Source organism: Ruditapes philippinarum, unplaced genomic scaffold, assembly GCF_026571515.1.
Source record: "Ruditapes philippinarum isolate M1 unplaced genomic scaffold, ASM2657151v2 ctg2447_1_1_1_1, whole genome shotgun sequence".
NCBI lineage: Eukaryota > Metazoa > Mollusca > Bivalvia > Venerida > Veneridae > Ruditapes > Ruditapes philippinarum.
The window spans coordinates 38,088-99,137 of NW_026852757.1; the positions used below are offsets into that span (position 1 = coordinate 38,088).

Sequence of the window (61,050 nt, forward strand, 5' to 3'; positions counted from 1 at the left end):
TTTTGCGATAAAAACAAAGTGTGTGTTTTTCAAGATACACTTACATACGAAAAACAATGCAATATGCTTAAATAATCATAGTTTTGTTTTTGTTATTATGAAATAATAACATTTTTTCAATCATCAATTTCAGATTACACGACAAAGAAATAAATCTTCAATCATTTTTATCAGTAGATATGTAAAAGCAATTAAAATTTCGCTTTTCAATGAATGTTATTTACAATTTCAGCTTAATCATATCTAATTAATAGTTATAAACTTAAATTGAATCAAATTTGATTTATATGCACAATATGTTATAATTTGATTTAGGTTTAGGCATAACATAAGAGCAATTTAAATATCAAGATAATAAAGGCAAATAATTTGCTACAGAATACAAGTAAAGATACCATATTTAATTTAGTTAATATTGTTCACGGTGATAACAAAAAACTTATACTTGTAACTATATTTAAAAAACAACAAACTTGTTAGTTAGAGTAATTATCGCTAACTTAATAATCTTAATTGCTTAATGTGTTAAATACTGTTCATATTCTTTTTGATACATGACAGAATTTCAAAAAGTGGCATCTGCTGAGGTGATTCTTTTTAAATTGTTTTGTACCATAAAAGTCGTGTTTTTAAAATTTATTCCAAAATGGAGAATTGTTGATAAAATTAAATTAAAAACAAATGTGGAGAAACGTTACAGTTTATGTTGCTCAAATATAATAGTGTAATTTTAATTGATTCACATATAAAAAGGCAATAATGTCGCCGTATTTTACATTTTAATATTGACTTATCGATACCTGCTTGTCTAGTACATTTGAAACATAACAGTAAAATAGTCCTTAAAATTATAATACTTTTTTGTAAGAGAGTGTAAGCGAAGTGTTGTTCGAAAAAGTAGTATATTCAATTCAAATGGCAAATCGTGCAATTATCTATTTTCTAACATTTAAGTTGTTGGCGATATGATATCTTACCTTCCGTTCAATTGTAACATGAACTAAATAATTTAAAGAATATCTTTTTAAGTATGTTTACAGGAATATATAAAATTATATTCGAAATGTGTGTGCTTAGTTGATTTGATACATTCAAACAAACGAGTTAAGTACATTTCAAGGACAATCGCCTTATCATGTTGATAATTTCAAAATGTAGTTGCAATTGTTTTCAACTCATTCTCTGTCCTTGGAAATTGCGGTTTTAGAACATTGACAGTTCAAACAAAAAGATGCAATGTTCAAATATGAAATTAAGTAATGAAACTATTTGATGGAAAATTTGCTGAAGGAATTTTGTTTTAATGATGAAAAGGATATGATTGTATTGAAAATTTCGTTTATTGCCCAATTGAACATTGTTAATGAGTTTTTTGGAGATAAATTGATTATCATATCAATCAACTAAGAGCGTATAATGAAATATTATCACACTCTGTACTGATCAAAGTAAATGTTATTATATAACTTGCACCACAAACGATTGATTTTAAAGAATCGACGCCATACAGGCTTGTTTTGCTACTTCAGACATTATTATTCTTTAGAACTGTTATTCATTATTATACCAGGTTTCATGATCACTATGTAATTTCATTAATTTATTATTTTGTATTTATTTTCTTCATGCCATCGGGAAAAACGAGTATCTAATAATTTACAATATTAACAGCTGGGGACTTTTAAAGGGTCCTTTACAAAAAGATACCCATAACAAGCATTGTTCTTCTAGCAATGGCATGACGTCCAGGGTATTTTGTTACAAATAGAAATATTGCAAATTTGAAACATTGATTTGTTCGACCTTTAAGTATTGACATAAAGGATACTCTTTCATATCAATATTATTTAAATTTAAGTTTATTGCAAATGCTTAAATGACAATTTAATTACAACATCTAAGGATTGATTTCACATGATTTTAATCAAGTAAACGAATTAATTTAAATTTTTAAACACATTCATTTAAATCTTAAATTAATTTCACACCGAAAATAAAGATGACAAATAAAATGCTAGCAATACTTTAAATTGTTGCATTTAAAAGATAAATAGAAATCTTGAAATTTAATAATACATGTATATGCTAGCCGAATTTTGACACATTTGATTCAATGATGTTTTAAGTAATCTCAGAACATGAGTTACAGGAACTGTTTTCTTTTTTTGTGAAATAGTTTTTAATTATACAGGTAGTATATGCAGGCATTTTTACATAATAACATGAACAATAAAATTGCAAGGTTTTATATTGACTAAGATTCTTTCATAATGACTATTGTTTGAAATGAGTTTCATACAATTCGTTTTGAAAACATTAAGGATAAAATTATACATTCAGGATGTATTTTAACTTATATGTATGGCAGACAATAAACATTTACAGTATTAATATACAAAAGATTTTATCTGTTAATTACCCTCTCCACAGCTTATATTAATGGTCATTCGGTAGTGTCTAAAGTATAGATAAATATAAATTATATAATTATATTTGCTTGAAAACACTGATTATCGATATCACAATTAAGGACAAAATAAAATTTGCAGGTAATAAAAAATGATTAAAATTTGAAAGATGATTTCGACCATTTAAGGCTGGCATTAATACGATATTAATAAAATGACACATTCAAAATTAGAGATGGTAATGATATAAGCCTACGTCTATAGAAAGGATTTACAAACGATTCAAAGATTTACATAACCCATGACTCGCTATGGAACCTGGCAATTTAGTATCAGTGTGCTTTTCGTTTTGCTTTCATCAAAAAATTGAATGAAAGTATTTGACAATAATACGAAATTTGTATTTCGTACAACTCGGTAGAAACTTGAGACAACTTTTATCAATTAAAACAAGAAACATGTATTTAACGTACTTTTTGACTTAATAAAATATCAGAGTAATGTAAATGAAATAATATTGGCTATATTTATTATAAAACGTGTAACTAATTTATCAAACGGCTAGAAAATGAGGATTTGAAATAAAAATGACATTTTCTCAATTTTACAATGTAAAGTATCACGTACATCTAGCGTCTTTTAAAATCTTATTATCTTTCAAAGTTACCATGTTGTAAACACACTTTTCATTTTCAATTGAGAAGTCATATTTCCTTTATACGTTATTTGTCGGATGTCGATGTAAGGAATGATGCAAATTTGCAAAAGTTGATTTGAATTCCTGAAATAGAAACATTATCCCAAACTAATATGCGTATTGGCATAATCCTTTATATATATTGTCGCTTTTTATAACAGTTAACCATTTATTATATCATTACACAGGAGCGCCGTATTTTTTCTCATTTAATTTTATGACAGTTGAGAGAAAAAATAGTTTTTGTTATGAATAACTAATAAAATTCTGTAAGATAAAGTCATTGTCAATTCAATAATTTCTAAACTAGTTATTGATTATGTTTGGTTTCCAAACTTACCAGTGATAATGTACAACATCATTGCCTAAGGTAAAGTGAATGTTCTTGATTTCGTAATTATTTGTGATAAAAGCAACATTCAAACATATGATATAACATTAAAGCTACATTAAATAAATATGTAAAACTATTTTTGCCGTCGGCCTAAAAACCAAGCATTCTACAGTTTTATTAACTTTTTTGACAGTATCGTTGTAAGTCTCATAAAAAATGTTCATAAATTAGGATTTTAATTGGAAAAACCCACGGTAACACTAAAGTTCGTATACGAATTTTAACATGCAAATGATGACTATAATCAGCTCGTGTATGCGCTACGTTACGGTGTTATAGTTGCTATCCGAAACACTGCAAATATAAGATTTTCTTGCGCAAACACACTTTAACCGTTTAAGCTTCACGGTGCACTATGCCTTGGGTTCAGAAAAAATAATCATTAAACCCATTCTGGTTGTCTGGACACCAAAATAAGATCCGGAGTCGATATGAAACCCAATTTATTAATGAAATATCAATATTTCTTTTTTTATGAAATTTATTTAATGTAACTTTAATACTTTGATAGCCTCTACCTGACATGTTATTGAATATAAAATATCTTTCACAATAAAAAGGCACGATAACTGAACATGCAATTACCGAGAAACTTTCTCAAATAGTATGACACAGGCTTTATGTCATTTGTTTTCGTGCAACAAGATTAAATATAATTAAGATTTCAAAACTGAAACTATAGTGTTGACAGAAAGACAGTACAAAATCAGACTTACATGTCAATGTGAATTAAAAGCCGTTGCGTTATTTTCGGCAGTTATATATTTCAACAGCTTTGAATTCCTACTCACAGTTGCATAAATTCCATAGTGCTATTTCATTGTTGATTTCATTTTCTATTTTTCTTATTTATATATGTATTTACTTATAATATAACTGACTTTATTTCAAGCCTTCACCTGTTTAACATTTTGTAATGTGTTGCTAAGCTTTGACATCGGATAATTCTATTGAAAATGTTATCTCAAAATACAAAAAAAATGAGCCACTAACATTTTTATTATCATATGAAAAGAAAGATATGAAAAGGTCCAGAAACGATTGTTTGAAAATTAAATCATGCAAGGATTACTTCTATACAGAATTATTTGAAATACAGTCAAGTTATTTTGACTTCTTTCTCGCCTTTTTAACATGTGCGACACAGTTGCAGCTAATACAATGTATGATTTAAATTTCATTTCATTAACGGAAAAAAACATAGTTTGTTTATTTAAAAATGATTGTCACCATTTATTGTTACCGACAACTTTTACTGTTTATAAGAAAAGTTATTTTAACATTTGATGTTGACAAAGAAATAATGAGATATCCATGAAAGGAACTCAAATTGCATTGCATTTTTCAATCGAATTCTTATTGTTGCTGTAGACAGGATGGCAATGGTATATTTATGACGCCATTTTTAAGTTATCCCATGCAGAAATATTGCTTAAATTTTGATGTAAAAGGAACTGCTGTATATGTTTGATTATGTTCATCAATCAAAATACGTTTCCTACTTACAACTTGTTTATACCGTTCAGTCACATATAAAATGTTCTGTCACATTAGAAAAATATGTCTCATTATGATCTTGTTGCAGCAGGCTTTAAACGTGAGGAATTTTCACCACAAGAAGGTTACATGCAATAAAGTACAATGCCTAGTATACATGTATTTGATTTTGATTTGATTTGATTATGTTTTTGATGTATCTACAAAAAATATCGATTCAGTACAAGATGGAGGTACTCTGAGTTATATAAACATGTCTAGTAACTCCATCGGCGGCGGGAGCGGTCAAAGTAATGCTGATTTATATACATTGTGTCAGTCCATTTCAAATAAAATATGTCATATGGAAAAAACCATTAACAGTTTTGGAAAAGAAGGTTGATACTTTTGAAAGGGATCTAAACAAGCTTTGGACAAAATTGAATGAAACTCAGAAAATTGTAACAGAGAGGGTGAGTGCTATTGAGTACACTGTTGAAAATCTAGAATTTATTGATGGTAAGCAGCAGTCCGAATTAGATCAACTATCCAAAACAAATTCTGAAATGCGTAACGATCTAACATATCTTCAATCTCAGAGTATGCGTTACAATATCATTTTTGGTGGGATAGAGGAATTTCTTAACGAACAGGCACTGGATACTGAGTTCAAAATTCGAAACTTCATGGTTGAGAAGCTGAAGTTAGCACAGGACTTGGTAAATGCAATTGTTATTGCACTGGTGTACAGGAGGCAGACCCCTATAGGCGTCGAAACAGGGTTATTATTTGTAAATTTGCTAGTTTTAAGGATTGAGAAACCGTGCGCAAACAGGGTCATTGCTTGAAAGGTACTTCATTTTTTTTGTTAAAGAGCAGTATCCAACAGAAGTAGCAGAGAAACGACGCAAATTGGTGCCACAGCTTCGTTCCGCTAGAGACGCGGGCAAGCGAGCGTGTTTGTCTTACGACACCGTGTATATCGACGGGAAGCCAGTACAACATAAATAGGATTTCCTAAAGAATGTGCTGAAAATTATTACCTGGAGTTGCAATGGATTAACAGATGAGAAAATCACCGACCAGGACTTTTTGAACTTGATTAAAAACCATGACATTGTTTGTTTATCTGAAAGTGACTCTGATATAAATATTGATGGGTATTTTGCGTTAATTTTTTATAGAAAATTTTGAAACAAGAGAGCCAAAAGAGATAGCGGAGGTATTGTAATCTATATAAGTGATTTGATTAAAGATGGTGTAAAAATTGTAAAAATTAACTATGACACTATTTTACGGTAAAAGTTGGATAACAGTTATTTTTGTTTAAATGATGATGTTTATTTGTGTGCTTTATACGTATGGCCGGAAGAGTCACCTATTACTCAAGTATATCAGGACAATTTGTTTGATTTTTTTTAAATGATGTTGCTTACTTCGAAGATTTTGGTAAGGTCATGTTAATAGGTGATTGGAACTGTAGGATAGGAAATAAACACGATTACATCTCCTTTGATACATGCGTTAATGGTCTCATTACGGGTTGCTAACGGTATAATCGGTAACGATTATAATATTGGCGAGTTTACATTTTAATGAAAGATTTACCACTGTCAACATCATTTCAATACTCGGTTAGTCTTATTCCAAATATATTAGGTGTAGTCTTTTGAATATCTAGGAAATTAGCTTATACAAGGTTAGTTAATACATCTTTTTTATTTAAGATTTTTTTTTACTTTTTTATAAACCACAAAAACACTTACCACAAAACTTTCACAAAAAATGAAGCAATTGTGCTTGGGGAATTACTTCTACAAGGAAATGTTACAGTCTAAACATGTCGAACATCAGACAATCTTAGCAATACTTTCATTTCTAGGATTTGACAGAAGAACGTGTTCTTATTGGTAAATGAGTTTTAGCGGATTTCTCAGGAGAATATATAGAAAAAGCTAATTCTCTTATCGAATCACTTCCGACTGAAAATCTTTCAAATCAATTCAATAGCTTATCTATAGGATACTTAGCATAAACGATATATCAATTGTTGTCACATATAAAAATGTATGGACTCATATCTGCCAAAAAATCTTTGTGTCCTTGTTCTAGACAGGGCATGCAAATAAACTTGCGTTCTCTTTTCTCTGACTGTCTGTGCTATTCGTATGTTTAAGAAAATGACTACTGGTCCTTGAAGCAACTGAAAATTGTATTTATCATTATCTTTAACTAAAATCTATATAACTTTTTGTTTTGATTGACCTCATATCGATAATATAAAGGTCTCATTATTTGAATTTACATGCGGAACACAATGTTCACGAGGTGTATCTTCAAGTATTGTTTTGACTCGAGCGGACAGCTGAGTAGGTAGAACCTATGACCTTCCGTAAGCTTATTAGCTGAAAATTGCCAATGTCTTTGACAGTATTAACACTAATAATGGTGAATAGAAAGTTAACAGAAGAGAACGTCTACGACGGCATGATACAGAGGTGTTCTACAAATATTTTTTTCTAAATTACACATACACTACTACTTGCTAGTATAAGGTAAACTTATATTTTATATTTATAACTTTATATTTTTAAAATGCATCTAGTATTCAGACACAATATTATTTGGTCAAAATAGAAGATTAACATTTTGCGATAACATATTCACGGGAAAGAGGAAGATATGACTATACTTGTAGAACGTGTATTTATGCACAAATAACTTATGTTCTATGCAAATTTTTCTCGATCTTGCTTGTTACTTCAAATGGAATACATTGCGTTGATTACCACAACTGTTTTGTTTTAGGAATTGACATTACATATTCTTTTTGAAGTCGTACTAAAAGACGATGTCGAGTTATAAAACATGGAAAAAAGTTCTTCAGTGTGAGATATTAATATAAATAAATTAACTTAATTTTGTTACTCTGGAATGACATTAAATAGAATTATGCATGTGCATCTAATATTGATCTTTGCCTGGATAGCATAGGGTGAAAAGAATTATTCAGGCATAAAGTAAAGAAATAGCACCCTTGTTCACAGCTTAAAGATCAGGAAAACCCAGTCAAATAAACGGACACTTAAAACAACCGTGTGAGACTGATCTTTTGGACAACTCACATGAATTTGCCTATGTTCTTGCTTGACGAGTGACAAATTTATATCTAAATCCCTTTAGTGATTTATTTAATTCTTCATTGTGCATCACAAGTATAATTGGAGAAACTATTTATTTACGTATGAAAAACACAATAAGTTGCTCTTTTCAGTTTTTATTATAATTCATATTGGACCCAAAAAGATACAAAAACAATTAATAAGTTGTCAAATCACATCTATATTAACAAAAATCGTTTGTAATACTGATTGTTGGCGTGGGACCTTATTTTATAAGATAAGCACGAATGTTATCTGTCGCCAATGGTTTGTTTAATGGCATATATTTGTTCCCATTACAATAATTGATTTCGTAACTTCTTATTAGATAACCGGCTAGACATGATGACGCTATGAATGAAAAGTATAGAACGATTATCTACGTCCATAATTGTTTTCTTGCAAACATAAAACATCTTTAACTAAGAATATTTCTTGCTGAACATATCTCAAGACAATTATTACGGACGATATCATGTTTATTACAAATTGTCACAAAATAATAATAAATTAATGCGATTTAGTTTTAAAATAGTTGTTATAAAACTAATTTTATCAATAGTAAGCTATGCGAAACTGTCTCAACATTCTTGCCACTGGATTAAAATTGAATAAAATAATATAATAGAATTAAAGTATTGAAAAACAACATCATTAAGAATTAAATTAAAAAAATATATATAATGAAGAAGAAGAAGAAACGCAGAAGACGAAGACGAAAGAAGATAGACTAAAATATTAATGTTCGCAAAACTCTCAGAAATAATAGAAATTGATGTCAATTGATGATATCTTAGAATAAGGTATTTTACCGAAGAAAATGTGAAATAAAATTAAGCTTTTCTTTGCTTGTCCCTTCAGTATGGAAGATTAAATTGTGTTTATGATATGTAAGGAACAAAAGGATACGTTCTGTTTTCTTCTTGAATAAATACAATCAAGTGTATCCTTTTCATCTCTTAAACAATGTTCTAGTTTTCACAGGGGATTTCAACTTCGTTTCTATCTTTTTTATGTTAAACAATACAAATCCTATAGGTCAAAACGATTTTATATATCAATTCTTTATAAGCAATTATTCAATCCTTTTCATTACATATCTCCAGATTTTAAACCATTATTTACTAGTTCAACCCCATAAAAGAAGACAAAAAGGGCCAATAAATGTCACCCTTGCATTTAGATAATACTGATTCGTGTGTGAGTTAATCAGTTGTGAACGTTTTACCTATAAGTATAGTTCAGTCAATATTTACATGGTGCATGCCTACTGATGAGAATGCTTAACGATATTTGCTGATTTTACTTAATCCTTCTTTATCTCAATGAATTAGTGAACCTGATTACTAGATAAAGTCAATATATTTAAGGAGTAAAAAAGTTTAACATGGACATTGCATTTTTAAGAACGGTAATATTAAAATTGTTGCATGCTTGGTTAAGTTAATAATGTTCATGGACAGACGTCGCGGACTTTTAAAAACTAAAGAAGCAAATCTGATTTGATGGCATTCGTAGATATATTGTATGGCTTAAAGTCCTTATGCTGATAATAAGAACTAAATAAAGAGTCAATATTAATAGATAAATTGATAAATTATATGATTAACAAAATGAAAGTGAAATGGGTTACAGAATTTGTTCAGGAATAAATATTAAACAATTATTTTTTTAAGTATTTTACTACAATATATCATCAATTATAACATTAACCCACACACATTGCGTGACACACAATTCGGAATATGAAATTGTCTCCGGACAAATGGCAAACTACAATCACTCTTTTGGTGACTATTTATCAGGTTGACCACTTTATCAGGTGACGTTTGTTCACAGTTTCAGATTGAATTAAATAAGCAGCATGTTTAAGGTGGTGATGTCAAAGTACATTTTAAAGCAGAATGGTTCCAGATTCATGCTACTTTCAACCATGTATTAAACGGGAAAATATTGCTAAGTAAATATGGGTTAAATTATGCAAAAAGAATCCTTCCTGCGTTAGTCATGCAGTAGAACTGTGGTGGCAATTACATTCAGTAACATAAGTCATTAATTTTTATAGTATGTTAAAGTATTTCTTGAATGTGAATCTTTTTACTTTTTATAAAGTAATAAAACGTTTTCCTCAAACTTGTTAAAGGTTCTATTGAAAATGATATATGGAGTGGTTTCACACTTTAATGGACAAATTCTAAGTCACACTTATGAAGAAAAATATATAATAATAGCATTTAATGTTAAAATTTATTTTAATCAAGAGTATACAGGCATTTAAATTGAAAATGTTACAGGATTGGTTCGTCATTACTCGCAGTTTGATAAATAATGTGTCATAGACGCAGTGTCAGCTTTCTCTAAAGTTGTACAAATGTATTTAAATTAATGTCAGATAAAGAGCTGTCAAACTATAAATTCGAGTTTGAAACACATTTCCATTTGGTGGTATTACACATTTTGAAATGTTTAATTTTAAATTTTGAATTAATTAGTTGTAGTATTTTGCTATGCAAGATGTTTTTGACAGAAATAGCAGATATAATACGTCATGCTCACAATCTTTGCTTGCATGCAGGCTTGAAACGAGTTCTGCAACTACTCTGAAAGTGAAAGGTGTCACAGCAGCTTATAAGAATATTCATTAGATTAATCATAATAAAGAAAAGAGAAAAACAGAATCCCTAAAGAGCACCCTAAAACAGAAAGATTGAGAATGTTTAATGCCGGTGTTATCAAGCCTGTTCGTGCAAGATGCTGGAAATACAAGCTACCGTCAACGACCTGTAGCACAGGGCTAAATTGAAAAAATGATAAAATTTTGAATTGAGAAACATCAGCAAATTTGAACTCATTTAATCGCCTCTTAGGATCATGCAGTGATATAAGATGGGTGCAATTTGATGTCTAAACCCTTAAAAGGCACCCTCTGGCATAAAGAGAGCTTGAAATATAATGCGATGAACGTTTACATTACGACTTTATATGTTAAACATCAATTTATTTTCTATGTAAACACATACCAATGAATCTCTATTTCCCGCTTATCAATTGTATTTTATTCAGAAATATAGCAAGCTTCGTTTATCTTTGGAAGTATATATTGATAAATATTATAAAAAACAGTAAGTATTTATTTTATTGATTTTAATTTGTGAAGTAGTAAAGATTGAAAGCACGGAATGCGGAAAACTCATACATATTTGAATAACATTTCAATCATATTGTGAGCTCTCGATTTGTTTAATCAAACAGCAGTAAATCATTGGACAATATGTCCAAATGGTATCATCGAATTATTTATTTGAGGCAAATTGATATGTTATACTTAGCCTTGTATGGAACATTCCACAAGGACCGGCAATCAAACCTTGGGATTTTTAGGTAATACAATTTCAATCCGTTTAGACTTGCTCTAAATTTTTAAATGGTTTGAAATTTTGCAAAAAAAAAAACAAAAACAAACAAACAAACAAGAATTGTTAAGATTTACGTGTGACATCTAAATATATGAAAAGTAAACACAAACAAATCAGAACAATATAGGCGGCACTTTCTGAACCCATTATTGGTTATACCACGCTGGACACTATAATAAGTTGGACTGAAAATAGATGGTTCAAGAGAGTTTACTAACTAGTTAAATTTTAGTTTACAAGTTTACATCCTTTAGGTTATCAATCAGGGTTGTTAACGGAAGTGAAACAAAAAGTTCTCTAAGTGAATTAACTCTATAACATATATCAACAAGATGTGTAAGACCATTGCATTCAAGAAGAAAATGTTTGACAAAAAATTGTCATTGCAAACTTTACAAAATGGGAACATCGTCTCCTGTTAAAAGGTAAGAATGTGTTATTTAATATATAGGTAAGAGGATCAACTTGATCATGGTGGTTAACTTAAAGGAATGATGGCGATGTTGATTTATCTAGACAACCGTTAATTTCGTGATGTTGGTGAAATACAGTTTTGTCGCAGTTTAATGTCAAATCAAAAGAAATCAGTTTTATTTAATAATGATCTTACGTCTTAGTAAAGCAAGAAAATGTTTTCTTTAATAACTTATGAATTCAAGGTAGCGAGAACAGAATATACTTTTAATATTTGGCTAACTAAAATGTTTTTGTTTTGATTAATATTTTACGTTTTGAAACAATCATGAATGAAATATTTTGTTTTTAAGATTGATAATTACTACCCATTGCATTCAATCTAAGTTCACCTGACGGGTATCTTTGGTAAGTTAACTTAAGTTAAACGTATTTTTGTAGCAATGGATCTTCAATATTTGCCTATATAATAAAACTAATGTTTTTGGTCTAGATACATTGTTGAACGTATTTTTTCATCAATCAATAAAATCATTGTCTAAATTGTTCGATGTATGTACATGTACATACCTTCAACAAAATGCCATTTTCAACATTCCTTGTGACAGTTTAAGTGTTTTAGTGTAACATAAGTCGTACACATATATCTATCAATTTTTATTTAAACATATTAATGATTCCAATTAAGTTGAAATGGCGTTTTTATTTTCTTTATAGATATGTGGCCAAAAAAACCAGAAAGAAGAATAGAAAAGAAGACATCTGAAAGAGCTATGAACTAGTGTGGATTTTAATGCGAATGACTTAAATACCGTTCATATTCTTTTTGGTACATGACAGGACTTCAAAAAATGACGTCTGCTAATGAGATACTTTATAAATTGTTTTTGTACTAAAACAATCTTGTTCTAAAAAATCTATTCCAAAATGGAGACTTGTTGATAAGATGAAATGCCAAACAATATAGAGAAAACGTAACATCTAACATTGCTTTTATTATTAAAATCAAATATGATAGTGCAATTTAAGATTGATCCATATATAAGAAGGCAATAATGTCGCCGTATTTTACATTTTAATTATATTGACTTAACGATACCTCCTTGTCTAGTACATTTGATACATGATAATATTGAAACACACTTAAAGAACCATAGTCCTTCAAATTATGATACTTTTTTTTTTTTTTTGTAATAGAGTTTTAGTGAAGTGTTGTTCGAAAAAGTAGATCATGATCATGTTAAAAGTATAAGCAAGGCGAATGGCAAATCTTGCAATAATCTATTTTCTAACATCAAAGTTATTGGCGGAATGATATCTTATCTCCCATTCAATTCTAACATGAACTGGAGAATTTAAAGAATACAATTTTAAGTATGTTTTACAGGAATATAATATTATTTAAATTCGAAATTTGAGTGCTTAGTAGAGTATCTTATATTCAAGCACACGAGTTAAATACGATTGAAAGACAAGGGCCTATTCGTGTTTTAATTTCAAAACGTAGTTTTAGAATCTTTGCAACAGCAATTGTTTTCAACTCATTCTTCGTCCTTGGAAATTGCGGTTTTACAGAATTGACTGTTCAAACAAAAACATGCAATGTCCAAATGTGAATAAATGAATGAAACTACTTGATGGAAAATTTGCAGAAAGTAATTTTGTTTTAATGATGAAAAGGATAAGATTTTATTTTATGCTTTTCAGTGGATTACTGATTTATCCGTGAAAATTATATTTGATAATTTCACAGTGAAAATTATCAAAATATAATTTCACTTTTTTCAATGACAAAACTACTTTTTTAAGATTTTCCCCATGTGGTACCTCAATTTTATTTTTACTGACAATTCTGACAATATCAGGCTGTTAAAAAAATAGCAAAGCTGAAATAGATAAATAACTTAAATGTCAAAAGTAATAAAGAGAGAAAAACTTACTTCTATTCCTTCAAATTCCAATCACAAAATTTCGTCTCTAATTTTTTTTGTTTCGTTTTTACAGTCTGAAAAAATACATTCCTTCCCCATGCTATATACTGCTCTTGATGACATTTTGGCATATTAAAAGTATCCTACGAGCAATAACTGCCGTATGCTTTATGAAAAAAATTGAAAAGCATTGACAGCCATCACTCGTAAAATAAGTAAAAAAACCCAGCGTTCCTTACAATGCCTTAGCAAGCTTCCAAGTTTTCCATTTTCCTAGCTCCTTTTCTGAACGTTTTCACTTCTGTCAACACTTATTTTTTGTCTGTTACAATCCTCAAATAAGTTTTTCTTTCTTTTAAAAAGGTGTATGACTAACAAATCCAAATTATATCCTTCTGAATCTTACACAATTATTTTCCTCCATGAAATACACAAACTTTAAAAAATGGCTGCCGCTTACATTTTACAAAGCCAGGTCTAATATAAATTCGCAGAAGTAAAGTAATAGAATATGGATGGATGGTTGGACTTTTTCTCCTACAAGAATTGTTTGTTTTTATTATTAAAACAAGCGATCATTCATATTTTTTTAATAAAATGAATAAATATCACCGTCATTTAACCTTGATTGGCGGACTTATTTCTCAGCTCAAGACTTCTTGTTTTTAACGAGAAATTCCCTCTGAATGGGGCTCTCAATGGGGGAAACAGATTTTAATATTAACGTTAAAATTATGGAAATTTCGTTTTAACTTGTTTTAAAGCATAAAATAAAAGGAAAATTTGTCTGTTTGTTGTGTAAGATGTAATTTTATTTCATCGAGTGGGCTTTAAAAACAGTATTCTCACGAGTGGCGTAGCCACTAGTGAGAATACTGTTTTTAAAGTTCACGAGAATACTAGGTATTGTATTAAGTTATGAGAATACTGTTTTTAAAGCCCACTCGATGAAATAAAATTTCATCTTACACACAAACAAACAAATATCCTCTATGTATTGCAAACTTCATTTATTGCCCCATTGAACATTGTAAATGAGCTTTTTTGGAGAAAAAATGATTGTCTAATCAATCAAATACGAGTGTATAATGAAATGTTATCATACTCTGTACTGATCAAAGTAAATGTTATTATATAATTTGCACCACAAACGATTGATTTTAAAGCATCGACGCCATATAGGCTAGTTTTGCTTCTTTACACATTATTCTTTGGAACTGTAATTCATTATACAATCTTTCATTATTCTTTCGTAATTTTTTTTTCTTCATGCCATCAAAAATTACGAGTATCTAATAACATCTACCTCTGGGGACTTTTAAATAGGATCATTTACAAACTGTTTTAACAAATATGCCTATTATAAGCATTGCACCCCTAGTCGGCAATGACATGACGTACTGCTTATTTTTTACGGACAGAAACAGTGCAAGTTTGCAACATTGATTTGTTCAAACTTTAAGTATTGACAGAAAGGATATATTTTCATACCTATATAATTCAAATAAATGTCATGAAAATTCTTACAGGATAATCTAATTACAACATCTTAAAATCAACTTCAGATGATTTGAATCATTCAAATGAACGGTTTAATTTAAATTTTAGAAACGCATTAATTTAAATCTTAATTTAATTGTATACTGGTAATAAATATGACATATAAAGTGCGTGCAATACTTTACACTTTTGCATTTAAATGATATATAGAAATCGTGAAGTTTAATGATATTTGCTAGTCGGATTTGGACCCATTTGATACAATGACAGATTAACATGTATCAATACATTAATTATTAAGATGAAGAAAAAAATGAATTTTGGGTGTATTGTTATCGAAATAATTCTTTAGTATTGTCTGTAGTAAAGATCTCTATTATAGATAATTTAACTTGTGTTTGCTTGTAAACAATGATTATCGATAACGCAATTAATTATAGGATCGTGAAAAAGAAAACAAATAAAAACTTTAGTTATAAAGTTCATTCAAAGTTGAAAGATGATTTCGAACATTTAGAGCTAGTATTGATATCTTATTAATAAAATGACAAAATAAGAGATGCTTATGGTATAAGCTTACATTTATAAGAAAGGTTTAAATATCTTAACTAGTAAATATCTTCAAAGGATGATAAACATAAACCATGGCTCGCAAAGGAACTTTGCGATTTTAGTATCAGTGTGCAGATTAACGCAATGTGCAAAATTATAACATGTTGTAATTATAACATTATGTGTTTTTCGTTCTGTTTTTTTTATGACAATTGAATAAAGAATTTGACAAAAAATACGAAATTTGTATTTCGTACAGTTCAATGCCAAATACTAGATAGAAACATGAGACAACTTAAACAATTAAAACAAGAGACGTGTTTTAACGTATTTTCTTAGCTTAATGAATTATCAGAGAAATGTACAATGAAAATGATGGCAACCACTAACTGACAGGTCAAACAGAAAGGAAAAACATGTTTGATTTATTTCCCTCGTAAAAAGTAGTCAATTGAACATCGTACAAAAATAAATAACAGTATAAAACTGTGTATCCCCGTATAAACTTTCCAACAAATACTAGTACATTAATCACAGAATGTCGTCTAAATTTGTCTTATATTCATTACCATAAACATTTCATTCCATTCATTCGCCGAGATTAAATATCCTTTAGGCAAAGGTTACTCAATTACAAAACGAAATCTGCTTGAAAAATGCTTTCTACTACTCAACTGAAATATTAAATCAAATGTTGTTTTACTAAAAGTTTTACATTATTACTATTGTAACAGTAGAGTGTGTTAATATTTTAATATTTTATATATCTTGAAAATACATGTTTTTTTTTGGGTAAAATTTGAGTGGATGTACTGTTATTTTACATCGGCATAGTGATTGCAAGAACAATTTTATGGTCTGACATATTTCTACAAATCAAAACGGAAACTTATGATACTGAAGAGTGATATGTAATAAACTTGCCTTGATTAAATTGTTACAAAATGATAGATTAGAAAAGAAAAAAAGTTGAAACGATGATATTTAACAACACTGGTTACTTGATATTTTGTGAAATATGAAACTGTAAATAATGTTTCAAATAAAGTGTTATAAAGTATACACTTATTTTTTTGTTTACCATGTCATTTTCAAACATATTCACATAGTCGCATCATTTTCTGGACAAACGTGGCACTTGATATTTGTATAATTATGTTATCAAGTTTCAGTTAGACTGTTTATCAAATCTTTTTTACAATGCAAGCTAATTTGCATCTCATGATAAGATACCTGCTAAACTGATTGCAATTTTTGATAATCCTTACCTTGCCATATTGCCTAAGTTACAATAATGCGTCTATATATCATCTTCAAAAAGTTTGTTCCTTTATTGCACAGATCTTGTTAGTAGTAAAAATTACTTCGATAAAAAATTATAACAAGAAATGCTTTTAGTTTCAAATGCATTTTTAGGGATTTGGTCTCATTTTCTTTTTCAAATTAGTTCAACCATATCTATTTGTGAGCAACAGCTTGCCGTTGACGGGCTGCAAAAAAACAACAAAAAATAAAAGTCAGCACCAGTAGTTTTAATTTACAACATCTATCAAAGCGGGAGAAGAAGGCAGGTGACCACAATTCCATAATGAAATAAAACCTTATCTTGCTGACTCCACTAAATCTACACCCTGTTCGAAATTTAATCTTCCATTTACAAAATGGCGAAAGGAAAGCTTGCGCTAATTTACGGTGCGGCCGTCATTTGCCGTATAATAAATTCCATCAAAATTTATTCCCAATGTAACCTGTTCAAGCATTAAGTGCTTAACCAACATTACACACCTGGATGTTTAATACATTTAATACATTCTTTTTGCTATAATGTAACAAGTTGGACAGTACTGTGTCTAGGAACCTCTGATGCATCTTACCAAAAACAAAGTTCTAAGCTGAAATAATTTGCTTTGAAATTACAAAAAGAGCAATGAAACTGTACAAAAACGGACACGGAAAACACAAATTTGTTTGCAATCATTATTACAGTTAATATAGAGTCAGTTTGTTACAACGTAAAAAGCAAGTAAGTTAAATTAGTTCCTTTTGTTACGAACTATTAATTAAAAAAAAAACTCTATTGTAACAGTTGATATTGTTTAAAATACTTACATATAGGGACACAAAATAGTTTAAATTCAAATTGAAGATATACCACCATCCAAGCATCTAAGAGGAATGAATAAATGTTATTTGCCTCTTCATTTGTTTTGAAAAAAAAATGTAAGCTGTTGACATAAGGTAGGCAACATGGCAGCTCAAAAATATATTGGGATACTTTCATGGATCTCTTTGTATAATATTGTTTATATTTAGTATATAACGTGTAACTAATTTAACAAACGTCTGGAACATGAAAATGGCATTTTCTATATTTAACAGTGTAAAGTATCACGTACTTCTAGAGTTATTTTAAATCTTATCGTTCTTCAATGTTACCATGTAATAAACACACTTTTCATTTTTAATTGAGTAATCATATTTTCCTTACGTTATCTGTCGGATGTCGATATAAGGAATGATGCCATTCTACAAAAGTAAATTTGAATTCCCGAAATAGAAACATTATACCAATGCGTATTGGCATAATCCTTATAAATCTTTACAACATTTAACTATTTATTATATCATTATACAGGAACGCAGTTTTATTTCTCGTTTTATCTTATGACAGTTGAGAGAAAAATCTTTTTCTATTATGAACACCTGATAAAAATCTGTAAACTAAAGCCGTTGTCAATTGAATCATTTTTTAACTAGTTACTGTTCATAATTGTGTCACAGACTTACCAATGATCATATTAAACATCAGTGCCTGAGGTAACATGAATGTTCTACGTATCTTAATTATTTATACCAACATGTATTACAATATTAATGACCTCTACCTGATATACGTTATTGAATATATTATGAAACTTCTTTTGAAATGAAAGGCACGATAACTGAACATGCAATCACCGCAGACTCTCTGATATTTGTTTTCGTGCAACAAAATAAAAGATAATTAAGTTTTCAAAACTGAAACTATAGTGTTGACAAAAAAGACAATGTAAACTCAGACAAACAATGTTAATTAAAAGCCGATTCTCAATTTGCGATAGTAACGATTTGAATCAACATCTTTTAATTAATACACAGTTACATAGATTGCATGGTACTATTTCATTTTTTTTATTTTCTAATTTATGTATGCTATAACTGACTTTATTTCAAGCCTTAATCTGCTTTATTTTTTGTAATTTATTTTCTTAGCTTTGACATCGGAGAATTCTATTGCAAATGTTATGTCAAAATACAAAAATTGAGCCAGCAATATTTTTGATTATCATATGAAAAGAAAGATAAGAAGAAAAGGGACCAGATGTGATTAAAATAAGGAGAGAGCACGTAAGAAAAAGGAAGATTTGGGTATCAACTACTTTAAGACAATATGATGATGATTTTATACTGAATCAAAGGCTTATCATATTTTTGCAGCAGGTTTTTAAGAAGATATCTAGAGATATATGAAAAGCATACAACTGTAGGCTGGTCATTTAAGTATCGCCATTAATTATTATTTAATTAAGCGAACGTAGACAATCTTTAGCTTTCCGCACTTTGTTATTGCTTCCATTTTCTTTGTTGTTTCATAACTACTAACATTGGCATTATATGAAGAAATGTAACATCGAAAGAGGTATTGACTTTACATTTTTAACGTCAACATAGTCGTTACAGGATTCATAATCGGACTGTTTTGTATGTCAATGCATGTACTTGTTACGGATCATTCTGAAAACGCTTGACTTTTATATACCTAAAGTTATCATAAAATTATAGGCTGATGTCATTAAAGTGAATTAATCAAATTAAATTAGTAATTTGTGATATCTAAAAATATCCAAATCTTTTTACATAAATACATTGTATATGTTACTATAGTTTGAATTGAAATGCATTTGGAGATTATGATTAATACGCATTATTATATAAATTGGAAATTTGCTTTTAATGCACGGTTCTTTCTAAATGTTCTATTGATTTTATGCATATTTTTCTAGTTATGATAGTTTAATTATGTTTTCGACGTGTATTACGTCAACACAATCCACGTGTAAAAAACAATATACCATATCATGCAATGTCTCGTGTATAATGAATGCCTTTGTGTATTATATAAAATTATCTGACACGAGCTTGTGTTTGGTTAAAATTGAATTGTGCAAGTATGCTAACAATACCATCATTTTATATGTTATTTATTTTCCTAATTTACAACATATTGTTTTGTTTGAAATACAGTCAAGGTATTACAATTTCTTTTTCGCTTTTGCAGATAATAGGTTTTACATTTCATTTCATTAACAAAAAACATGGTTTGTTTATTTAAAAAAGATTGTCACCATTCATTGTTACCGAAAACTTTTACTTTTTATCAAAAACGATATTTTAACAATTGATATTGACAAATAAACAATTACTTCGACAAGGAAATGTTACGTAATAGAGTATCTATATTTTGCAAATTTCCCAAAAGATGAATGCAAGTGACATATCAATTACAGTCTCAATATGTCAAACATCACACAGTCTAAGCAATACTTTCATTTGTATGATTTGACAGAAGAATGTGTCGTTACTGGTAAATGGATTTTAGTGGATTTCCCAGGACAATATATAGGATAAAGCTAATTCTCTTTTTGAAACACTTCCGGCAGAATCTTTACAATCAAATATATTTCTAGAGCTCTTAAAATGCGTAAACATCTTGAAATTATGATATAATTACAATAATGTGTAAAATGATTGATAATTGATTCGATATAGGAATAAAAGTCACTATACCTCCAAGAAATATGCACTCGTTTGATAAACGTCCCAGCAGGCACTCGACGTTGTTTCAACGTTGAAACAACGTTGAAATATGGTCGTGACGTTGTTCAACCAATATTCAAATATGGACGACCATACGGATATATTGCCAATGTATGTACAACGTTGATTCAACGTTGTTTATGGTCGAAGTTTTACATTTAGTTTAATCATTATAAAAACTTTTATACCACTAATTTTGTGTTATTATTCCTTTATGGAATTAGTCTGTAAGTGAATTTTGTCAAGAAAATTTGCGTAACAATTTTTTTCTGTATATTCAAAATTAGCGCTTAAACAAATAAAGTTGGAAATAATTTTTCACTTTCTATTAACGCTTTAAATATTAGTTAATATGTTTTGTTGTTTGATGTTTTATTTCTTAGTTCTTTATGAATAATATTAATTAATAAATTGATATTAGTCAAAACCCCGTTTTATAAAATAACGCTGGTCAGGGGAAGTAATTGTTGCGGTCTATGATTTTGTTTGTTGTCTATGATTATCGTTCGTGCAAATGGTGGCGCTGTTTGGAAAATTTGAAAACAGCACGATTGGCATTTTATTTGGATTTCGAAGGTATTACCGTAATGTTTGACTTTAGTTTACTAATTATTTTCTAAAATATTATTATTTATTCTTAAAATTCTACTTTAATTTACTTTATGAAATAAATGAGAGATGAAAACACATGATTGAGTTGATTTGACACGTTTTCGCGACCTAATTGAATGATTTGGGTTCGGTAGGCCTTGTAAGCATGAAGTTATTGATGTCCTTGGCAATTTATGATTTTACAAATCTTGTCTTTCTTTAATTTATTTTTCATATTATTAAACATTTGTCTGTACTATATCCTAATTAGAATTTAATCAATTATAAAATTGAAACCTATAAAGTAGTTCGGCCCACATAATTTACGCCCAAAGACGATTCGTCAATATATATAATTATGTTTATATTTTAGTGATAGTATAATACAGTGGTAATTAGTTTGAAACAAAAATACATTATTATTAAATTTAATAACAAATTTGAGTGTTAAACTTTATAGTTCAATAGTCGTAAATTTATGGGGAATAATAAATCTATTTCTATTTTATTATATATTATTTTATATTCTAGATCCTGGTCCTTGCTGAAATTTAGAGTAGTGCAGCTGTAGCCTGAATACCAGGCATTCAACATGAAAAGGACTGTCAGATTTGTTAAATTGAAATTTATTCTTATTTATTTATATATTTGAATTTCTTTACAATACAAAGTATAAATTTTTCAACTACTGGATATTTATCTTGTCTTAAAATATTTTTTTTTTCGGAATATTCCTGTAACATTATTAATATAAAAATATACATGTTTGTTGATTTCAGGATGCTGCATAAAACGGCTTTAGCTAGAGCCTAGAATGTTAATTTCTTGGGAATATGCTGCAAGGAACTGACTGGGAGCAGTTTTTCTTACCAATCATAGGTGGGACTTTTAAATAGCTTCTTTTTAAAAAGATTTGGTTGTCTTATATACAGTATTTGCTGTCAATATGAAACTTAGCTATGTTTCAATTTCTATGCTGTTTTATGATGTAAATCTTAGAGAAAAGCATTTTAAGATAAAAACAAATCACTAAGTTGAGTAATTATATGTATAATTTGAGATTGACTAAGTCACTTTTAACTACAAACTTCTTATTTTTATTTGCAGAAGCAGTAAAAGACAGCCAAAGAAGTACTCAAACACTTGACATACCCAGAAAGATCCAGAAGAAAAGATTGGAACAGATTGTAGCTTAATTGTTAAAACTATTAAACTGAATTTAAACTGCACTTGAACTGTATTTTTGAAATAAAATATCTGAAGTATTTAATATTGTCTTGTTTTTTTGTTAAACTTGGTTACTTTGCTTTATATCCAAAAGTTAAAGTATGGTGGGTTTTCAACGTTGAAATGACATTGAACTTCAACGTTGTGCCAACGTTGAAGCTGCAACGTTGTATCAACGTTGAAATTTCAACGTTGTTTCAACTTTCAAATCCTAATATAAATCCAACCTTATTTCAACGTTGAAATCTGACCATAATTTAACGTTGAAACAACATTGATGTGCCTGCTGGGGTGTTGCTCGGTGATAAAATACAAATAATATGAGCTATAGAGAGCATGTGTTTCGGTCGAATGTATCACTTTTCGCAAAGGAAGAGAGTCAGATGTAAAACAAATGATACATCATTTGCCTGTTTTGCGATATGAAAATATATTAATGTGATCATTTTGAAGGATCTTTTATATTTAATATGTAAAAATTATTCATTTGATTGCTAAAAAAGACAACATAAGACTTTAAAGTCGTTGAAGTCGCTTTATTGTATCGATGGCATTATCAAAGATATATTCTTTCTAATTGAAAACAGGGGCGTCCGTGGGCGAGTGGTTAAGATCGTTGACTTCAAACCACTTGCCTCTCACCGCTGTGGGTTCGAATCCCAACAGGGACTTTGGATTCTTTCATGTGATGAAGCTATCCAGCTAGCTTACGGAACGTCGGTGGTTCTACTCAGGTGCCCGTTCTTGCCAGAAATAACGCACGGAAGGGCACCTGAGGTCTTCGTCTACCAGCAAAGCTGGACCGTTGCAATATGACATATATTGTGTCGATGTGACGTAAGACCCAAAACAAACAAACAAATAATTGAAAACAATCATCACAATTTTGTAAAGATAACAATACTGAGACTTCTATAGCTTATCTATAGGATACTTCGCATAAACGATAGTTATAGACAGAGCATACAAATAAACTCACGTTTCTCTATTCTCTGACTGTCAATTGTTATGCATAAGAAGATGATTACTGGTCCTTGAAGCAACTGAAATTTGTAGTTGTCATTATCTTTACTTAAACTGTATATAACTTAGTTTCTTTTGTTTGACGTCATATCGATACTATAAAGGTCTTACTGCGATTTTACATGCGGAACACAATGTTCATTAGGTGCATCTTTCAATATTGTTCTGACTCGAGCGGACATCTGAGTTCGTAGAACCTTTGACCTTTAGTAAGCATAGTAACCAAAAATTTCCAAAGTGTGTGACTGTATTCACACAAACAGCGGTGAGTGGCAAGTTAATTGTAGACAGCATCTACGACGGCATGGTACAGAAGTGTTCTACACGTTTACACAGACAGTACTACTTGCTAGTATAAGGTGAATTTAACTATATCTTTAAAATGCATCTAGTATTCAGACACAATATTATTTGGTCAAATTTTGCGCATACATATTCAGCGAAAAGAGGAACACATGTTTATGCTTGTAGAACGTGTATTTATGCACACATAAATCTCAATTTGGATATTTTAATGTTTGCATGTCAAGTTACGATCGTATCTGGCTTGTTAATTCAAATGGAATACCCACAATTGTTTCGTTTATTGAATATATATTACGTATTCTTTTTGAAGTCGTAATAAAAGCCCATGTCGAGTTATAAGGCATGAATAGAAGTTCTGATCAGTAACAGATATTAATATAAATAAATCAACTTAATTTTGTTACTCTTTAATGACATTCAGATATAATTATGCATGTGCATCTTATATTGATATATGTCCGGATGACATAGGCTGAAAAGAATTCATGCATAAAATACAGGAACAGCTTAAAGATCAAGAAAACCCAGTCAAATTAAAAACCGTGTGAGACTCAACTTTTGGACAACTTAGCTGAATTTGCTGATGTTCTTGCTTAACGAGGGACAAATTTAAGTTTAATTCCCCTTAGCGGTTTCTTTAATTCTTAATTGTGCATCACAAGTGTAATTGGAGAACCTATTTTATTACGTATGAATGTCACAATGAGTTGGTCTTTTACGTTTTTATTATGATTATTATTGAACCCAGAAAGATAAAAACAATAAAAACAACAATTATGAAGTTGTCATATCACATCTATATTTACAAAAATCTTTTGTAATACTGATAGTTGGCGTGGGACGTTTATTAAATAAGATAAGCACGAATGTAATCTGTTACCAATAGTTTGTTTAATGGCATATATTTATCTCCTTTACAATAATTGATTTCGTAAATTATTATTAGATAACCGGCTAGATTCAAAGACGATATGAATGAAAAGTACAGAACGATTATCTAGGTCCATTATTGTTTCCTTGCAATCTTATAACATCATTTACTATGAATATCTCTTTCTCAACGTATTCTAAGACAATTATTACGGATCATGTTTATTACAAAAAATCATAAAATGTTAAAAATAAATAAATGCGATTTAGTTCTGAAATACGTATTGTTACACTGAATGTTTCAATGGTAATCTATGAGGAAACAATTTCAAATATTCTTTCCAATAGATAAAAATAGGTTAAAATAATATAGAATTAAAATATTGAAAACAACACAGATTCTAACAACAAAAACAATGAAATAAAATAATTGATGCAGAAGATGAAGAAAGGGAAAAAACGAAGACGAAAGTAGAAAGACTTAAATAATACAGTTTGCAAAAATTCTCAATAATAGTAATAAATACATTTATATCAATTGATGGTATCTTAGAATAAGATATTTTACAAAAGACAATGTGAAATAAAAATAAGCTTTCCTTTTGCTTGATTAAATTGTGTTAAACGTATGTTATGAACAATAGGAGACACGTTCTGTTTTCTTTTTGAATAAATCCAATGAATTTATTTTAAGCAAAGTGGTACACTTTTGATCTGTTTATCAATGTTCTCGTTTTCACATGGGGATTCAACTTCGTTTCTATATTTTTCTTCTGTCAAAAATGCAATTCCTATGGGTAAAAAAGATGTTAATGTATCAATTCTATATAAGCGATTATTCAATCCTTTTCATTACATCACTCCAGATTTTAAACCATTATCTACTAGTTCAACTTTATTAAAGAAGACAAAGAGCAGTAACAAATGTCACCCTTGCATTAAGATAATTCTGATTAGTGTGTGAGTTAATCAGTTGTTAACTTTTACCAACATATATAGTTCAGTCAATACTTTTATAGTGCATGCGTACTGTGGAGAATGTTGATTTTACTTAATCCTACTTTAGCTCAATGACACAGTGAATTTGATTGAATATAGTTAATATATTTAAAGCATTTAAATAGTATGACATGGACATTGTATTTTCAAGAACGGTAATATTAAAACTGTTGCATGATTGGTTAAGTTTTAAATTATTTTAAAATATTTTACTTCAATATATCGATCATTACAAGTTTTAGATCAGCTATAAGTAACGTTAAGTCAATTTCATGATTAAATCATTCTGATGAAATTCACCCCAAACTTTTAACACATGCATTTTACACAGTTTTATTCTCGTAAGGGAGTGTAATGTAGGCGATTACTCAAATGTTTCAAACGTTCCATAATAACTGCCGTCTACGAATGTTTTTTGTTTTCTTTTCTATTTTCAGGACGCAATTTTGACTTCTGCTTAACTTGTTTCTACTAGGCTATATTTTGCGCATACCATTACCATGCATCACTTAGCCGTTTTGGTCGTTCTTTAGTGATTACAATTTTCTACTTTCTATGCAGGTTGCTTTTTAAAATGTAAGTGTAGTTATTTACTATTACAACAAAACTAGAAAACAAACCTCTCCCATTTATCACGTTAATGATAAAATAAGAAAGAGGACTAGACCAACTGATAGATTGCAAGCATAAACTGAATAATCATTCCAATGGAAAGTTTTTTCTATCATTGTTATACAATCATCTCAAAAATATTATCTTCAGTCACATATAATGGAAATTCTATGATTTTTTTTTATTTACATATGTTTTCAGTGACACTACATAATTGATATTGTTTACAACATTACTGTTATTTACAAATATGCCACAAGGTGCAGCAGTTTAGGAAACAAACTGATTGATAATACAATAAACATGTTCAGGTAAATATCAAATGTTGAATTCACATGCCATTTCATGTTTTTACACGTACATGCTTGAAAGATTCTTTTAAATGAAAGGGATTTGGAATTGACATTTTATTAACCCACACTCATTGCGTGACACACAATTCGGAATATGAAAAAGGCCTCCAGGCAAATGGCAAACTACAATCACTCTTTTGGTGACTATTAATCAGGTTGTCTGGTTTCTTTCGGCCACTTTATCAGGTGACTTTGGTTCACATTTTCAGTTTGAATTAAATAAGCAACATGTTGAAGGTGATGATGTCAAATTACATTTCAAAGCGGTATGCATGCAGATTCATGCTAATTATCATGATATATTTCAAATATATTAGCAGGTTTAACAAACAAAATAGATCAAAATATGCAAAAAGCCCTTACTGCGTGATTTACGCAGTAGAAATATTGTTTTTATAGTATGTAACAACTGTTAAATTTTGATCATCTGGATTCAGTCATTTCCATTACCTAATAAGTTTGATCAGACGATTAATAATTATTTATGAATAAATGCCATGTGCTATTGGAAAGAATATAAAGAGAGATTTTCACACTTTAATGAACAAATTCAACGTAACATGTACAATTATGAAGAAAACACTTAATGTTAAAACATGTGTCAATCAAAAGTATGCATACTTTTAATTGAAATATTGCAGGCTCTGTTCGATTGAGCCTGTTCATGGTCTGTTTATGGTCATATCATTACTCTTGATTAGATAACTTAATATGATTAATGTGTCAAATACGCAGCGTCAGCTTTCTCTGTAGAGAATATAGAGTTACTGTATATTCTTTCTGTAAGATGGAGAGGCGTCGAACGATTAATTTGAAATTGAAACACATTTCCATTGGGTGATATTACACTTTTTGATAATTTTTATTTGATATTTGAAAATTAAATAATTAGTTATATCATTCTGCTATGTCAGATGGTTTTGACAGAAACAGAAGATAAAAAACGTCATGCTCACATTCTTTGCTTGTATGCAGGCTTTAAGCGAGTTCTGCAACTTCTCTGAAAGTGACAATTGTCACAACATCTTATAAGAATATTCATTAGATTAATCATAATAAAGAAAAGAGAAAAACAGAATCCCTATAGAGCAGCCAAAACAACAATATTTAGAAAGTTTAGTGCTTAGTTTGATCATGCCTGTTCGTTGAGGGTTATGAAAATTCAAGCTACCATCGACGATCCTAGACCGGCCTAAATTGAAGTGACTTATAGTGATTATAGTGACATTTTAACTAGACACATCCGCAGATGTGGCATCATTATTACATGTAGTTACTGCTTTATACATACAAGGAAAGGCATTTAAATTATGTTTAAGAATGCTAAGTAACATGTAACATCAATTTATTTCATGTATTTCCTGTATAGACCCATATGAATAGATGGAGAATCTCCGTATCCTGTTAAAAAGTAAGAATGTGTAACATTAGTATGTCCATTTTCTACAGCTAAGAAGAACAACTTGACCTTGACGGTTAAGAAAAGATAGAGATGGTGATTTATCAAAGCTATGGTTGATATCATGAAGTTTGTTAAATACAGTTTTGCCATCTGGGTGCCCAGCTGGTGTGGAATACTTTTCGATGGGGGACTAATTCAGCCGGGGCTAGGGTAGCGAGAGATGTTCCACATTACATTTTGTTTGACATTACAAAATTTCTCATGATCTGACTCAGTAAAACTGCAATGAGGATGTAAGTTTATTTCTTTTCTTTTCATAAATGAAATTTAATCAGAATGATACAAAATAATAGAGGCGAACTTAATGTTTCTATACTAAGTCTAACAACGTAGTTCTTAATACTGTTAGCTGGCGTGGGTGATTTAGGATAAGCACGAATATTATCGGTCGCATTTTATTTTTGATGGCATATATTTATTTCTGTTGCCCATTACAATAATTGATTTCGTAATTTCTTATTCGATAACTGTCTAGACCCGAATTCACTATGAATAAAATTGATAAATGATTATTATAGTAATTATACCTCGACTAATACATACTTTAAGATTATCTTAAAAAGCAATATTTATTTTTGACATTTTCATGGTCGTCGCTTTCAAGTTCATGAGAACTTTATAAATCATTTTATGCTGAGACAATCTCATTAATTCTTATCAACAGGTAAAAAAATGGGTTTTGAAATGATTTCACGAACTAATATGAAATAAATGGTCTTGATAACAACAATAATAAACAGTGCAAAAATGACTTAAATTATAAAACATTACAATCAGTCGTATCAGGAACATTTACGTACATTTTATTTTTTTAAACAAAATTTATGCCGGTATTTATTACAAATATAAGTATATAACACAGTAAAATACAATGGTTACTATAACGTCATAACAATAATCGTCATATTTTGCATCTAAGAAGTGTATAACTTGAAGTAATTAAAATGTGATTTAATGACAATGAATTTGACAAAAGTTTAGTTATGTTATACTAATATAACTATAATTATCATTAAGTTTGTTTAATGTAGCAAAACGTGTCTACTCGGTAAAATGTGTAAATAAACTACTTCTGTTTAAGCGTATTTTTATTCAATCCTTTCAGTAACATCATTCTAGACTTTAAGCCATTATGTTCTATATAGTACAACGTATTATAGAAGACAAAGATCGCTCTTAACTGTCTCTCTTACATTAAGGTGATATTGAGTTATATTTGTGATAATAATTTGTTAATGTTTTCACTGTATCTGAGAACTTATTTACATGGTGGATGCTTTGTGCCGAGAGAAATAAAGGAAAACTATATTTACCACACCAATGTCAACAAATCATATTTGTATATAAGGTAATAATTCTTCTATAGCTTAAGGAAATATTGATTTGATAGAATTTAGTCAACGTTTCCTCTTATTATTTTTTGATAATTATAAGCTACCGACCTAAGTCCCTAGTAGTTGCTTAAGCAGACGTAAAATAAAAAGTGTACACAACATGTTGAATTATAATTCTAAAACATTTGTATTATGTGTGTTTTACGGTGGTAATCTTACTCATTATGTGAATATAAGAAATAAGAGTTGTTTTGTTAAGTATTGCACATTGCGACTAATTTGAATGTGAATGTTTTAGCAAAGACGTTCCTTAGTCTAAATATATATAGTTTATTACTCCAGTAACAAAACAATTAATGAAACCGCTAAGACAAACGAATAAATGAGTTGAATGATTGATCATAATTATAATAAATGTCTACTACAAATTGCTATCCTATGGTCTATATTTGTGACAAATTCTCTATATTTACCTGTGTCCTCTCGTTAAACGCTTACAACCGCCCCAACATAGTTTGTGCAACGTTTAGTCAGCGCCCGGGCAAAGCTGGCAAAGTAGCGGTTGTCTAGCGTTCAAGATTTCTGCGATTTCTGCAGTGTTTGCATCTAGTGGTGGCAAACGTTGACTTGGTGTTATTGGAGCGGTGGTAAACTTTGCCGGAGCTGATAATTTGCCGCTCCTTACCGCTTGCAATATTTTGTGCAGCTCAATACTTTCGGAGCGGAAGGAGGGACCATAAGCAGTTGCCGAGCGTATAGAGCGTTGCCCTTACGGGGGCAAACTTCTGGTGAACGATAACGATCGATGATAATCTTTTTACACCACCCCAGAAACGCTCCAGCAAAGTTCTTGCGGTGTGACCGGCCCTTTACAAATCGTTTGCTTGAGTTTTGATTATCAACAATTAGCTAAAAGATTCGTTACTTATTTTGCTGTTTATGGCTTCAACTTGAAAGTTTCATGATCAGCGTCGTATGAACACGTCTGTGGCTATTTCTTAATTCCAAGTTTCACGACTGCAATTTTTGTATTAACGTTGAATAGTGCTGAAGTTATTGCTAAAGGTGCAGAAGATGAAGATTTGCGACTGATATAGTTCTGCTTTTGAAATGTTAGAGTAATTATTGTAAAACATTTTCGGTTACTATACAGCCATGCTTAATAAAACCGAAGTTTCGTACGTTCTTTGCGTTAACGATAAATAAAGTAGGTAAAATGTATCAAATGGTAAATTACAGAATTGATTTCAATTAAATAATCCATTCAATAGAATGGTTTTAATATGATATATGTTATACATTTATTTTTCAAATAAAAAGTCTTTAGTCTGATTATTGCAAATGATGTTTTTAGGAGAAACACCAATATATACTTTTGTCACTTTTTCCATCGGTTACCGTGCGTGAGTAATAACAGCAAAAAAAATAAATAAATAAATAAACAGGTTGTCGGGTTAATGACCAGTGCTTTTAGAAATTTATCTAAATGTTGTAAAATCACAAAAGCATTCCTGAATACGATTCTTTGAAAGGAATAACTTATATGATATGACGCTGGCATCAGTTGGTATTTTAGCAAATTCTGTTGATTTTGACAGCTATTAGCACATTTGTTATATCTTATGACATGAATGTTTGTGAGTGATATTTTTAATCGTTTTTATTGTTTGACTTTTTTTTATTTGACGCATGCATAATTTCAAATTTATAAAAGTCAAGGAAATAGTACAGCAGTAGGTTTCGTATCCCAAATAAAAATATTATAAAGATGTAAAGACAATCCATTTGTTTTTGTTAATCTTCTTTTTCTAGCTTTTATATTTGCATGTGTGCAAATCTATTTTATTTAGAGGTGATAGGTCATTTGCATTTTATTTACGCACGCACACTGTAAATTAAATATTGAAATGTCGAGCAAATGTAAAACTGTAATCACTGTTTTTAAGTACAATTAAACAATTTGCCTACGATTTTTAGTTTAGGTGAGATCCAATAAACATTTCAATGAGAAGACAAAGGTCATATTGACATTCCTTTACATGTAAGCCGACCAACAGCCATTTACATTACCTTTAACCTTTATCAACGATTAATAATTTAAGAAATTATATGTTATTCAAGTGACGTTATGCTCATTTTGTCAAGTCGAGTTGAATTAGTAATACATTGACCATTGTTATGGTGATTGACCAATAATTGATAATGAAATATATTTAGGATATTAACTACTTAAATTATACAACAATTAGCCTCATTGTTTTTAAATTAACGTAACCGATACATTTCGAACTATATTTATTATAGAAATAACCTTTGATATCGCGGGTTATTCATTACATTAGCATAGTCAAAGATAGAATTGAACACATTAATTTTATGGAAAAATGTAAACGTATGACTTTCTAGCTGTGTACCTACAAATAACACTTTGATAGGCATAATGTCGCTTTAAGTAGAAAATTGTGTCACAATTTCTAGATTGATTTAAAAACTGTAATAGGTCAGACAGAGACTTAATAAGAAATAAAAATAAATATGAAAATTAAACACAATTATTAAAATTGCAATCAAGTATTAAATGTTATTTTAAATAAGACATCCAGGATGCATTACACATGGTTAAAATAACGTTTGAAGGGAACACATTTTGTCATCAAATATATAGTCCTGGTGTCATTTCCACTTTCGGGTCTGTCACAGATCATTATTTGTCATAAATATATTTATAATAGCAAAACTCCTTAAATAGAACTTACCATCAAAATACTGTATGATTTGTTTTAAGATTTTAATTGGCTAAATATAACTATTTTAGCTAATTCGGATGCAAACTAAACATACCTAAGTTAAGAAAAAAATCTCAATTTTATTTCCTAAGACGTAAATCTTTTCTGTGATTGGAAATACATATCTATAGGAATAAATCAGAAATTTTGAATTGTATTTAAACAAAATAATAGCGTTTTAAGTTAGAAAAAGAAAGAAAGCGCACATATATTTGTAGGTATGCAGCAAAGATATTGCTCTGCAACTTCTCCAAAGGACATAATTGTCAAAGCTTATATAAATGTTAATTAAATTTATTATATCATAGAAGTGGCGTTTTGGTAGCATCTCAAAATAATTTATTTCATCATAATGCTACACTATGTTTTCTCACATTGATTAAATTGAGAATAATCGTTTCCCTTGTATTGCATGCCATTAAACTTTTTATCATAAATCTGAAACAGTTCATTTTTATATTACGAAAACAAGAAAGTGTTATCAAATATCAAATAAAAAATAAATATTTCAAGTCCTTCGTCCAATCCCTTTGGTAGGCACGATTGAAAAGAATCACATAATGACAGAATGTCATTGGAATATATAAAATTTCTGACTTTGTTGTATTTACCAGCGATACATCATAAGGGGATTTGTCATTTGTCGGGTACAAATTAATAGGTATCAGTTGATCTCCCAATTGGCCTTAGCGGGCTGGTTATGAAATAGTGTTGCTTGATGTCAAGACATTGGAAAAATACTAAATGGTAAACAAAATTCGCAAGTGTTCTTTCGTTTGCTTGATCGATTTAGAGAATTATTAAGATTTAATGAGATTTTCGGCTTTAACAAGTTTGCACTTTCCTACGAAGCTACAATATCACTAGACATATTCAGACGAACGTTTGTGTAGGGGTTCACTACAGCCTTGTTTAAACTGTGGTATAAATATTTTATACGTATTTTTAATTTTCCATGATATGAAGAAATCTGTAATTGAAATTTGATAAATCTTAACAGTTAATTACAAATCTTTTTTTCACTGTAATTTTACTCCGTTTTTTAATATGCAGTAATGTTGTCATGTTAAATCCGCACATAACACGATATTAACCTTTGTAATTTCTCAATCGATTACCAAATAGAAGGCAATTATCTTGGATTGTGCAAAGTAATAAGTAAAGTAATTCCATCTTGAGAAGGATGCTGCGTCTAAGGAAATCACTAAATCAGTAAATCAGCGTCTACATTGTGTGAACATGTTCTTGAGTGATCCATTATTGAAACAGTTGCCTTTGATTACAGCATACAGCACACAATGAATGCAAATATTTATTTCGTTGAATAAATCTAAAGACCTTGCTTTGTTTCAGCTTTGTACTTTCAACATTTACTGTTAGTTTGGTAGCAATTAATCCAACCAATTTTGTTTTCAAAATAAACTGATACCTAACAGTTTGATTTGAATCATATCTGGGTCTTCACCATTTAAATGCTGTTTTGTTTATTCCAACTATATACTGTATCAAAAATAAAATTTAGAAATGTATTGATTTTCTTAATCAGCAGTTCATTTACTGTCTGAATTGGGGTAACACCGACAAAACTTAAAAGGCAAAACAAATTATAATAAAAAAGGAAATGAAACACAATTAAATTAAATCATGAATATTAAGTGTTTTCAAAAGTATAAAATATACATAAATGAACAAAAGATAGCATTCTATAAAGTCTAAAATAATTGTGAGATAAAATAATATTTTGCGTATTATTTATTATAATTTATCTTGAGAAAGCAGATTAAACAAAATTGTATTGTTTAAAAAGGACAAACCCTGTGAAGCACTTATATAGGCATCTTCTTATAATTTTGTATTGAAAATTGTGCTTGATAAATACCACCTCTGTTAACGCTTACTAAACCTTCATCTTAAATAAACATCCCTATTTGTGAACAGAACACGGTTACTTTAAACACTTATTATGACTTTAAGGTCTCAATTGTGATGTCAAACAGCTATTTTAATAAACAATGTAATGGAAACCTGTTCCTACAGTGACAGTCCACCCTTAATCTCAGGATTGTAACTTTTATTGTTTGTCCTTCTCCAATACTAGAGTAATGATAATTGAATGCCACTAAAGCTGGTGCTAAGGGGAGTGAGACATGTAACACATTACTTTTTGTTTAAGTTCATATAGTCGATATAAAAACTAGAACATGTATTTATTTTAACAATCCAATTAATGCATAAGCACCACATCAAGACATTTTTAAACTTATTTATGAAATTAAAAAGCACTTTCAAGAAAAATAGTATAGATACAGCAAATTCAATACACTGTGTGTGGATTAAGTGCAGATACAAAATATGTTTTCTTCTTGATAATCTTGAGACAGTGTTACTCTGCATTTGGTAAAATTATTGTTATATTTTTGTAGTATTTAACGCAAATGTTTAAGATAATTTATAATTTAACAGGAAAAGACACACCACTTTTGCACTTAAGTCTTAAAGAGTAGTTTCACTTAAAAATAACATTATCACTGAGACAAGCCTATACAGAATATCTTGAATTTAATCGAACCCTCTTGTTGTGTTTAATATTGCTAATGGCCGACATAGACAGTATTGGAAACCATTATTTAATCATACAAATACATTTTACTGATACGCAAAGCGTTCATAACTGTCAATGTTGCATTTAGATAATACTAATTTGTGTTTGTTGTAATTATTTGTGAACTTTTCAATATTAACATTCTGTTTGCTACTTTATTGTGTATTTCCGTTTAAAAGATAACAGGTATGTGATATTTGATTGCTTTTAAGCGCACATCTCAGAACACGAATATTGATGATTGATGATTTTTTCTCTAGGCATTGCATTATTTGATTTTGAGCTATTTTGCAGCTTTTCTAAATTATATTCGTCAACATGTACGTTTAGAGCTAATGATTGTCTTCCAAATTCGGTGGGGGCTGTGCCAAATTATCTCATTATACAAGTATAAGGAAACTGAATTTGGGTAATCACTTAATTAATATATCAGTTTCAATAAATATAATTAGCCTGTTTAGGCAGACCTACTGAGATCAACAGGCCGTTAACTAAAAATTGTGAAATTGAATAATTCTTCAATTGGCACTTCAATCAGAAAAATATATGCAAAAGATTATGAAAGATACACTCAGAAATTTAAAACAGATTTTCTTAAGCTGAATTTAACATAAAATCGTGAAATATGCAGAGGTTCTTCATATGGCGGTAACCATGTTCTTGCTTCTCCTTGAAATGCGGTAAATATAAAGAATTTTGCAAGGGGATCAAAGGATTTTGAACGACAACTTTAAAAAGCAAGTTTTATACCAAATAAACTTTAGGTCCAAAATGCAAAATCGTCCACATTATCTGAAATATCTTTAATTGTTATTTTTTTTTATTTATTTATAACACTTTCAATGGTGAATTGAATGCCCAAAGTACGATTTGGTAGGTCATACTGAGAACGCTTTTAGATATAATGATTGTGATTTCTTCCGAAAAAAAGAAGATATTTTCAAAAGTAAAATGAATGACGGTTATATAGCCGATTCCATAAAGTGTCTATGTCAAAACTGTGTCTGTCGTATTTTCGTGTATTTGTATTTCAAGGCGAAATAGGCGATAATACGGCTCATAAAATGTGTCGTGTGTTTTCATTGTATTTTTCAAATTCTCACTTTGCAGTCAAAATAGAAAAACAAAACGACAAAGAGTGACTGCTTTTTTTAATTTTTCGTTCGTTTTCACTATGATTCAGTGTGGTATTTTGCATTTAGGTAGTAAAATCGTCTGAACATTTAAATAGCAAGGGGCAGTTCTGACACAATGTGGTAACATATTCATCTGTTATATCATTTTTAACATTATTTATTATATTATGTATTTTCAGTAATTAATCATCTTACTAATTATATAAATTTGACTGCATTATAACCGCCTTGTTGCCTATGACATACATGTTAATAAATCTACATAGGCGTTACCGTACAAGTTGCATGTTGAAAATGAAAATACTAACAATTGATTCCTATAAAGAAAGTGAAGATGAAAATAAGTTAAAAAATGAAATTTTATTAAAAAAACAAAAACTTGATGAAATTTATGAATATCGTGTAAATGGCTCAATTTTAAGAGCAAGAGCTATTCATGTAGAACATAACGAAAAAAATAGTAAATATTTTGCAAACTTAGAAAAAAGACAAGCCGAGAGAAAAAAGTTATACATAAATTAAAGGTAGAAAATAAAGAAATAACAGAAATAAAAGAAATATTAAAAGAAGAAAAATCCTTTTATGAATGTTTGTATAGATATAGAACTTCTCAAAACTCAAATATTAATTTTTTTGATACAGATATAAAATTATTAAATGAAGAAGAAAAGATCACATGTGAAGGGAAAATTAATGAATATGAATGTAAAATAGCTTTATCAGAAATGAAAAATAATAAAAGTCCAGGATCTGATGGTTTAACAGTTGAATTCTATAAATTATTTTGGAATAGCATAAAAGACTATTATCTAGCTTCCATTAATTACTCTTTTGATACTTCAAAATTAACAACACTTCAAAGACAAGGAATAATATCCCTTATTCCTAAACCGGATAAAGATCTTACAGATATTTCAAATTGGAGACCAATAAGCTTGCTCAATGTTGATTATAAACTTGCAACAAAAACAATTTCAAATAGAATAAAAAAAGTTCTGCCGTCTATAATAAGTTTTAATCAAACTGGTTTTATGAAAAATAGATATATTGGTGAAAATGTAAGGCTGATTTTTGAAATTATTGAACATCTGCAGAAAGAAAATAAACCGGGTTTATTATTCTTTGCTGATTATGAAAAAGCATTCGACAGTCTAAGCCATCAATTTATATTTGATACACTGAATAAATTTAATTTTGGCAAAGATCTTATAAAATGGGTTAAAATCTTTTATACTGATATATCAAGTATAGTTATCAATAATGGACATTTTTCAGAGTCTTTTAATATAGAAAGGGGAGTACGTCAGGGATGTCCATTATCATCTTCATTATTTATTTTATGTATAGAAATATTATCAAATTTCATAGAAAAAGATAGTGAAATTAAAGGAATAGAAATCGCGAACAAAACAATAAAGCAATCCTTTTTTGCAGATGATGCAACATTTGTTAATGATGGATCAGTGAAGTCTTTTGAAAAACTTGTATATGTAATAACGGAATTTAGCAAAATCTCTGGTTTAAAACTTAATACAAAAAAATCCACAGTTCTACGAGTGGGATCGCTCACAAAAAGTGATATAGAACATTGTAAATATAAAAAATTCAATTGGACATCTGATTCAGCAAAAACTCTAGGTATTCTTTTCTCGTCTAATTACAAAATAAATACAGATATAAATTTAGAACCAAAACTAAGAAACTTTTTTATTTGCTTAAAACAATGGCAACACAGAAAACTGACCCTTATGGGTAAAGTGATGGTAATAAAAACATTTGCCTTACCTAAACTGTTATATCCATTTTCAGTTTTAGAAAACCCATCAAGATAAAAGAGATAATTAAAGCAATGTTTTTGTTTCTTTGGGATGGCAAGCCAGAAAAAATCAAACGTAAAACATTAAAACTTAATGTTAAAAATGGTGGTTTAAAAATGATCGATATTAATATTTTTTTAAATACAGTAAAGGCAAATTGGGTCAAACGATATATAAATGAGGACAATAAAGGATTATGGAAACTTTTTATAAATCAAAGGTAAAACAATATGGAAATGACCTTATATTTGACTGTAATCTTTCGAAATCAGATATCAATAAGCTTTTCCTCATAATTCATTCGTAAACAATGTGCTTTCGTCATGGTTTCATATTCAAAAGAACACAATAATAAAAAAGATAACCTTAAACATATAATATGAAATAATTCGAATATTAAAATTGATAATAAATTGGTGTACTATAAAACATGGCATCAAAAAGATATTCTATATTTAGAACATCTATATGATTATAGGAAAAATGACCTCTAAAAATTTGAAGACCTTAAAAATATCTATGGTATGGAAAATGCTGAGTTTTTAAAATATTACACGCTTGTGAATAATATACCAAAAGGATAATTATCTTGATAGTCTGAAATCTAGAAGAAATTATAACGAAGTACAAGATACACTCCTAAATAAAGTTAAAAAATCAAAATCTACAAATAAGCTTTTATATAATATTCAACTTGAAAATGATGAAAGGTTCAAAAATACAAATGAAGAGAAATGGGAAAAAACAATAGAAACTGAGTTGGATTGGCAAAAAATATATATGGTTCCATTTAAAAGTACTACAGACGTGTCATTGAGAAATTTTCAATACAAATTTATTCATAGACTTATTCCAACTAATACAATGTTATTTAAGTATAGCCTTTGTAATTCAAATCTATGTGATTTTTGTGGTAGCAATTTAGAAACGCTTTACCATCTTTTTTGGGAATGTACTATTGTACAAAATTTATGGTCAAAATTACATTCTTTTCTTTTATCAATCAATATTGTTTTCTCATATAATTTAGAAACAGTGTTTTTTGGAGAACTGAAAAACAATATTAATAGTATTTTAGTAAATTATATCATCATACTTATGAAATATTTTATCCTTAAAATGAAATACCAAAAGCATGAACCAACTTTTGATATTTTCAAAAACTTTTTGCTATTGAGAATACAAATTGAAGAGGAAATTGCTTTTTTAAATGATAACGTTGAATCACACAAACAAAAATGGGGTAACTTGTTTAACGCTCTAACCTACAAACCAACAGTAAGTTAAAAATAATTTCAAAACCATAAAACGTAAGAAAATTAATTGAAATTAGCTCGCTTGTTCCTTTTTTTTTGGTCTCTTTTTTGCGATTGTATGTATGTTTTGTATGTATGTAGGAAAAAAGTATCTTTTTGAATGTATGTGTGTATGTTTGTGTATGTATATTTTCTCTGAAATTTTTCTTTGTTTTTTTTTCTCTCTCTTTCCTTATTTTTACACCAAATAATGTTAAATATTTTTGAATATACTTCAAAAATCCTTCTTTTTTTCATTCTCCCTTTCTCTAAATAATGTTAAAATGTCTTTGAATATACATGTACTTTAAATTTTCAGTCTCTTTATCTGAAATACTCTTTCTTTTATTCGAAATGAATAAATATATAGTAGAAATATGGAGTAAATGGATGTTTTTTTTCATACTTATGTAGTTTTTTGTTATTGAAATTATAGGTATGAGTCTGTGAATTGTATGTTAATATGTATGTTTGTATTGTTATACTTCAAATATCAAATAAATGAAAAAAAAAAAAATGTTGAAAATGAAAATGCAGCAATGTGTCGTCATTTCCCATATTTTGCCTTTAGAATGTACAAAACACGAAGATACAACGAATTCAAGCTTTGTCGTGTCTCTGTATTTCGAATTTTTGTGAAAAAAACAAGCGTAAGTGCGACATTGCGTTAACAAGCTACCGTGTTCTTAAGTGTATATTTTCTGTGTCTTTCCTGTAAACCTCCTCCATATCATTGGCAGTAAAAATTGACATTTCTTAACCCACACACGTTGCGTAACATATAAAGACAGGCCAACCTACATTTACTGTATTGATGACAATAAATCGAATTGTCTGTTTTCGGACGGCAACTACCAGATGGCATAAACACACGCGTGCAGATTCAATCCTGAAATTAAGTTAGGTTTATTGTTTCTTCTATATTCAAACTGATACCACCGTATGAACAATCCTGCAGATGTATACAAATTATAAATAAAACAACCTGGTCATGTCATGTATAAGTTTATAAGCACAATTGTATGTCTTTTACTTAGAAATTGTCTTTCAGATATTAACCTTTAGTTACATAATACTGTGGGAAATAAATATTTATCAGTCTTATCAACACCTCAAATGACTGTTATTGACAAGATTTAAACCCATTATACACACATCCAAATTCATTATATAATTCTAAATCATTATTATAGTGGTTTTTGTTACTTTTCATTTAATTTAGTGAAATCTTCAAAGACACCTCGGTTTAGATTTGGACATTAATCAGACACACACACCTTAAAATAAACGATATGTTCATATAACATAGTAAACGACTACTGACTTGTATGACAGTTATGAATACTTCTGAAATGACACAAACATGACTGGTTATTGTTTAGTTAGATTTTCTTATAAACAGCAATTCGTTTGTGCAGAAGTTCTAATAAGTTTGGACGTTTCAAGATTGTTCGTCAAATATATGAATAAAAGGGTGTACTAGCTAACCAGTTTCTACATGTTTAACCAGATAAATATGATAATTATATTTTAAGTACACTCAATGCGTGAGCATTCTCTTATAAAGCGTAAAAAGGCCAAGCAAAGGTCAGAATAACAATTTACTCTATTTGAGCAGAATAATTGAATTGTCTGTGTTCTTTGTGTCTTTTTATCAAATAAAATGAAATAAAGCTTTCAGCCATAATTCCATTAGTATTTTAGACACACGTCATCATTTTATGATACATACTATGACTTAAAACTATTATTAGGAATGACTGGTAAAACAAAATGTAAAATATAGGCTTTTCGTGATCTTGTTAGATGATTTTACATGTCTTTTTTTCATTTAACTGCTAGAAATCCGGGACGCCAATAACTTTTATCATAAAAAGACAACGTGATAGTCATATTAACATGTTTATTTTGACACCAAATGCATCACTCTTTTAACGGAAAGTTTGTTGGATAATTTGTGTGTTTTACTGCGGAAAGTACTTAACGCACGTTTATAGTGAATATAAACATATAGTATAAGACCGATAAGCTCAATACTGTGATATCACATTGGTAATTGTCAAACAAATACTACACATCATGGTCGGCAGTGCAGCCTAGTCGTATAATCTACATAGTGCATAGTACGTGATACATAAGTATTATACATATACCGGGAATGCTAAGCAATAAGTAATAGCATTATATGTCATTCAGACAAATTAGATTCCTGTTGGTGTTCATTTTTTGTATGTGTGTGCAAATGTCTATCCCAAAGAAAGGACAATTACTAGAAAAAGAAACCTTTGTGACGATTTACATGCATTTATTTGGTATAATTATTACTATCTAAAAATATAACATTTGGGTTTAAGACTAAAACGAAAACAACTATTTACAAGGAATATGTATTTTCAAAAATAATTTAAAAACACCAAAGACACATTTTAACAGTCGCACAGCATCATGTCATTATACAAACAAGGTTTTTTTTCCCAGTAACAATGACAATGTGTAAATTTCACGATGTTAATAATTCCATTATAATTTATTGATTATACTTCTTCGCCCTTTTTAGATGAATCACTATCATCACTCTTAGACTAATATTATGAAATTGCTTTGCTGCCTTGACTCCGGACATAACGACAACTGATCTTTAGAATTTCACAATCGATTATGAGCGGAAGGTAATTATCCCGTATTGTGCAAAATAATAAGTAAAGTAATTACATTTTGGAAGACGTACTGTGCCAAAGGAGAACAAGAAATCAGCGTCTACAGTGTAACATTTAAAGCTGACCGTTTCGAAGTGCCAGATAAAGATAAACATCGTAGAAATGAAGTGAGCGGAAACATTAGAAATAGCAATTTATGGACATTTTCCATGAAACGAAATATCCTTCTTGTTTTATAATTTAGAATTTCTCTATTGTTGTTATTGGTCTAAGCATTTTAAGATACTCTTAAAATTGATTTTAATACTTGTCATTTATGAATTAATTCTATTACTCACTAGCAATAGTGACAGGTAATGCAAGAAATATTGGTTGTTACCTATATAGTCATAAAATGTTTATATGAATTAATAATATTATATAAGTAACAATAAAAGAAAAACAACCGTAGACTTACCACTTGTTATTTCTTGCCCTTACAGTATTGCTAGTTAAGTTTTAAAAATTCACTGACAAATGTTTTGGTACATTATTATTTCTTTCAGAGAAGAAAAAGAAGCTGCACTGCAGCAATTTATTTGTAAAGTTATTATTGTATAAGCAAAGTTGTAAACAATTACAATAGATGACAATGATGCCTTCAACAGTCATAAATTGTTTCATTTAAGAAGAAATAGATCATTTTATTTAATAAGACAAAAACTTTGTTTTTAATTTTTATCTTTTGACTTATCAAACAATTATAAAACTACTAACATATTTTTATTAAATACATTTACTACACTAGAACATCCAAAGTGCAAATACCTATTTATCATTAGATGTAATAGTTTGTTGTAACAAAAAAATGTAAACATCATAACAATTATCGATTTCAATGAGTCGCGTCGACTAATTCCAATCCGTCAATATTTTGGTTTGTTTCCCCTTTAATTGAATGATAGATATACAAATATATTCAGTAATTTCCCAAGGGCACAGTTAATCAATTGAACTGATTGTGAACTGTAGAAATGTCATTTTAGATGTATTTTAAAGTGTAAGTAATAGTTTTAGTCGCATAACTGCTGAATTAAAGTTCTGTATTCTAATATTGATTAATCAGCGATTTATGTTCTTAACAATACTTAGAAAGCTATAATTGTAGGGTTATTTGTCTCAACTGCTGCACGCGCAATTGACAGGTAAAACTTCTTATAATTTGACAAACTTAATAAACATGAACGCGGAACTGTTATTCATTTACATTATAGCTTTAGAAAGCTCCTTATGTTTTGACTTCGAATATAAAAATGAGGGAAGCTATCCATTGAACGTCTTGATCAAGTTTAAAGCGTAAAGATGTATGTATTTTAATGTAAAAAAAACTTTGCTTCGTTTAAATCGACATGCTAAAAATAAGAACACAAAGATCACAAAAAGACAGATAGGCACCAATAAAATGTATCTGTTGGCAGTACCAAGTCATTTAGTATCACGGGAAAGGCATTCAGAGAAAGCCAGACTGGTGAGTGGCAAACACAGCTAAGCAATGAGAATAAGACAAAACTATTTAAAGCAATTGTATACTAGTATAAAAGTTTGAGTTTAATCGTATACCTATACAAATACAGTCCGAAACTGGAGTGCAGTTATTACCTGCACTTCAATTACAGCACTGTCCGTCGTGGAAATATAGTATGCTAATTGACTGGCTACATTTTTCCGAGATTAACTTATTGTGACGACAGGGAAAGGGATCACGATGGAAAAGTCACATCCAGATGCCGAATATTGGTTACTTATTTTTGGGACATATTGTGACGACAGGGAACGTGTTTTTACCAATGCCTTTGATGCAAAAGAGAAAGAACATTAAAACTCTCGGTAATTTAAGTTATATCTGGGGCTTTGCTCCCTTGTTCTAAAGTTTCGATGCTGTTATCATTACCTAAGAGAGAAATAAGATTTTTAACTAGTTTAGGTGATGAATACTCTCTTTAACCAGTGCTTAGGTTTGGACGGTAGCTTGCAATTACTTCTACCGTCCAAGAACATGCTTTTCTAAGCAGAGCATGGAATATTTTCTGTTTTGGCGATTTGTGTGTTCTTAGGAATTGTGCTTTTCTCTACTTTAAATGAAACCTTTACGCCCTAATGAAATCCAATTCTTCCGTTAGAAGTGGATTAAAATTTAAGAAGAGAGATATATCAACAAACGAAATAATGATAAAAAATCGCCTTTACTCTTGCTTTTGTAATGTTCTATTATCAGTAACTGTTATAAAATGAAACAGAGTGATAAGATCAATATATGTGTCATGGAATGCAAAAATGGGGTTTCTTGACCAAATTTTTGATTTTCACTTTTTTTAATTTTCTAAATCTATGAAATATCAGAAGTAATTTCTGAAAATTTGAAGGTCGTGTCTTTCTTATTTACAAAGATATACATAAGTTTGTGAGTATGGTGTCCAGTAAGTAATTAAAAATACACATTAAAATCTTTGATCTTTGTGATGTTTAAAGGTGCATGAGGAAAACAACTTTTGAAGCTAAAATGAATTTTGTGAAAAAATTGTTTTATGTTATTAAAGTTAAAAAATGTTGAGGAATATTTTTGGAATACAGCCACCATAATTAAAGCATCAATTACATTATGTTGCCTAGCAACGGACCTATTCCTGGGTTCTTTCTGGCCTTTTTCGTGTAAAAAGTTATGTGCTAGATTTATTTTATAACACTTGCAAGTATCAATTCGAAATATATTCTTCTTTCACAGTGTCCATTTATCATTCATTTATTAACTTTATTCAGATATTTACCCTGACAGCAGACAACAGTAAATGAAAGATGACTCAAGTATAACATCATCAAAGGTAGTAACACTAAATAAAGGGCATAATTACACAAATACAACATGAAGGAAGCTATATTCTGTTACCTAGCAACCATGGAATATTCTAAATTTTTGTAATTTTTTTGTAAATATACAAATTTCTTGGTAAAATACAGCTAACAAAGTAGCAGAAATAAAAAAATTTTCAATAAAATTATAAACAATACCTATTAATTACTTTTCAATAATTTTCCATTGAAGATATAACATAGAATCCATGTTCTGTACACTTGACTAGTGTTAGTAAGTTATGCAAATTTTAGCAGAACTCAGTATTTTTGCCATGTATATTGCTCTGTATGTTTTACAATAACCAATAAGCATTTGATCAAATCACTGTTACTTTCAATATTACATAAATATATCTATCTGCTGTCTAACTGATTTACATAATACCTAAGCAATAAGTAAAAATTAGTCAGTGTTGCCAAGCAACCACAAAATCTTCCATAATTTCCTTTTAAATTTTACAAATTTTAAGTTTGATTAAAAAAGATCTCAAAATACCATGAACAATTTTGCAGCATGATTACAAAAAATAAATTACAACTATTAAAACTGCAAATAAAATCTTAATAATAGTTCTTGGATCAAAGTATCCTTAAACTCATTTTACTATAGGTTTTGAATTTATATAGATAATATACATAATTTCATAAAAGTATGTTCATTAACATCAGGTGTTAACTACACTGTTTCACAACAAAGTAAGGACTTTGAACTAACTAGCATTATATTTAATTAAAATGACATAAAGATAATTCCTACAAAAAAATGTTCCTTACTTAAAACTGTCTCTGCATATAATTAGGTTGCTTAGCAACCAATGAATAATTTTTTTTTTTAAATTTCTAAATTTCCAAATTTTTACAGGCATACAGGAGATTACAACTTAGTTAAAAATAGCAATTTGTGCTATTATAAAAAATGAAAACAATACCACAAATAATGTGTAACTGAATTAACATGTAATAAGGTATTCAGAGAACAGCCTGCCTCACCATTCCTTAATAATATAAATTAAAAATGATACTTCTAATATCATGTTCACAACATTTATTTTCAGGTACATTTAAGGTTCTATATTTTAATATTTTATAACTTAGTGATGATTATTTTTCAATTATTTACAATGTGATCAAACATATAAAGTATTTTTATTATGATGCACCTGTTTAAAATCCTTCCCAACTGAAGGGAATATTGGTTGCCTAGCTACCATTGAATATTCTTTGATTTTGCTGCTTCTTTTAACAATTTTAAGGATTGGTGATAATGTGATTCTACACTAATATCAACATAAAAATTCAACTGACCTATCATTGTTATAGATAAAGTATTTTTCATATTCTACAACTATAAAATGTTTAAAATTTGACAACAAGTACTGAAACTTAATGTTACTTTACATTTTCATACAGTCATTTTCAATCTAGATTAAAGCTTAAGATCAGTTGACAGTTGATCAATTCATAACATGCATAGGTTCAATAGAATTCTATAATTTAGAGTAAAATGACAAATGTTGTATTACACTAAACTTAAACTAATAAACATTTTGTAAAAATGATGGAAATTAGTAACTGGTATACTGACATCCAAAAATAATTAAAGGAGCCATTAAATAATATCTATACATCAATGATCCACACACTTGTTAATATAGCATTAGTCCTTAGAGCACCAGTTATGCAACACACTTGCAGTCTTATCTTATGAAGCATCTACTTGTATCATAAGCTATATTTGAAATGAAGAAAATAATGACAGTCCATACATGACCACTATGTTATAGGAACTCCAATTATACTCAAGAGTAAAAGACTGCTCTTTCTCTTTCCACCTTTTTCTCATAATTGTCAATATCCAACTTTATTTCTGTTCTCGGGATAACTGGTTTTGGCCACACAGTATTTTAGCCATGTCAGATTTGAAGAACTTCCCAATTTGTTCAAATAGACACTAATGTCTTGCTGCATCATTACTGTACTTCAGGTAAAAGACCTCTGGGAGGGAATTGTTTTAGTAAAAACATTTTTACCTCCACAGAGTTAATATGTTCTTTACATGTTATAACACTTGGCTCCATTGCACTTGCACATAAATGGTGGTATTTGGATAACAGTTTGAGGGCTTAACTTAAGAAATAACTTCATAGGGATTTTCTGGATCATCTATAAGCTGTAGGATATTGTGCCCATATCTTGATGACTTCAGGACAGTACACTTAGGCAACCTGTTGCATTGTTTTTCACTTTCCAGATATAAAAGTACCAAGCATGTTGAGACTGACACTTCCATGAAGTCCTAAAATACATATAAATTTAAATTTAAAAAGTTTGCATAGGATATAAATAGTACTTAAGTAAATAATACTTAAAATTAAGATTATATTTAACTGAATATTCCTTTTGCAACTGAAAATACTATAGCATAGGAGAATAATAATAAAATTCATGGCAAAGGAACACATCTGACAAGAAAAAAAATATAGAAATCTACCTTGATAATATTTTTAAACATGTTTTTACAATATGCACATGAAAAAATATGTCAAACAAGAGGGCCATGATGGCCCTGAGGTCGCTCACCTGTATATAGCCACCCCCCCCACCACGGACCAATTTTTACCCAAGGGCTTTTATTTGTTTATTTGAACAGACTTGGTAGACACCCATAATAAGATGTTTCATGCTAAACATCTAAGTTCTAGCTTTTGTTTGTTTGTTTGTCTCATTTTACGCCCTTTTCAACAGTATTTCAGTCATATAGGCGGGTAGTTTCCTAACCATCGTTCCTGGAGAGTTACACCAGTACTAGACTACCTTCCTCCGCGCTAAACTACCAAAGCATCTCCCGGGAATCGAACCCACGCCAGAGAGGTAACTGGATTAGAAGTCATCGACTCTAACCCCTCGACCACGGAGGCGGTTAAGTTCTAGCTCATTGGGTTTTTTAAAAGAAGATTTTTTAAGTTTTTACTATACACATATAGTTAAAAACAATGACACCCCTGGGGCAGGGCCAGTTTTGACCCCCGGGCTTTTATTTAAACAAACTTTGTAGATATTTACTTAAAGATGTTTTATGCTTAATATCTAAACTCTAGCTATTTGGGTTTTTCCAAAGAAGATTTTTAAGTTTTTGCTATACACATATAAGGAAAATCAATGACACCCGGGGCGGGGCCAGTTTTGACCCCAGGGCTTTTATTTGAACATACTTGGTAGACACCCATTAGAACATGTTTCATGCTAAATATCTTAGCTCTAGCTCTTTGGGTTCTTTAAAAGAAGATTTTTTAAGTTTTTACTATATGCATATAGGGAAAATCAATGACCCCCTGGGGCGGGGCCAATTTTGACCCCAGAGCTTTTATTTGAACAAACTTGGTAGACACTCACTAGAAGAATGATGTTTCATGCCAAATATCTTAGCTCTAGCTCTTTGGGTTCTTTAAAAGAAGATTTTTTAAGTTTTTACTATATGCATGTAGGGAAAATCTATGACCCCCTAGGGCATGGCCAATTTTGACCTCAGGGCTTTTATTTGAACAAACTTGGTAGACACTCATTAGAAGATGTTTCATGCAAAATATCTTAGCTCTAGCTCTTTGGGTTCTTTAAAAGAAGATTTTTTAAGTTTTTACTATATGCATATAGTGAAAATCAATGACCCCCTGGGGCGGGGCCAATTTTGACCCCAGGGCTTTTATTTGAACAAACTTGGTAGACACTCACTAGAAGATGTTTTATGCAAAATATCTTAGCTCTAGCTCTTTGGGTTCTTTAAAAGAAGATTTTTTAAGTTTTTACTATGGCCATATAGGGAAAATCAATGACCCCCTGGGGCGGGGCCAATTTTGACCCCAGGGCTTTTATTTGAAGAAACTTGGTAGACATTCACTAGAAGATGTTTCATGCCAAATATCTAAGCTCTAGCTCTTACAGTTCTTTAAAAGAAGATTTTTTAAGTTTTTACTATATGCATATAGGGAAAATCAATGACCCCCTGGGGCGGGGCCAATTTTGACCCCAGGGCTTTAATTTGAACGAACTTGGTAGACACTCATTAGAAGATGTTTCATGCCAAATATCTAAGCTCTAGCTCTTAGGGTTGTTTAATAGAAGATATTTAAAGATTTTTCTTTCGGTTGCCATGGCAACCAGAGTTCTGCATGGAATTAAATTCTTTGAACAAATTTTAAAGGTGACCACCAAAGGAACATTCCTGTGAAGTTTGGATGAAATTGGCTCAGTGGTTTATGAGGAGATGTCATTTAAAGCAAAAGTTTACGGACGGACGGACGGACGACGGACGGACGACGGACGGACGCCGGACGAAAAGCGATCACAAAAGCTCACCCTGTCACTTTGTGACAGGTGAGCTAAAAATGTTATGGGCAAACTAACCTGATCCCTCTACACAAACACCAAACACATGGAACTTTCTTGGTATCCTAAAACATATTGGACCAACTGGTTGAGAATGATGGGAAAAGTGCACTTGTTGGGCATAATCCCAAAGGTTGGAGTACTTTACATCAAGAGTGCATGGTGAAGTGCCTGAAATGTACAGTAGTTAAATTTATAAATTATGTTTTATTGATATACAGTTTTTACAATTTATAGAACAGTCAGATTTTCCTGAGGTCCTCATGTTTTGCTAATAAGGCACCTGCAGATATGATTCCTTTAATAAGTATCCTTTCTAGAAAGCTTGTCATAGGGCTGTGACTTTTTTTAATTAAAATTAGTTAAATCATTTCAAACAAGTTCAGGCTTAGGTATTCATTGATGTGCTTCTAAGTGTGAACAAACATTTTGATGTGACATCATATGCCTTACAGAAACATAGTGTAAATACATGCTAAGTGTACTGTAAGCGTTACACTTAAATCTAGTTGTGTCAATGAAAAAATATATGTCTATGCTCTCATTCAATACCCTTCATTTATTGAGTCTGGTTATGAGAAATTATGGAAACTGCAACATCTCCATATTTTTAATTTTAAAGATCTGAAAAATTTACACAGCTCAAACAATGGAGCCAGAGATATATTTTCACTTTTGGGATACAAGTTTTCAACAGCTCAAATTTTTATTCTCATACATGTACTGTACAGTATGCATGGAAGAAAGTAAAGATTAAAATTCTTGAAAATCTTGAATTTCCTCACTTTGATGATTGTTTTATCTAAGAGATTAATTACATAAATTTTGGTATTAATTGCTTTGAGTAAATAATTACTTGGCTGCCATTTTCCATGTTGCTATCAACAAACCGTTGTCCAGGAACTGCAATTGTTTCTACTTCCGGGTATAATTATTTTCCGATAAAATACATATTTAAGCAAAAATACTAGAAAAAATAAATACTCACCTAACCCGAATAATCCAGTTATATATAAGTTTTGTCAAAGCAGACGTTGTCAGTGTAAAATATTCTTTAAAACACCGAAAAACATCGAATCAATTCACCAATATTTTATCAACAATCAATGTCAGATGACGTAATCAGTTGTCCTCGTAAAAATCTTTTCCCGTGATAATTTTACTTGCTGTCATAGGATGAACGGTAGCAAATTATTTTTGCCGTTGATTACTCTGTATGAATCAGGACCCAATGTGCTGACAAGTCATTTATTATATAATTAAGCGCTGTTTTACTGCCAGATGAACGGAAAAAATGAGGAAAAAATGGCGTCAAAGATCTCGCATTTTCTCGATAACGACGTCAACGTCAAGAAGCCCCATTTTTGCATTCCACTACACATATATGTTAAGTGTCCTAATATCATGGTATTGATTATTAAAATTGCATTACATTTTTCAGTACGTAAATGAGTACCTACTACATAATTAAGACCAAGTCAAACTAATTTTCATAGTTAACTTTATTGTTATCCTTATATTTGCAGTAATTTCGCTAATGGTCGACAAATACATTATTTCAAACCATTATCCAATCACTCAAATACATTAACCAAGAAACGCAGAGCGTTCATAACTGTCATTATTACATTTAGATAATACTGATTTGTGTTTGTTGTAATTATCCGTGAACTTTTCAATAATTATATATAGATTGCTACTTTATAGTGTATTTCCGTTTAACAGATAGCATGAGATATATCCAATACTATTTGGCATCATCCGATATTTTTGTTAAAGTTGTGTCACTTGCTGATTGTAGGGTTAACCCATTTGCGCCTGTTGTCTACTTTTGTAGACACTAGCAGTTATCAGTACACTAGGACCTAATTATGAGCGCACATTTGTTTATCATTGTTATTCTATTCTTGTTGTCATGATTAGCGTTAATTGGACTATTTTGCTAGACAAAATGCAGACCACTATGTTATTTGCAGTGTGTTTTCAACAAGAATGTGATAAAAATTGCCTTGAAAATATTATTGAAAATGGCTAGCAGAAACAGGTATGTAAAACTTTATATTGTTTTTATTTTATATCATAAAGTATGATTGTTTTATATTGTATAATTATATTTCTGCTCAAATTCCTGTTTTATAATTCAGAAATATGTATAAAATGTGTTATGACAGTCAATTTAGATTTTGTCTACAAAAGTAGACAATAGGATCAAATGGGTACGTTTTATCATTATGAAAATATTTTGTTGTTTACAGAAGATACACAGTAAATGAAATCATATCAATGCTTGAGGATGAAGGTAACTTTGAAAGGGCAGATATACATGTTCAACCACCTCCTGTAGATGAACTGACAGATGAAGATAGTGCAAGTGAAGATGAAGAAGTAGGTTACAACAACCTCAGTGGACGTCAGTTAGACCAACAAGCAACAGCGACAGTTATTCGCCTAGATGGACGTCATGTTGTTGATTCAGCATCAGACTCCGATCTAGTTAGTAATAAATAAATAATAAAAAAAAAAAATAAATAAATAATAAATAGATAAATAAATAAATACGAAGCAAGTTAGTAAATAATGTACAGTAAATCCAGTTGAGAATAAGATTTTTTATATTTATCATATTTTATTTTTCAGGAAACTGACCATTCTTCAGATTCTTCTGATACAGATGAATACGAAGTGCCTGCAAATATTGCAAAAAGACCTCAAGTAAGAATTGCACTACGGGATCCAGCTCCGCGTCCCAAACGACCTGCACCAGTAAAGAGGAAGTGGGAAAATAAAGATCTACCTGAGCAAGATAAAGACAGATTCACTTGGCATGGCTCAAATATAGACAAAAGTCGATGGCCGCAAACACCAGATGGCATCTTCAACTTATTTTTTGATGATGACGTGATCAACATGATTGTTGAACAGAGTATAAGATATGCTGGTTCAAAAGGCAATCATTCGTTTTCAACTTCACCCCAAGAAATTAGGATCTTCCTAGCAATTCTGCTTATATCAGGCTATAACACTGTGCCAAGACGGAGACAGTTCTGGAGCCGGGATGATGACGTAAGGAATGAGGCAATAGCTCGTACAATGCCGCGAGACAGATTCGACATATTGGTGCGATATGTACATCTTTGCGATAACAACAATCTTGACAGAGAGGACAAGTTTAGCAAAGTAAGACCACTGCTATGTCTGCTGAATGAGCGCTTCTTGTTATACCTTTTGAAAGAGAAAAACCTTTCAATCGACGAAAGCATGATCCCGTACTATGGGCGACACGGAGCGAAACAGTTTATTCGTGGGAAACCAATTAGGTTCGGTTATAAGATGTGGGCGTTAACGACAGCACTTGGATATGTTTTACAATTTGAGCCCTATCAAGGGGCAAAAGGCCACCAAACCCATGATCCTGGCTTCCTTGGAATGGGCGGAGCAGTAGTTATGGACCTGCTTTCAGAGCTGCAGAAAGATGATGCATACCATATGACTTTTGATAATCTATTTACTTCCCTGAAGCTCGTGGACCGGCTTACAGATATGGGAATATCTTGCACAGAAACCATCCGTGCCAACCGAATAGAAGATTGTCCTGTCAAAAATGTAAAAGACATGGGAAAAACGCAACAAGGAAACTATGACAAGAGCTGTCCGTAAGACAGCGCGCTCGACTTTTTTATTGCTTGCCAATAAAAAAAGTTTTTGCAGTAAAAGGCAATACAAGAATCTCTGTATTTTTAAAGTGAACAATGGCCATGAGCATTAAGATATTTAGTGAAGAATTATTTATTGGACTGGTACTAAAAACTTAACCAAGATTCTAAGTCGATAAAAGGCCTTAATTTTTAAAACAAATCCTTGACAGAGTTACCTTCTCTTGCGTACAGATGGGGGTAATGATGTGAAATAGCATTAAAAGTTTCAAAGCAATATCTCAAAGGGTTAAGGCAATAAGTGGATTTTACCCATATTCAATGTATTTTCTAAGTCAAAAAGGGGCATAATTCTGTCAAAAACCTTGACAGAGTTATGTCCTCTTGTCTGTTGATGAAGGTCGTGATGGTAAACAAGTATGGTCAGTTTCAAAGCAATACCTCCAATGGTTTTGAAATAAAGTGAGGTGGTACAAAAAACTTAACCAAGCTCAATACACTTTCTAAGTCAAAAAAGGGCCATAATTCTGTCAAAAACCTTGACAGAGTTATGTACTCTTGTCTGTAGATGGAGGTTATGATGGTGAACAAGTATGGTAAGTTTCAAAGCCATACTTGTAATACTTCTGAAATAAAGTGGGGTGGTACGAAAAACTTAACCAAGGTGTGACGCCAACGCCAACGCCGACGCCGACGCCGACGCCGGGGCGAGTAGGATAGCTCCCCTTTTCATAGAAAAGTCGAGCTAATAAAAGGTATGACGCACACAAAGGTCTGATAGTGGTGAGGTGGAATGACAACAATATAGTGAATGTGGTGTCAAATTGCCATGGAGTTGAACCATTGCAACAAGCAACACGGTGGTCAAAGCAGGCAAAAGCTAGGGTGCGCCTTCCGTAGCCATACCTTATAAAGCATTACAACCAGACAATGGGAGGTGTGGACAGGATGGATCAAAATGTTGAGATATCTCTATCAGATCCAAGAAGTGGTGGTGGCCAGTGTTTATGAATTGCATTGACCTTGCGGTGCAGCAAACCTGGCACATTTACCGTGCTACTGATGCAGGATTGAGGCAACCATTAGATCTGTTAGGTGTCAGACGAGCTCTGGTTACTGTGCTGCTTGCTCAGGAGCGTACACCTGCTGTCAGCCCTGGCAGACCAAGAGGTAGGATGAGGCCATTGTCAAGAAGAATTCCAGACCATATCCGACTTGATGGTAAAAATCATTACGCAGAGCCAGCAAAAGAAGTGCGCTGTTCATTGTGTGGAAAAAAATGCAGGACACAATGTTCCAAATGTAATGTTGGAGTGCACAGGAAATGCTTTGAAATGTTTCACAGTGTTTAGGTATTCATACGATCAAAGCCAAAAGACATGAACAATAATAATTCATATTCAGAATGAATTTCAGAGTGAACACTTCTGTGCCTAATGTCTACTTTTGTAGGAAAAGTAATAGAAAACATTGCCTGTATAAACTTTAAGGATTTTTTCAAGTAAAAGTTATCAAATAAACCAACAATAGGTTATCTGGACATATATTCTATATGTGTTTTACATATACCCATTTGCGCCTGTTGTCTACTTTTGTAGACAAAATATTAAAACACTAAAATAAAAAATACAGTACTTATATTTGAAAAATAAACGGATATATGTTATAACTATATGGTTACTATATGTTTTATACATTTCTTATATAAAAATAAAATTCCGGCACAAATGGGTTAAAGTCGTTAAACCTGATAACATTCGTGAACAAACAGTTAACCCAAATGTCATGTGTTGAGTTTTGTTTTAAATAAGAAATAATGCATGGAGACATGCAGGTCTACCAGAAAAAAAACAAATTCGCTAAATGAACTTAGCTGTGTCGGTTGAAACTTAAAACCCCCAAAAGTATATTTAATTATTATGGAAATGAATAGCGTTCAAATCAATATTGGAATTATAAATATTTGCAAAGACCAAGACCTGAAACAATTAAGAATAAGTGTTACAGAATACCACATTTTCAACACTATTTTCTGCCCATTATCCTATTTTTCATATCAGTAACAAAACATATACTTATCTTATTTGAACGTTTATCTTTTTTCAGTTATTACCTTCATATATAACAATTCAAGCTACCGTGATATTATAATTGGAACAAATATATCAATAATATTATAGAGAACGATCAAAATTGTTTATATTGCAGTAAAATTATATACTGGAAAGTTTGCTTTGTGATCGTCGCAATTATACCGTTTATTTCTATTTAAAAATGACTGCCTGAGAAAAGTCCAGCAGATATACAATTCAAAATTTATAACCTTTCACAAACACATTGAACGAAATAAAAAAAAAAATGTTATAGTCAGTCCCGATGAGTAGTTCTGAATATCTTCGGTTTAAATTTATATTAAATAAAAAAAAAAAACGAGAAAAAAAAATTCAATTTACAAGATATCTTGATGGCAAAATTGTAAAATCAGTTTCAAGATTATTTATAATATATGGATGTTCCTGATCCCTTTTACAACACCCAGTTTCATAATTTATTTTCAGTTGAAGAAATTACTTGATTAAACATAAGCGTTCGGTTACATTTATACCCTAGAACATACCTTTTGTATATGGTATATAACGATTATAGTTTATAAAAATAATCATTTCTATAAAAAAGATCTTGATTTTTCCCTCTCTCTTTTCTTTGAATGTCGCTAGTAGCCGACATTGATAATATTAAAAACCATTATCTATTCAACTAAACAACTTAACAAGGGACAACGAGCTTTAGTAAATGTCACTGTTACATTAAAATAATGCTGATTTGCGTTTGTTAGAACTACTTGAGAATGTTTATAGGCGCATTATGTCTTTCTATACAAATGGCAAACATGAATTTTATGACACTGAAATAATGATTTGAGTGAATGTTAGATGCTCATCACTTGAAAAAAAAATGTTGAATATGAATTATTTGTCGTATAAAGGGGATCTTGTAAAGACAGTAGTCTTTTACTTTGAGGAAAAATAATGTTGTCAAGCACATTTTGTTATAGTTATTATTTCTACTTTGCATTGAAATTAACATTTGAATTGAATTTGAACTGAGCATTATAGCACAAGTCAGGTCAAATTTATAAATTTACCATGAATTTTGTGGCGATTAAACTGCAACAAAATTATAGCAAGATATGAAAGACGACATTGTATTTGGCAATTGGCATGTATGTAGGATGATAAAGGAAATTGTTTCATCAATGATCAATGGTTTAATTAAATATGTTCTATCTTAGGTTATTGAAGGTTGTTCAGCAAGACATTATTGTTGTGTGTGTGCATGTCAGTGGTATTTACGAAACTTCTCTTCGGTCTTGTTCTATTTGTAAAGTTCTGGTATGCCTTCTTGCATACTGTGAAATCACCCCAAGGATATGTTGCCTGCTTTTTAAAATTTGTACTTCGACGTTTTATCTGTGATATACAGGCTTGCAGTTATACAGTATCCCTCATGTACAGACTCAATCAAACCGAGTCTGCAATTCTTATGTAATTTTGTTGTGATTAATGCTTCCGAGGGATCACTTTGTTTCCGGATTTTCATAGCCTGTTATCCCCTACCTATATCCCAATACCGCCCGAAATCGATCACAACTTCTTTTCGATCGGCCCCGGAAATGTTTTACTTTTTCCCTTATATGTCGCGAAACGACGCGTGCGTACTCCTGATGTTTACCTCGACTACAATAAATGTCAAAGCAATGAATTATGATGATTAGAAAGGGAAATAGGTGTTATTTAAATTCCAAATAATGAACATTAATGTTTTTCACTAATCCTAAAATTTTCCCATTAATAAATCAAGATTATTTTCTCAAAATATTTCATAAACGATCTCTGTTTTTGTCCGTCTGCAAAAATGGATATTTTCCAGGGCCACGCACCTGCTATTTTATAGTAAAAAGTATACTACACTACAAAAGTTACGTTTAAAATATATGTATATGCTTAACTGTGAAATTCTTAATTGAAGGTTGATTAATAAACAATGTCACACTAATTAAACCATATTCTCATGTAATCTCTGATTTTTTTCCAGCAAACTGTCACCAGAGGGGGGTCATATAGACCTTATGACTCTGACAACCTGACAAATGCATATTTGTCAGTTATGCAAAGTGAGATGTCCATCAGGAAAGCTTCCAGTTTTTTTTGGTGTTCCTTACGCTACGTTGAATGACAGGGTAGCAGGCAGAGTTGATGTTATAAAGTCTGGAACATCTCCACTCTTTTCACAGGAGCAGAAGACACTATTATCAGGACATTTGAAGACAATGTCTGAAATAGGATATGGAATAGTAGGCAGGAAACAATGGACTTGGCCACAGACTATGCCATCCACCTTGGATTGAGAGGCAAAGAACAAAAACCTCTGACTGATAAGTGACTCTACAAATTCCTTGGCCGCTGTTAAGTACAATTTATTAGAAAAACCACATCGTATGTTCAATATAGATAAGAAGGGTCTGTGCACTGAGCACAAACCCCCAAAGGTGGTTGCAGGGAAACATAGTAAGACTCAGGCAGTTACATCTAGCAAGTCCAAGCTGGTTTGTCCAACACAGATATCTTCTGTCAGTTTATGCAAGATCATCTTGTTAAGAACCTACCGGCTAGGGACAAAGATAACCCTGTCTTAGTTTTATATGATGGGCACAAGAGCCACTGCTCACTTGGACTAATAGACTAATAGAATAGGCAAAGTCTCAACACATCATTCTCTTCGTTTTGCTACCTCATTGTTCGCACATACTCCAGCCTCTAGACGTTAGCTGCTTTGGGCCGTTTGAGGTAGCTTGGAATGCGGCTTGTCATAAGTACATGCGGGAGTCAGGTGGCTGCACAGTTACTAGGTATGATGTCTGCCATATTGCCTGTAAAGTATTTACATCCACACTGACTGTGAACAAAATATGATAAACAAGAACAACAAGGAAAGGCGGCCATATGACCCAGCAACAAGAACCAATGGCAAGGAGCCCAGGCGGACCCCAAACAAAAACAGGACAGGGCAAAGACAGAACACGGACAGGTCAATCACCAAATGATAAATAATTTGTAACTGATTAGGAATTCAAAGAAAATAATAATAGGCCCACAAAGGGGAAGGGGACAGGAGACCGGGGGAAGGGAGGGGGGTAATCAAAGAAATAAAAACTAGAGGCAAAGGGGAAGATACTTACCGTAGACGAGAAAACAACAAGGGACACAAGCAAAAGTGTCACCAAAACAGTATGAAACAACATAGACATACATCTGAGGAACACAGTGGGGCGCCGCCTTGGAACGGTCAGCAGCATAATAATGACTGCTGGGGAGTTTAAACCGGTTAATGATGCACCAAACCTCGCTCTTAGCCCCACCATGTTCCTATAAACGAGACAGTGTAAATAAAATGAATCCCCGCCAAGTGAAATTCTAACAGTTGTCATGGTTACAAAACGTTTAATAAGTAAAACACTAAAATGATCATGTAGAAACATATAAAAGTAAACCCAATGACCATAACAAAAGTACTCAATGTCCTAAAGGAAGACAGAGCAACAAGAAAATCACCTACAAGGGCCCGACGAAGCAAGAGAGTCTCATAGAGTCTCCCACTTGGTCCGTCAGATGCAATCAAAAGAGGAAAGCGTAGTGTTCAACTGTAAAAGGGTTGAACACTAAACATGCAGTATGTCTTAAAACAGTAGGGACATAACCTCTTTTAATAAAACGTTTAATGATTTTAGTAAAAACAGCAGAAAAATTACCATGACCCAAAATCTTACGAAGTTTGTAAATCACATCGCCATAAAAACCAGGCTGGCTAATCCCTTGTCGCAGAAGAGTTTTTAAATCACATCAGCATTCAGGAAGTGTGGTCTTTATCCATTCAATGATGATGTTGTACCAGACCATCAGATAGCGCCAGCTACTTCATTTTCGCAGGAGGCTAGACCAATTTTTAGCAAACCGACAGCTGCAACAAAGTCAGCAGAGAGTTTTCTCGTGGAAAAGGGTGGTCAATTACTTAAAAATGTTGAAACTGCACACAAATCAAGAAATACACTAAGCAAAGTAATTGCAGGAAAACCAATTACTGAAGATGATGTTGTAAAGAAAATTAAAGAACACAAAGAAAATCAAACTTCAAAACAAAAACCATCTAAATCAAAATCTAGCAAAATTGTATTGCAGAAACAAAAAGCAAAATCTCCTACTCCTGGAACATCAGGTATTCCTATGAAAAGAGCAAACAAAAACAACAAACATTAGAGAGAGAATAGATGAATATGAAAATGAATCTTCAGATGATGAAATACCTGAAAAAGATAAGTGTCTTGTATGCAAAAAATTCTCTCCTGATACTAGCAAAAGACCTTTCATAATCATGGTCAGGTGGGGTCAGTGTGATAAGTGCGATGGTTGGGTTCATTTGGCTTTCTGTACCCCAGTAAGAGTCTTAAGAAAAGGGGACAGATTTTTATGCCCCTACTGTGACAGTCTCACTACGCAAAATGAACAATAGAACAATTTATTTTGCAGAAACATCCAGAGATGTCGCCCCAGCCAGTGTTATACCCCCGTAACTTACGAGTGTCATGTACTATAACTGTTTTATCGCAATGACATGTTTTCTTTTTTGTAACAGAATCAAATAAATAAATAAATCGTTAGCTACATTACAGTTATATATGATAAGGCAGTTTTTTCAATTTGTTTTCGCTGCCGCAAAAAAAATATACAAAATACATCCAATGTTAGAGGCGGATTGTAAACTGTTACCAAGATTGATTCAACATTAAAGACTTTTTTCAGTGGAAATAATTCATTCAGCGGATGTACCTTTTGATTAAATGAGAGTAAATTTAATTTCATTAATTATCTTTGTTAACATTTTTCATTGTATTAATATATATATTTATTTTATTTTATTGATTCCATTTTTTTTGCTACTGGGAATGGTCGTTACCACTGCCCCATTGGAGCCTCTATTTAAAAAAAACTGCATTGATATATACAAAGTGCGAAAAAAACTCAACCGATATATAACAGTCGAGTTTTTTCCTATATAAATCAATGAAAAAACTGTACTGTTATATATCAATACAGTTTTCAAATGCTCATTGAAGTGTACTGAGTATAATGGGTTAGTAAGAACAAAGGAAAAGTTATAAACACTAGATATATTACCACATTATTTGTCAATTTATTCACGAAAACCTACAACACATGTGCCTGGCTCTTTTTTGTTTGCATTTTCAATTTGTTGAAACCCAATATTGCCATTTAAATCAAAATCACATTTGCAAGGCCTTATCTTTCGCTTTAGCAATTTGATTTATAAAGAGAAACAAAATGTTTGAAATTCTGATTTGAAGCCCCCTCGTTTACATTAAGCTGGCTAATGGCTGACATAGACACTATTGAAAACCATTATCATATCATCCAAATACATTAACCAAATATATAAAATGTCCATAATTGTCACTATTGAGATTAGATAATACTGATTTGTATTTTTCATAATAGTTTGTGAACATTTGAAAACGTTTATCTGGAACTCTATATTGTCGTGTCTTTACCATCTATAGATCAAACAGGGTAATGAAACTTATTTATTTATCAAACATAAACATATCGCTATTTAATGTTCCTTTTAACTTGACTTTTGTGTTTATATCGTTTTCCTGAGTTTGAGATTGTATTTTATTATATAATACTAATATAACGTTTACTCATTTGATTTCTAGAGTTATCGAAAGTGTTTTCAAGGAAAATATTTACTTCATTATCGATTAAAACTCACTTTTATTGTTCACAGTAAATTTATAACGCTATTATTATTATTATTATTATTATTATTATTATTATTATTACTATTATTATTATTATAAATTCAACGTCTACAGCACCGACTTCCCTCAACTGATTTTTTTAAATTTATGTAACAAGTTAGTTTTCAAGTTGTCGTGAATACAATAATAAAGTATAAAATCATTTATAAAGAAACGATTTAATCAGATCGCCACGTTATCATGTGGTAATTGACGAATCAAAATGTTCGAATTCGTTTTGTAAATGATCGTTCTTTACTATGAGAAATGTAGCTTGTTAGTAAACTTGAAAGAAATGTTTAGTTTTTTTGTTCAATTTGTGAAACAGAATAATATTACATAGTACTTATGGTAACAGGATACCAAAAATAAA

General features: G+C 30.6%; 1 protein-coding gene and 1 long non-coding RNA gene across 2 annotated transcripts; one reads left to right on the plus strand and one right to left on the minus strand.

The window, feature by feature from the left end:
- Positions 1-46,846: 46,846 nt before the first annotated feature.
- Positions 46,847-50,434, minus strand: LOC132723791 (uncharacterized). The gene is made up of 3 exons (XR_009624788.1): positions 50,137-50,434; positions 49,167-49,319; positions 46,847-47,061 (listed from the first exon to the last, which is right to left on the minus strand). It is a non-coding gene; the product is annotated as an uncharacterized LOC132723791 (long non-coding RNA).
- A 637-nt stretch (positions 50,435-51,071) lies between these two features.
- LOC132723781 (piggyBac transposable element-derived protein 3-like) lies at positions 51,072-57,209 on the plus strand. The gene is made up of 5 exons (XM_060708570.1): positions 51,072-51,192; positions 51,404-51,641; positions 51,786-52,801; positions 53,781-54,054; positions 56,967-57,209. Exons 1-5 carry the CDS (start codon positions 51,176-51,178, stop codon positions 57,207-57,209), a joined length of 1,788 nt encoding a protein of 595 aa, XP_060564553.1. The 5' UTR covers positions 51,072-51,175.
- Positions 57,210-61,050: the final 3,841 nt, after the last annotated feature.

What these genes read in the sequence shown, in the direction of transcription:
- LOC132723781 (XM_060708570.1), top strand. An exon ending in CAGCATCAGACTCCGATCTA is followed by an intron (nt 51,642 to 51,785) that starts GTTAGTAATAAA and finishes TTTATTTTTCAG; the next exon opens with GAAACTGACCATTCTTCAGA. An exon ending in AACTATGACAAGAGCTGTCC is followed by an intron (nt 52,802 to 53,780) that starts GTAAGACAGCGC and finishes TATCTCTATCAG; the next exon opens with ATCCAAGAAGTGGTGGTGGC.